At 40.7% G+C, this 72,089-nt stretch overlaps 1 protein-coding gene across 1 annotated transcript; it reads right to left on the bottom strand.

Annotated features, from left to right (window-relative positions):
- Window positions 1-7,806: 7,806 nt before the first annotated feature.
- LOC116482137 (Down syndrome critical region protein 8) lies at window positions 7,807-57,370 on the bottom strand. Its single transcript, XM_058427569.1, has 7 exons — window positions 57,236-57,370; window positions 56,499-56,598; window positions 24,501-24,597; window positions 22,596-22,720; window positions 21,939-22,090; window positions 9,453-9,638; window positions 7,807-8,017 (listed from the first exon to the last, which is right to left on the bottom strand). Exons 2-5 carry the CDS (start codon window positions 56,576-56,578, stop codon window positions 21,955-21,957), a joined length of 438 nt encoding a protein of 145 aa, XP_058283552.1. The 5' UTR covers window positions 56,579-56,598; window positions 57,236-57,370; the 3' UTR covers window positions 7,807-8,017; window positions 9,453-9,638; window positions 21,939-21,954.
- Between the last annotated feature and the right edge of the window lie 14,719 nt (window positions 57,371-72,089).

Below are 72,089 nucleotides of genomic sequence, written 5' to 3' on the forward strand. Positions count from 1 at the left end.
ACCCCTCCAAGTAAAGATCCTTTGCAGGCATCTGCAGCAGCAAGAGCAGGGTCTATTCCCTCCTCTCCCAGCAGGCTGTTGCTGTGATGAAGTGTCCTTTTATCCAGGTCAGTGCAAAATCCAATCCCCACTGATTTCTTCGTGACAGGTTTGTGGGGAAGGCAGTGGCTGCTGCTTCTGCTATCAGAGGACACAACACTCCATCTCTATCATTTGGAATTATACATGGAGCTATCAATCTGTGAGTGAACACCTGGCAAATCTCTCAGCAGTTACACACTCAGTAAGTGCTGAGAATAAGAAATGGTGTGATGGAAATGACACAAATGCTATTCCATTTCCCTTAGCTTCTCTTGTCTTTGTATTGGCCAATTAAAAGACAATTTCTGGCTGAAAGCACAAATCTTGTATCACTTTGTAAGTTTTAATCTATTTTGCAGGAAATCTTCATTAAAGTACCTCAGTAATTTCATTATAAGAAATTAAAAAAAAATTAAACTATGCTGTATGGGAAAAAATAACCCTCTATACCCATCAGACAATGAAAAGAAAGTCATTACTCACGTTTTCATTTTCTGGTGGCACTTTACCTTATTGTTTTATTTTTGTTTGGGGTCAGAAAAACTGTTCTTAATTAAAACTTAAGGTGGCTTCTGTATCTGTTCAGAAGTATAAGGACATATTGAAAACGAGTATAATTTTCTAGTGGTTTCCTTATGGTTTATTTGATTCAGCCATCAAACAAGCAAAGGGATTATAATTTTTAGTTAAGGGCTCATACATTCCTTGTATTAAAGTTTAACTTTGGTCACATTAACTTAATAATTATAAGTACGGTTAAGTATTTCCTTGATTGCTTATTAGTTACATCACAAATGGCCAGGCATAGTGGCTCATGACTGTAATTTCAGCATTTTGGGAGGCTGAGGCAGAAGAACAACTTGAGGCCAAGAGTTCAAGTTTCAGATATCTCAAATAGTTATTTTTATAAAAGGAAATGTAACACTATTTGAGCAAATTCATATCCATAAGTTATAAATTCTAATTGAGCTCAGAAGTTTGTGTCCGATGATATCATTTGGGGAAAGTAACAAAAATATTAATATGTAATATTTAATGAGTATATAGTTCTGCACAGTGCAATATACTCTGCATTTATTTCTTTGTTTTCCATTTATTCCTTATAACAATCCTAATGGATGGTACTGCATGTACCATTATTACAGTTAAGATAAGCGAGGCCTAAAGAGTTTAAGAAACTTACCAAAATTCACAGGTTATAAAATACAAAATTGAAGTATATTGAGTGCCTATGTAATGTGTTAGTCATCATGTTGGACATTTAAACTTCTTCCTGCCTCCCTTCATCCCTCTCTTTCACACTCTCTTGTCCTTCCCTCCCTTTCTCCCTCCCACCAAACCTCTCTTCTTCCTTTTATTCCTTCCTTCCTTCCTTCCTTCTTTCCTTCATACAAATATTGATCAAGTGACTACTATGTGTCAGGCATGTTTTCAGGCACTGGATGCTAGAATAATGAACAAGACAAACAAGGTCCTGTTCTCACAGCATGTGTTCTCTTACAGAGGGAGTAAGATACATATTTAATTAAGTGAATATGATCAAAGCAAACATAAACAAGTGCTATGAATCAAGGGATACAACAGTCATTCGATGGCTACGTTAGCTAATTAGTCAGGGTTATCCTTTCTAAAACAGTGAGCGACATTCGAAGGACAAGAAGACATCAGTGTGGATGGTTGGGAGAAAAAGGATTTCAGGCAGGTGGAGCCATATTTAACCGCCTTAGTAACTTGGTGAGATAGGAATTATTCTTCCTGTTGTAAAAATAAATGAACGTCCAAATATGTTAAAATATCCAAAGTTACAATGATGAAGTAAGTATGCTGTAGTGTGGGTGTCAGTCACAGGTATGTCAAATTCTAAAGTAATATATTTGCCATAATACAAATCTACTGCCCATTTAGTTGATAAGAGTATCACACACAAACATAATAAAACCTATTTAAAACAAACTGTTAGGGTCATTTTGCTTATACATTTGTTCTCTATGTGTTCTACTCAGATCCTCCCAAACTTCGGAAGTGTCAAAAAATACTAAATGCAGATTATTAAATCTTGACCTTAATTAGGTTCCATTGCAAATTTTTTAAATAAAAAGATTGTTTTAGTATTAAAAACATGCATGCACACACACACAGGTATACACATACATACCCCCTATATGTATGAGGTGTGCATAGAAAAGGGAGAGGCAGAGGGATGAGGCAAGTATGAGGCATGTATGATCGTGGTTGTGTGTGCATACATGAGTGTGTGTTTATTTGTAACTATAGCAGTTACCAATTTATTTGCAGATGCTCAGGTATGTGATACCATTATTTGTAAATTAAAAAAAAAAACTCCTTGCAGAAAATTATATCCAAATGCTTGACTGGCCTCTAAAATCTGCCTCTTAGAGAAAATATCATGTATAGATAAAACTAAAAATGTCAATATGGCTAGAGCTATTAATACAAGATAATAAGAGTGTAAAGGAACAGCACATTATTAACAAAATAATGTTTATAAATATCTAGTTTTTCTTTGTAATAGGCCTTTTACATTAGAAGCAAACAATAGTGTCATGCTAAATCACTTGCTTAAATATTATTTGTTTCCTGAGAGGAAAATGCTCAAATCATTAGTAAGAGAAGGAGTTCACTTTTCTTTGAGTAAAACAAAGCAAAAGCCCTTTTGTAAGCTCTTCAGAAGTTCAGGAAAGTATGGGAGGCTGGTCTTAAAGCATAGGACATAAAATTAGGCAATCTCTGGCTCGCCATTCTAGCATAAATCATCACAAAAGTATTGACAAACATAATATATGATGCACCATTTATTTTTGTTACATTTGTGAATTTTTCCATTAGAGGATACTGGCTGCCTGCACCAATCAGGCATTTTACATGGAACTCTGCCTATTGTTCTGTTTCGTCTGGCAAAATCTTTCCCATACTTTTATTTTCCTTTCAGCTTACGCTAAAAATCTGTAAGGAGGGCCAAAAGCCAAAATGTGCTTGTTATCCCTTGTGAAGAATTTTTTTAATACTAAAACAATCTTTGTTTAAAAAATTCGCAATGGAACCTAATTAAGGTCAAGATTTAATAATGTGCATTTAGTATTTTTTGACACTTCTGAAGTTTGGGAGGATCTGACTAGAACACATAGAGAAGAAATGTATAAGCAAAACGACCCTAACAGTTTGTTTTAAATAGGTTTTATTATTATTCCAGTATGGTGAGGCCAACAAATCAGAAGATGACTGTCATTGACAAGATAGTTTGTTATTCACAGGTCCCAAGAGGAGGGGCTACAAAAGGAAGGACCAGAGTTTATAAGGAAGCAGAGTGGGGAAATGGGGAAAGCAGAGGCAGACATCTTTATTGTGGTTTTCATGGGAAGGAACAGGTGAGGCAGGGTAAACAGACTAGGTAGGTGTACAATCTGCTAGATTAAGTAATGTCGGTAGGCTCCAGGGTATAGGGGCTGTCTCTAGCTGTCTGGTACCTGGTCCTGAGATGATCAGAGCAGAGGAACATTGCCTCCTGGAGTGTAAGAGCCAGAGAGAGAAGGTGGTTCAAAGTAAGGCCTCTGGATTGGTTAGTTTTCATATGAAAAGCATGCTCCAGGGCAAGTCCTTTACAATCTTTGGGATAGTAAAGCCTTGGGAAGGGCTGTTTCCTCCCGTCAACAAGGCCCTAGATGCCAGAGCATCAAGAACAAAGCAAATAAGAAAACACAGTGAATATCCAATTTAGCAACAAAATAAAATTTTCATGCGCATCCGTGTGAAGAGACCACCAAACAGGCTTTGGGTGAGCAATAAAGCTGTTTATTTTACCTGGGTGCAGGTGGGCTGAGTCTGAAAAGAGAGTCAGCGAAGGGAGATAAGGGTGGGGCCGTTTTATAGGATTTGGGTAGGTAAAGGAAAATTACAGTCAAAAGGGGTTTGTTCTCTGGCGGGCAGGAGTGGGGGTCGCAAGGTGCTCAGTGGGGGCGCTTTTTGTGCCAGGATGAGCCAGGAAAAGGACTTTCACAAGGTAATGTCATTACTTAAGGCAAGGACTGGCCATTTACACTTCTTTTGTGGTGGAATGTCATCAGTTAAGGTGGGGCAGGGCATATTCACTTCTTTTGTGATTCTTCGGTTACTTCAGGCCATCTGGGCTTATACGTGCAAGTCACAGGGGATGTGATGGCTTGGCTTGGGCTCAGAGGCCTGACAAAAATGAAGGTGTATTGATTTTCCATTGCCAGATAACAACTTACATATGGACCTAGTGACTTAAAACAACATAAGTTATTGAGCCAGGGCTGGAAGGTCATCTGAAGCTTAGGATCCTCTTCCAGCTCTCTGGTTGCTGGCAGAATTCAGTTCCTTGTGATTGTAGCACTGAGGTCCCCATTTTCTTGCTGGCTCCTGGGCTGAGGGTGCTTTCAGCTCTCAGACCACTCTTTGGTTCTAGCTACTGTGGCTGCTTTCCTCTTCCAGGCTAGCAAGAACATGCCTCTCTCTGACTTCTGTCTCAGACTTTAAGACCATAAGAATTCATCTGATTAGATAAGGCCCAACCAGGGCAGTCTCCCTTTACCTTAACTCATCTGTTAAGAGACCTTAATTGCATCTGTAGAAGTCCCTTTTGCCATACATTATAACACAAAGTGAGATCCCATCATATCCACAGCTCTTGCCCCTACTCAAGAGGAAGGGATTATTCAAGGCGCAAGTCATCTTAGAATCCTGCCTACCATCGAAGAAAATTATGTCTCCAGAAACAAAATTGAAGAATAGCTGTCTGAAAAGGTTATTCCTTTCCATCTGGGATGTCTTCTGTATTTAAAGTGGGTTTGTATTGAAAATTTGCATCAAATAACACACGATCTCCCAGCAGAGGGAATAGACACTCCCTTTGAAAGACTGACTAACTCCTGTGACTCATCCTTGAGGTCACCTCAGGACAACCAATAGTGCAAATATCCAATAGGGCTGGTAAGGGTCCCCTGGATAGTGTGCTCAATGGCTTTAGTGCATATGAGCAGCAATACCCTGAGCAACAGCTGAAAGCTTCTCCCATTAAAGGAGTTGGGTACCAAGAGTACACTCAATGGAGTAGACATTAGGGAGTACATGAAAGACAAAGAAGAGACTGAGGGTCTGATTGGGACTGCCCTTTTCCCCTCTCTCCATGGCTCCCAGACATGCATTTTTCAAGTTCCATAATTTATCCACACTCTAGGGCTTTAATGCGTCAGTCCATCTGAGGCTGAGAATAGTTTAAAGATGGTAGAAAAGGAAATATGGAAGAAATGAAGAGTGTCCAGTTCATGTTTGCATTTACTGTGTAGAAGATTTAGAATTTTAATTTTTCCCAGCTTTGCTTCCAGTACTCTAGGGCCTCACTGTGAACTAGTATATGCATTCAATGTGTGGAATGTTATTTTAGGCTGTTGCTGAAATCTGTAAAGAATATTGAGTAAGGTAGAGAAAAGCAATGTTTACTTATTAGACATGTCAGAATGGCTCTTCCCAAATGGCATGGTTCCCCTCACTCCACCCTTGAACCAATCTGAGAGGCCATGTTATAATTAATCTTAAATAATTTGGGAAAATTAGGTCAATCTTGGGCCCAATAATTCTTAACAAGAACTCTGTACAGAAATATAGTTATAATTAAGCATTAATCAGGCTGCATTTTGGCCCACTTCCTTGTAACAGAAAGTCAGGTAGGCCTAGACACTGACCATCTGTATCCCTGTTGTTCTTATAGATAGCATCTCTGAGGTTAGAATCACAAGGTTTTTGCTTAAAAATTGCTTAAGATGTGGCCAGGTGCAGTGGCTCACGCCTGTAATCCCAGCACTTTGGGAGGCCGAGGAGGGCTGATCACGAGGTCAGGAGATCGAGACCATCCTGGCTAACACGGTGAAACCCCGTCTCTACTAAAAATACAAAAAATTAGCCAGGCGTGGTGGCGGGCGCCTGTAGTCCCAGCTACTCGGGAGGCTGAGGCAGGAGAATGGCGTCAACCGGGGAGGTGGAGCTTGCAGTGAGCCGAGATCGCACCACTGCACTCCAGCCTGGATGACAGAGCGAGACTCCGTCTCAAAAAAAAAAAAAAAAAAATGCTTAAGATGCTTTTCAGATCCTGAATTTCAGTGGAACAGCTGACACCAACCAGTTACAAGATCCTCACAGAGGAACCGAATCAGTATGAGAATACAGCGTCTTCATCTTCTTGTCCAATGCCTTCACCCTGCACTTTTTGATCAACCACTTATCTCCGCACTTTGGTCCACTCTAAAACCCTTAAAAACCCTAACCCTAAAACTCCTCGGGGAGACAAATTTGAGGGTTCCTCCCATCTTATTCAGCGGCCCTGCAATGAACCCTCTTTCTCTGCTGCAACTGGCTGTCTCGGTGTACTGACTTGCTGGCTGCCCATCAGGCAGCGAATCTATTACGGTTACAGCCATTACTGGCATCTAGTGGTGGAGGGTGAGGGATGCTGCTAACATTTCACAGTGCATCCGGTAGCCCCCACGACAAAACGTCAATAGTCCTGAGGTTGAAAAACTGTGGACTAAACCAAACCTCAGAGCCTGCGCAGGGTGTGTGACTTTCATTCAGGCCAAACTCATCCCTGTGATGGCAGGTCAAGAATAGACTGAGTCCCTAGGAGCTTAGGACAGCGCTGCCCCTCCTCATGCCTCTTACCCAAGGAGTGCAAATGCTCCCTGCTCTCCATAGATGCCAGCCCCGAAGCAAACTCAAGACACTGAGTCTAGAAACACAACCTCCCATAGGGGCAGGACAAAGCTGCCTTTGCCCCTGGCTTGCTGACCTCCAGGGGCTGGTGGGAGGGAAGCAGCATTCCAGGAGCATTAGCTAATTACCGCCCTCTCCAGGACTGCATTCCTTGTCACAGACGCAAAACCTAATAAATCACAGTATATGTTCCTGCTTTTTACTTTCAGGAGAAAAAAAGCAAAAATCCATCAAAAGAACTAATAGAAGGGACTCTGTATACTTCTAGGTTGGTTATGCAGAAGCAATTTAAGGTGGATAAGCTTGAATCGAATATGTCTTTCTCATGAACAACATTATTTTGTAGATTTATGTAGATTATGTTATGTTAGGTAAGTTCCAGAAAAAAAGAAAATAGTTTATCTTTTGGGGAAGGTGGGGGAGGAGGTTGTGGGTTGTAAAAGTAAACATCCTAAGTGTTTCTGGTTATTCACATCTCTGAATAAGGGAAATACTGCTTGGACTCCTTGCTCTGTGACCTTGGGCACGGTGCAGTGGCTTCTAAGCCTGACCAAACAGGTGTGAAGCCTTATCAGCTGTGTGTCCTTGAGCATGTTTCTTAACTTTTTCATGCCTCAGTTTCCTTATCTGTCAAGTGGAGATAATGCTAGTGCTTATATATAGGGCTGCTGTGAGAATTAAGTGAATAAATATTTATAAGGTGGTTAGAATAGTTCTTGACCTTTAGTTAACGTTGCCTCAATGTTTGTTGATTAATTCTGAAGTCCTTTATCAGCTGTAACACCCTGTGAGTCAATGGTCCTTTTCTCTTGCCTTCGACAATATTATGTAATCAAAATTCTGACCCCAAATGCTGACCTGGGAGAAAATGCCTGATTCGGAATGAGCCAATAGCAGCCCCATTATATTTTCTTTACTTGGCTTTCTGAGCAGCAGTCACATTTAAGGCGTTGCCATCAATAAGGGTGAAACACAGAGGTGTTTGATTTAGCTGATTTTTGTCAGAAACTTTATTCACTGGACGCTGGTTGAGTGGCCTCATTTTGGCTGAGGTTTTCATTTGAGGCTTTCTCTGTGTCCACTAGATGGCATATCAGTTTCTTCCATTGTGTTTCTGCTGATTCCTGCTCCTCTTGGGTATAGATCAATGCTCTTGTTCTGGTTTGGGGGAAGGCTGGTGCTGGAGAAGCTTCTAGAAGAAGCATGGAAACAGCCCCATTTAGCCCCAGGGATACAGAGATGTGGGGAGGTGAGACACAAGGCTCAGCCAGCCTGGAATGGTGCAACGGTCCCCTTTACTCCCCGGCCAGTTAAACCCTGGATTGCACCAAAATCACAGGCTGAGGGTCATCAGCTGTGATCCTGCTCCCTTCCTGATGAAAAGAAAAGTGGCCCCAAGGCAATCCTGAGGACACTAAGGCAGTGGGAAGAAAGATAACCTGCCCCCACTACATCATGCTTGGCCTGAGGGGACTGCCAGGTGCCAGCCTCCCAACCACACAAAACCAGGATCCAACCCAGCTCCCTCAGACACGATCAGTGCCTGCCACTTCTTTCCAAGTCTTCTGGTCTCACAGCCTCCTCTGCTGGTGAGAGGTGACAGGAGTTTGTCAAACAGGGTGAATGACATATGTCCAGCATCCACCTGTTGTCTCAGTTATTAATAATGCCTCTTTTACTCTCAAAAGTGGCCCAGTTTGGAGAAGGAAGTGTGTGGTTCATCCTGCACTTAGCATCTTCTGAAATGCTGCAGTTGGGAGGTGGATTCAGTTACCTGGAGTGTGGATGTTGTGGATGTCCCTACACATGGGAGTGGAAATGGGCAGAGTGGGGCTGCAGCCTGGGGGCTTCTACCAGGTCAGTTGGCAGAATTAGAATCTCTGCTCAGAAAGCCCTCCATGAGCCTGGCTGTGGAATGCCTGATGCCCTTACCTGCCCTTCCCTGCCTAGCACGAGCCTGTGGGTGCAGCCAGAGGTGGGATGTGCAAGGTAGGCATAGTGGGTGACCTGAGCACTGGTGCTCCAGTGAGTGAGGGGTGGCAGAGCTGGGCATTGTGGGGTGAACAGGAGGTGATGACTTAAATACTATGTGGAATAGAGAAAAGGAAGACATGGAGAAAGACCAAGAGTTTGCAGCCAACTCACTGACTGGCCTTGGGCAAGTTATTTTTTAGAGTCTTTCTTTCATCATCTGTTAAATGATGGTGTTGATAGATCGTGGCAGTGTTTTGGAGGAAAAGGAAGGATAAGTTGTATATCATGTCTTGTGGATTCTATTTCCCGGAACCTTAGTAGGTGTACTGCACAACAGCCTGCATTAATATTATCATATCATTACTATCATAATACCATTAATTTCATTGCATTGCAGGTACTGTGGCTGAACCTGAGCTCCAGACCTTTCAGACCCTGATGGAATTACAGAGGGTGCTTACATAGGGAGCAGCACAAACCAGCTCATATAAGGTGTAATGAGCTAATCATGTAATATGGAGGATGTTACTAATGTAATATGTAATGTGAATTATTGTGACATGTAGTGTGTATCAGTATAATTTGTAGTGTGTTAGTAATGTAATATGGTTCATGCTGCAGTAGTTTGCTGTCTACTAAGATGGAGGACTTACATGGATGTCTGGGGCCATCTCCATCCAAATGAGCCATCCAGGTATGAGCACGCAAAGCAAACATTTCCTCCCAAATGTCCACTTATATTTATTGTTTTCATGAGACAGATGAGGCTTCATGGAGTGAAAAGCTTTAAGCACCTTTTATGGATTCACACAGAGCTCTCTGAAGGATGGGCAATGCGCCTAGAAACCACACAGCAGGGGGAACAAATGAAAGACAGGCCTCAAGACAGAACTCACCTGGAGGGAAAGAGGAGTTGGACAAGCTTCCCCAAGCCCAGCACCCAGGTCTAAGAACTGAAACCAAATGATCTTTTTCCTCACAGCTAGATATAACAGCACATCACCCATAATTCCAAGTTATCAATGGGTCTTTTAATTAAAGTCTTACCTCTACTCCGCTCTCCTGCTAGACCCAAGCTCCAGGAGGGCAGTGACCCTGTCTTCACCTGCACCTGCACCATCTCCTTCACCCAGCCAGAGCCTGTTACTTGTGGGTGCTGATGAGCATTGAGGAATGGCTCGCTGGGCCGTGTGAGTTGTCAAGCACTGACATCGCTTCACCTGTCTCCCTGGTCAGCCATGTGGGCTGTAGTAGAGCAGCTGTGGGGGTGACCCCAAAGGACCAGGACCCCACTGGGTAAGCACAGCACAAAGGGGATGTCTGTGGGCCATGAAGCAAGCTGGGGTGAAGAACATGGAGAACTTCCCAGGCAGCCAAGGGGCCTGTGCTGCCCTGGGAGGGAGCTGCCCTTGGGGGAACTGTCAGCTCTTTGAGAAACCAGCGTTGTCTAGATCAGCTGCAGGTGACAACTAGGACTGGAGGTGACCAGGAATATTAGAGTTGGGGACTCCAGAAAGAATGAGCTTCCTTCAACCAGGCATCAGGATGTACATATTAGTATAATGTGTAATGTGCATTAATGCAATGTGTAATGTGTTAATCATATATTCCATATAATTACATTATATGGAATGTGTTATTAATGCAATATGCAACACATAATGTGTAATATTTAATATGTATGAAATATGTATTATGCACATATAATACGTAATATGTTATGGATGTCATGTGTTATGTAATATCGAGTGCATTATGAATGTAATATACAATGTGTACAAATATAAGACGTAATATGTTAATCATGTAATATGGAAGGTGTTACTAATGTGATAGGTAGTGTGCATCATTGTGATATGTAGTATGTATTAGTGTAATTTACAATGTGTTATTAATGTAATTTGTAATGCGCTGTCAATGTAGCATGTAATGTGTATTGATGTAATATTTAATGTGTGTTAATATAAGGTGTATTAATGTCATGTGCTAATAACAGAATAGGTAATGTCTATTAATATATTACAAAATGTATATTGCTGTAACATGATGGAGTGTGATATTAACATAATGTGTAATGTAAGCTGGATGTAATTAGAATTAGAATGACTATGAGAACTTGGCCTTGGCCAGATGACCTGTCCTGGCCCAGCTTTTTCCTCAAAGGCCAAGTGGAGACAAAATCACAGGTACAAGGTCTTAGCGAATGACCTGGACTTTCCACAGCCAAAGGGAAAGTCCACAGGAACTAAAGTGGGAACCACCCCCACTACACACACACACACACACACCACTATATTTTCAAGGAACAATAACTTGTAAATCACTTTGCTCTATAACTCATATATGAAAATTACTACTAAACGCTTTCAAAATAGTGAATACTTTAAAGGCCCTTTCAAAAGAGTAAACCTTTTCGCTGTCTTCTGGGAGCAGGAGGAAGACATAGGTAGCTAACTAGATAGGTGGATCAATAGAGATAGACTGATTGATTGATTTACTATTTATACATCCGTGTACATTTCTGTGTATGTGTCCGGTGTTTTCTTTTCATCGGGTTTTTTTCAATGTCAGCATTATTGATATTTGAGGGAGGAGAATTCCATGCTGAGGGGAGCTGCCCTGTACATTAGAGGATGTTTAGCAACACCTCCAGCCTGGCCTCCACTCAAGAGATTCCAGGAGTGCTTCTCCACCTGTGACAACCAACAATGTCTCCAGACAGTGCTAAAGTAGAGGGCCCCTGCCAAATGCAAAATCACCCCCAGCTGAGAACTCTTGCTCTACATTCTAAGGGGGCCACAGCAACATGTTTAGGAGCACAAATCCTGGAGCTCCATGGCCTTGGTTCAAACCCATACATACTAGCCTGTGACCTTGGGCAAGTTAACCTATCTGTGCCTTGATGTCCTCATATGTAAAATGGGGATGGTAATAGTATATCCGTCTCTATGCCTTTGCTCTGAGGACTCAACGTGTTAAGATGTGTGAAGCCTTTGTTACGGACCCTGACACAAAGTAAGGATTTAGCTCTTGTTCTTCTAAATCCCTAAAGCCACAGAATGGAGAAGGAAGGAAAGAGAATTTCGCATCTATAAGCAACCAAGAAGAAAAGTGAGAAGGAGGAAATCTGGACATGTGCTTTGATTCTTAGCCAGCGACTCCTTGTGCCCGGAGAGCTGTAATCTGATGGAGTTCACATGAAATGGCATCTTCTTGAATTAGAACTGGATTTATGAAAACAAAATTATTTCAATAATAAGAGGGTGGTTATCAGTTGATAGATATGCAGTGTTTGGCAAATAGCTAATTTGGGTGATATTGATCCTTCCAATTGTTCTTTATAATTAGTAGCATGAGGTTAATCCCAGCTTTGTTTTCCCCAGACCCTCTTCCTCCTGCAGGTACAAGGTCTGCTATTTCCCCCTGTTGTTAAGATCCATGGAAAGGAACCAGGCTCCGGGGCAGAAAGTCTTCACTATTCCACTCTCACTGGAAAACGGAAAAATCCTGATAACGTAGGAGTGTGGTTCAGTTTTAGAATCACGGCTTCTTTTTTTTTCCTCTCATTGTTGCACTCTTGTGACCTTACAAGGGTCTATCACAGCATTTGGTGAACTCGGAGTAGCAAGGAAAGTATCCAAAAGCCAATGAGGGTGCCCGGAGGGGCACAGAACACAGGCCTCTGTGAGGTCCAGTCAGTGCCGATGCAATTTAACGGGCTCCAACCCAGTGTGTGTCTGAGGAGGAGAGAGCGGCACTACAGCCGTCTGGCTTCAGGGAGGGTGAGGGGGCAGGGGTGGAACAGATTGCTTTCTAACTTGGAGCTTTTGCTTTCCAGCCAGCCCAAAATTATAACACTCTAATGATAAGAGCAAGCAGCATGTTCCAGGCTTGGGGTGTGTGTGTGTGTGTGTGTGTGTGTGTGTGTGTGTGTATGTGTGTGTGTGTGTGTGTGTGTGTGTGTATGCATTTAAAATAATCCAAGTTCCCCAACCACCCTCTTAATGGTACCACTAAAGTGGTAAGAGGCTTGATTTTTCCTCGAATATACATTTCCTGGGAAGAATGAGGAACTCTGCAAAGGTCAGTGTCACCATCTGGACTCCAACTGACTTGGCAAGTAAAATATACAAAGAATGCGGGTCTTTACTACAATCGATTGCTTTTGGCATGCAGATGAAAATGAATAAGAAGGCGCCAAATTTTATAATTGCTGGTAAATCTGTGGATGATCAACGCTGAAACCTTTGTGACTCCTTTCTTTCCATTTATCACCATTTGTCATATTCTGCTTCCCATGTTTTTGGAACGATGACCAGATGGAAAGCAGACTGCAGCCATCAGGCAGGTGAAAAACAGATGGCCCAGGAGGGAAAGAAACCAGAAAGCAGGTAGGCAAGGTGGCCCGGCCTAAGGACCAGCCAGGCCATTTCAGGTGCCCGGGCCCAGGTGGACTCCAGAGACTGTCCCAACACTGTCAGAGCTTGACTTTGTCCCCAGCATCACTATCAATGCTAGGGCACAGGTCGCCTTTATTTATCCAGGGAGAAGTGTGAGACAGCATGATGAGAAAGGCAGGCTTAGAGGTCGAGTGTGCTTCTGAATTCTATCTTCTTGGTTGTGGCTGAGTAAAGGTGGATGTGCCTGTTCTAAAGCCTCTGAACCATAAGAACAGTAAGTGCTTTATATTCCTGTTCATCTGCATTTACTGATTCTCTATGGTTTTTTGTACATTACAAAGAAAGGGAGTCTTCTGCGTCTCCTCTCCTCAGCCACTCACGAATCCCTTAACAATAAGTGTGAAAGTGCACACACAAGCATAATAAGGCTAAAGCTGAATTCGAACTTCACGCTTCTCAGTATCAGAAGTTGATCCCAGAGCTCCTTGGAAGGAGGGGCTACAGCCCAGATGTTCCCACAGTAAACTTCGGGTACTTGATGAAGTCTTCTGGATAAGATGCCATTATTTATTATCTCTCATCAGGAAGAACTGACTCTGATAAAACCAAGTTAGGACACTGTCTCTGGGAGGAAATAGTTCTTATTTTTTTTTAAATATTAGTTCTGGGGGTACACCTGCAGATTTGTTATATGGATATGATGCTAAGGTTTTGGCTTCAATTGAACATGTCACCCAGGGAGTAAACATAGTACTCAACTGGTAGTTTATCAGTCCTTACTCTCCTCCCTCCCTCCCTGTGTTTGGAGTCCCCAGTATCTGTTCTTCCTGTCATATCAATGGGTGCCCAATGTTTAGCTCTCATTTATAAGTAAGAACATGTGGTATTTGGTTTTCTGTTTCTGCACTAATTCACTTAGGAGAATGGCCTCCAGCTGCACCCATGTTGGTGCAAAGGACATAATTTTCTTTTTTTATGGCTGCATAGTATTCCATGGTGTATTGTACCACATTTTCTTTATCCAATCCACCATTGATGGGCATCTGGGTTTATTCTATGTCTTTGCTATTGTGAATAGTGCTGCAATAAACATGTAAATGCATGCAAAGCTGAAGCCCAGTTTCTTCTTTTATGCCAGGTTTCCTCTTCTCTTTATTGAGCAGCCTCACTGATGTTGAACAGAGCAGCTCAAAAATAGTCCCATTTCACCCAATGAATAAAATGTTTTTCTTTATGTCATTTCCTTCTGTCCTGGGGGTAGGGCAAGAAATGTTCTCAGGTTGTCAACAATCGAGGGATCATAGGTTCTTCATCTTGGAGAGCACGATTGGCATGGATCAGATAAAAGACAAGAGGAAGACGGAAAGGAGAAATAGAAGCAGACCAAAGACAAAAAGGAACAGGAGGAAGAATCAGAAAGCGGGGGCCCAGAGGCTGCTGTGGGGTCACAGAGACAAAGGGGGTTGTTCCTCATACCTTCTCTTTGCAGGGAATACCTGGGAGTCTGAAAACCTTTGTTCAAATAGTAACTCTGTCATATATCTTTTTTACATGATTTTTGATAGTTATTCAGTCTCTCTGAACCTCACAGCATTATTATTATTATTATTATTATTTTTACCACACAGCATTATTGGGAAAAGGGGTATGCCATGAAAGTCCCAAGAAGGAGACAAGTATCCTATACTTGTTGAATTTGCAGCTAACAGCTATTGAAATGGCCACCGGTACCATCAGATACTGTCCACGATTACCATGTTCTAAAATGGCCCCTAACTCCAGGAAAGGTACAAACATAAACTTCAAAATTGAATTTAAATAATATGGCCCTTTGCACTTAAAGATGACTCTATTTTTAAAAATTCTTAGAGCAATATTTTAAATTTTAGGGTTTATATTTCATTGAAAATTTGTAAACTATGCCAAACTATGGCAATAAAACTGTCGTAAAAGAAGAAATCATCACATAGTTGAGTTTAAAAAAAGAGAAGCGGGAGGAAGAAGAGAAGAAAAAGACAGAGATGAAGAAGAAGGAGAAGGAGGAGGAGCAGGAGTAGAAGGAGAAGTTGGAGGAGGTGGAGGATGAGAAGAGAAAGAGGAAGGAGGAGGAAAAGGAGGAGGACGAGGAGGAGGAGAACAATAATAATAACTGTAGCAATCAGTCTTGGGCTAATTATTTTGCCCTCAATGCATTAAATCTAGAGAGAACTGTGCAAAAATGCCCCAAAGAGGAAGGTTATTTGAGAGGTAAAGAGCCAGTTAAGAAACAGATAATCTACTTTCTCCCATTTCCTCATTGCTACTCTTCAGGAAAGCACTGTCTGCATGACGAGGGAGAGAGGCTGAAGAGGATGGGTGAGCAGGGCACCATGTCTACGAAATGAACCCATGTAGGCCCAGTCCACATGATAGCCCAGTGTTTTCCAGTGGGTGCCCCAGTAAAACATAAATCCTTTAAGGAGTTCTCTGAGAAAAGATTCTGGACAAATGTATTTGGGAAATGCCACAAACCATGTTCCTCTTTTACAGAGTTCCAGTGCTCATTAGCACATCAAAGGCTCTGGTAAGTTCTGAGGCTAAAAAGGATACTGGGTTTGTTTGTTATCCCTGAGGAGCTAGGATTCCCTGGTCACCTTTTGGGAATCATTGGACTGACAACAACAGTATATAAAGTTAACACATCCCATTTGTACACCACTGTAGAGTTTACAAAAAGTGTTCACCTATTATAAGTTTATTTAATCTTCCTTCCAATACAGTGAAAGAGATTTTATGATGACTTCACTTTCCATTTCACAAATAACGAATCTGAAGTCCAAATGTTTAGGATGGCCAGGCACAGTAGCTCATGCCTATAATCCCATCACTTCGGGAGGCCAAGGTGGATGGATCACTTAAGCCCAGGAGTTTGAGACCAGCGTGGGCAATATGGCAAAGACCCATCTCCAAAAAAAAGAAAACTAGCTCGGCATGGTGGGGTGTCCCTGTAGTCCCAGCTACTTGGGAGGCTGATGTGTGAGGATCATCTGAGCTCAGGGAGGTCGAGGCTGCAGTGATCTATGATCTTGCCACTGCAATCCAGCCTGGGTGACAGAGTGAGATCCTGTCTCAAAAATAAATACATAAATAAAAGTTTAGGTAACTTGTCAAGATCACTCAGTGAGTAGGAAAGCTAATGTTAAGGCCCCAGCGTCCTAACACTTTTTCTTGTTAGAAGAATATTAAGAGGTTAATTCAGGGTGTTGAAAATGCTCTTTTCCTGAGGGGTTCATTTACTCTTTCATTCATCTGCTCAGGACACATTTGTTCTTGGATGCGTAGGAACCTGGGATAGGCTCTGAGTCTCCAGAGGCTATAAAAGATAATCTGGTTTCTCAATGAGAAATGCCTCGTAAGTGTTAGGTGACTAGACTTGGGTTCTTCTTTTAAAGTCTTATTTAACTAACTTTCCCATATTTATGATTTAGCCATGATAATGCATTGTAAATATGAACTTTTGCGTAGTACATGTAAGAGCAACTCAAGAAACACATATGTTGTTATATTAAATTGCAGGTACCATATACTTCAAGAACGACATACAATTTACTTAAATTGAGTACAAATTATTGGCATTTACTGACTTCATGCCAGGGTCAAGGCTAGCTGTATATGCCAGGTGAACCCACTCAGTCTTAACAACAATCCCACCAGAAAAGTTTAGTAATTCGGTTTTGTAGATGAGAGAACTCAGGCTGGGAGGGAGGATGCTATCACTCGTCTAAGATGACAGTTACTAAGTAGAAGAGAGGGATCTGATCCAAGACTGCCTAATTTTAAATCCAGAGCTCTCCAAATCCCACCATGCAGTCCTACCAGGACAAGCTGTGTAATTTGTGGAGCCCAGGACAAAATGAAAATGCAGGACCCTTGTTTACACAGTATTAAGAATTTCAGGATGGTCAGCTGGGTGCGGTGGCTCATACCTGTAATCCCAGCACTTTGGGAGGCCGAGGCAGGCGGATCACTTGAGGTCAGGAGTTTGAGACCAGCCTGAGGCACATGGCAAAACCCCGTCTCTACTAAAAATACTAAAACTAGCCAGGCGTGATGATGCAGGCCTGCAGTCCCAGCAACTCGAGAGGCTGAGGCAGAAGAATCGCTTGAACCCAGGAGGCAGAGGTTGCAGTGAGCCAAGATTGCACCACTGCACTCAGCCTGGGCGACAGAATGAGACTCTATCTCAAAAAACAAAAAAAAGAAAAAAGAATTTCAGGATGGTGCCATCAGGGCATTAAACCAAGTGCAAAGCTCTTCTGAGCATGGGCCCCTGTGCATGGCAAAAGTCGCACACTGATGAAGCCTGCCCTGCATCCTACCAGTCCACACACCAAACATGAGTTCCTTTCCTTGGGAGGGCAGGTGAGTCTTTCTAAAAGATTCACCTCACAGGTACGTTCCAGAAGACAAGTTCTTTAGAGTTCACTCACAATTTTGTCAAATCTATGATTTCTTCTCAACGAGAAGTAACTTTGAGCATTGGGTAGATGCAAGGAAAGACATTTTCTCACAGTACAGCCCTAGAAGAAGGCATCCAATGGGCCACTTCCCCAAGCTGCTGAGTGGTTTTGGGGGAGGATTTGCTTTTCTGTTTCTGCTGATAGGTGAGGGTCTTGGCCAGCGAAATATAACCCTGTTGGTTTTATTGCTTGGAAATCAGAGAATGTAGAGCAAAGGGAAGATGAACTGAGTCCATGGTTCATCTAGAAGTGGTTTCCAGAAACAGAAATGGACACAGGATGTCTGAAAACAGATTTCCAATGTAGCTCTCCATTTCCACTTCCTGATAAATTCATTGGAATTATCTTGCTTAAATCTGGCAAAACTCACCTTGTGTTTCAGTGGGGATTTCCTGGGGAGGTCATTCAATGTAGAAACAGTGCCAGCAGCACAAAGTGCCATGTCCTTTGTGCCCTTGTGTCTTTGTTCCTTCAATGCCACAGAAAGGCTCCATGACACTGTCTTGCAAACAGATCCCCCCATACCACCACTGCCAACCTGCACCCTCTTGGCTCCATGGAACTGTTGATTCTTGACATTGAGATACCATGTAGCAACTGCATTGCCTGCAGCTCTAAGCCCTGTTGGCACACAAACTGGGAGGTCACCGATCACAGGAATCCACTCCTGCAGGTGTCCCAGACACCATGTGCAATTCTGGGACATGAAGAGTTTCGGGATGAACAGTTCCGATCATCTGGGGCTTTATTGTTGCATTGGATTTTTTTTATAGCAATAACTCCTTTCAGTGATTCTAGAAAATGTCAACTTGCTGTGAAGAAGGACATGCAGAGCCATCCTTACGTGTATTTCCAGTGTCAGTGGAGGTACAATTATTATCTTCTAGAGCAATTGTTCTTAAATTTTAGGAAATGTAAAACCACCTCAAAGTAGTTGCATATTTCTGAGATGTACATCAAGATAGTCTAATTCCAGAGCTCTGAGCTAGGGCTCAAAACCTGGGAGTTTGACAAACATCTCTAGTAATTCTCGAGCAGGTGATGCCTGGCATATTGGTTTAATCAACGCCCAAGAAAGCCTACAGGCTCTTGGATGCACCCTCATTGGCCAGTGTACATTTTTCCCCTCTGGGAAACAGCTTTCATACCTTGGCTGTATTCTGTGTTCCGGGAAAAGCAGTTCAATTCATCACACCTCACCCTGTATTCCAGTTCTTTCTCACCTGCTATGGGTTCTGGGATGCCCGTGGCATCTCATGCTTCCTAGAATCTAGTTACTTTCAAAACAATAAGGGTTAATTCTGATAAGAAATTCTGCATAGTTTCCTAGATATCTCAGGGACATTGCACTCTCTCTTTCCTCTCATGAGCCAGGTTTAAAAGGCTATGAAAAGATATGACTCTAGATGGAAAAATCTGATCCAGACGTGGTTGGCTCAAAAAGTCAGAAACATTTTACAGTAAGGACGCTTCTTTCTTCTACATAACTCTTCTTCCTCTTCCACACAACTAAGGATATTGTCTATTTTTCCAGGAACTGGAGAATACAGAAGAAAGAGGACTGAAAGCAAATGGGGCTGAATAGAAAAAAATATTTTAAAGTATGAGTTCATAATAGCTGGAGCTGGTGAGTCACAGGGAGGAGCTAAGAAAAGTTTCTTCATCTGACATGTAAGTGTAACCACCTTCCCAAGCAGAAATAGCACCATCTGCATCAACCATTCCCAAACTTTGCTCCAAGAAAATTAAATGAGTTACAGGATTTACATTGCAGGGCAGTGGACGGAGTCCCCGAAATTCAATGCTTGTTTTCCATGTAGTTGGTGCCCCCTAGTGGCCAAGAGGACCTCCCCTCGTCTTGGAGGCCCCTGCAATCAGATCTGTCCCTTGAATTATGTTGAGTCCTTAGTTGCTTGTGAGATGACCAGGGACTGAAGACCGAGGTTGGGAATGGAAGCAACTTCACTGACTTGGGAGCATACTGTGTGCTTAGCATTTCCCATGGATTGTCTCATTAAATCCTTCAAAATCCATGATAGGGTTACAATTAGGACCCCATTCTACTGTTCAGTAGTTGAAGTGCAGTTAAGTTCCTTGTCTAAGCAACCTGAGGGGAAGGACCGCAGAAGGATCCTGGGGTCATGGGCTCTCAGCACATGGCAAGAAGGAAAGGGAGAGAAGCTGCACCTTGCATTCCTCTGGGGGTGCCTCTATGCCAAGTCAGCCCTGCTGCATAGTGTTTCCCCTTTGCCGAAGGCTCCTGATGCATCTCCAACCCTTTCTTGGGATGAGCTGCAGGTGGCACCAGGAAACCTATGGCGTAGAGAGCCCTCAGGACTGAGTTTTTCCAAGGATAATTACTCTGGCAGCATTTGTTTTTTGTGCCTGATGATTTGATTCAAAAAGAGTTGTTTTTCTCTCTTTATATAAAACCCAAAACACTGCACCCATAAGTAGATTTCTCTGTTTTTTTCTCCCCACTTTTCTAGTCACATACAATGACCTATTGTTCAGACCCTTACAGGAGCCCCCTTTATGGTCTATGTCTATGTCTATATGGAAATTGCTTTTCACACTAAAACTAGACTTGCACCAAGTCTATCCTGTAGGTAGTGGAGGTCACTTGTTTAATTTGAATTGTTGATTGACAATTAGAGCACACTGGGAATTTTAGATAAGATCCTTCACCCAACCCATCCTGATGCAAGGGTGAAGGCCACAGTGTCTCATTCAATAACACAGAAACCGGAGGGGCTTAAATGGTGAGAATTACATCCAAATGATAGATGATTTGTGTAAAACCCTAGGGTTTTTCCTAGAGTCATATTAAACCTACTGCCAGAAAAACATTTAATGTCAGAAAGAAAATGCTGGAAATGAGCTGGCTTCACTCTATTTGCATGAGGCAGGCATGCTTGAGGATGAGGACATCTTGGTCCTTGCTGCATTAAGCTCGGCCTGGATGGTGCCAAGGAAAAATGGCTGAGACCAGGATGGTGGAGGTCACTACAAAGCTGATCTGCAGGCATCTCCTGCCCAAGAGTCCCCCTGAGCAACCATAGGATACAGGGCCCTGCCTTGGGCAGCTATAGAGAAATCACACTCACCCACAGAGCTCCTGCTGCTTTCAGCAGCACAAGGTGTAGCAGTAGTGAGAACCGTCTTCAGAAAGGTGCTGACCTCTCCGTCACAGGGCAACTGGCTTGAAAAGCCATACCTTGGCTTCAAAGGAGGCCAAGCATATAATTTAAAGGAGGTAATGAGAGGTGTTTTGAACTCTGTGTTTTAGACAGGCAAATCTGCACATGAAAGATTTGTCTTTCATTCAGTTACATTTGTTGAAAGCCCAGTGGCTGTTGGAACGTTTAAGGACCAAGCTCATCCTGTAACTAAACAGCATGTACAGAATGAGGTCAGAAGAAGGGGTCAGACATTGGGTCTTAGATTACTAAGAATCCCAAACTGCAGATGATCTGGCTGATGGACCAAACATCAGACCCAAATCCTTACGAGTACATATCACTAAACCGCAAATAGCACCAGTCTTAAAGAGAAGACAAATCGTCGGGAAGAAATCAATGAAACCCACCACAACCACTAATGGATTCATTAGAAGGAACCCAAACTCAAAACTCTGTGTTTTCTAAATCACCGAACATGGAATAAAATCGGATCACCACAGCAGTCCTAGAACTGAGCTGGGCAGCAGTGTGACCTCACTTGGAGAAAGTTCCCAGGGTACAGGAGATCAGCATATTTTGCCTGACAGATCCTCAAGCTCAGTAAGACATTATTAGAGCACAGTAGCTGAGTACGCACAAGAACTGCATTCATTACAGAGGACTACTCTTTCTCTTTAAGTTAACAGAATTACCCCCCCCAAAGCTCTATGCACTGGGGATGTAAGAACTCCAGTTTGCTGTAATGTTTTTTAACAAGATTTGTATGAGTCTCAGTGTGTGTGTGCATGTATGTGTATGCCTTTTCTTTATAGGACTATTCTACCTCCTCCTTAGCATCTTTCATCTTTTGCCCTGAGCTTGCATCTATATTTCTCTGGATTGCTCAGACCCCAACCACCCCTAAAAATTTCACAGTTTCTAGAAAACCCCATCCTCCAAGAAGCTTAAAGAATTTTGATTGCTTGCAAACAAACAAACAAACAAACAAAAAAGCACACAGTGGAAGACTCATATTCCCCTACTTTACAGAAAGTAAGAAAAGGTGAAGCATCAATTACCTTCTCATTGAGTCCTTCACCACGCTGTACAGCTATCCCTCCTCTGAAGATGCTGCTTGGTCATTACCTCACTGGGCTGGGAATCCAGCAATCCCATAGGGAGGCATGCTTCAACGTACCATGAAATGGGCTGATGCACCAGGAGCACAAGCCTAGGGGGTTCCCAGAGTAGTAGAAATTGAAATCAAAGGATTCTATACCATTGGTGAGGACTCACAAGAGAACATGGTCATTCTAATGACACTATGATGTCTTAATGGGATACTTCAGCCATTCCTTTAAGCTTACCTCCAGTCTCAACTTCAATCCTCTTACTCCTAGAAGCATTTCCCAACTACTATCCTCCCACCAATGTCCCAGTTTTCTTAAAATCATATAGAGCAGAACAGTTTGTGGAAATCCAGAAGAGATAGATTGTTACCCTATAGCTGAAAAAATTACTGTAATTTCTTACAGCCTGTTTTGGTAGACAGTATGGCCAATACTGTCTTGGTTTAAATAAGATGATGCAAATCAGATACAGAACGATTCTGCTTTTGAAAATGCCTAGCATACATGAAAGATGTTTGTGCAGTGAGGTACTATAAGAATTTTTATTAATGACAGCTTTACAATTAAATGTACGTTCACTAAATATGGAAACAAATGAGAACTAACAATAAAAAGGAGTTCCAGGAAAACTGCCACGGCATGAACTGAATGGACTCATACTGGGCCAGCACTTTAGGTCTTGGCATGAACAGCTTCATCATTCCAGAACTTTCTTGATTTCCAAGGTTTGTCTGAAAAACAAAACAAGATGACTTTGTAGAAAATGATTCATGGATCCACTAATATGGGCAAATATGTCACTGTATCAGCCCATTCCAGAACCCTATGGTTATTCCACATTAGGTGGATCCCGACTGCCCACTGAGTGAAAGCCAAGACCCTCACTCAGGTCTCCCAACTCTAACTCTCTGTTCCAGCTTCCCCTAAGTTTTCTGACGTTTTCAACAGATTTTGCTGATTCCTTGTTCTGCATTGTTATTAAGCCTTGCTTCTGCCTCCCTTAAGAATATTCACCCTCACTTCTCCACAAATTTATGTTCTCAACTTTCTTTAAGATCTAATGGAAAATGGGTTTCAAAAAGCACTCCTCTACCTTCCCTGTCACAATTTTACAATTCATTCTTTACTTACTGCCACTAACACTTACAGAAATAACATAAAATAACTATTATTCTTGCTTACATTTTATGGGAAATTGCTCCTCAATTTTTGCATATGTGCGTATATTTTGACTGTCCAGTAATTTCTTTGAACGCAAAGTCACTGCGTTATTTTATTAAAAATCACAGTGCCAAGGATAGCCTGGAAGCAGGATAGAGATTCCTCTCATGTTGATCATGACCTGCCAACCAATTTGTGTCTTGACTGCTCCATTCTCAAGCTGACTTCTAAGATCACACATCATTCTCAGTCCACAAACAAGCCTTGATATCACCTTTCTTTAAAAGGTCTCTCCTCAGATTCTACATCATTTCCAACTGCTGCTCTTTTTTTCTGCTCTCTTTATATTACATCACAATGAGTCCAAAGAATTGTGTAAATTCTCTCTTTATTTGCTCACTGCACATTCTCTATCCCCACCTCCATCCACTTCATTCAAGATTTTGAAGACTACTCTGCATAAGGTTTCCTACAGCTTCCATCTGGCCAAGTACAGTGTTGAACTCTCATACTCCATCTTCTTAAAACTCCCATCACTGAGCATTAGAGACATGCAAATCAAAACCACAATGAGATACCATCTCACGCCAGTCAGAATGGCGATTATTAAAAAGCCAACAAACAACAGATGCTGGCAAGGCTGTGGAGAAACAGGAACGCTTTTACACTGTTGGTGGGAATGTAAATTAGTTCAACCATTGTGGAAGACAGTGTGGCAATTCCTCCAAGACCTAGAACCAGAAATACCATTTGACCCAGCAATCCCACTACTGAGTATATACCCAAAGGAATAGAAATTAATCTAGTATAAAGATACATGCATGTGTATGTTCACTGCAGCACTATTCACAATAGCAAAGACATGGAATCAACCCAAATGCCCATCAGTGATAGACTGGATAAAGAAAGTGTGGTACAAATACACCATGGAATATTATGAAGCCATATAAAGGAATGAGATCATGTCCCTTGCAGGGACATGGATGGAGCTGGACACCATCATCCTCAGCAAACTAATATAGGAACAGAAAACCAAACACCATATGTTCTCACTTATAAGTGGCAGCTAAACAATGAGAATACATGGATGCAGGGAGGGGAACAACACACACTGGGGTCTGTCAGGGAGGGGCTGAAAGGCGGGAGAGCATCAGGATAAATAGCCAATGTGTGCTGGGCTTAATACCTAGGTGATGGGTTGATAGGTGTAGCAAACCACCATGGCACACGTTTACCTACGTAACAAACCTGCACATCCTTCACATGTATCCTAGAACATAAAATTTAATTTAATTTAATTTAAAAAACAAAAACAAAAACTCTCATCAGGCCAGGCATGGTGGCACACACCTGTAATCCCAGCTGCTCAGGAGGCTGAGGCATGAGAATTTCTTGAACTGGGAGGTGGAGGCTGCAGTGATCCGTGATTGCACCACTGCACTCCAGCCTAGGTGACAGAAAGAGACTGTCTCAAAACAAAAACAAAAGCAAAAACAAAAACAAAACACAACTCTCATCAGTATTCGACATTTGACTTTCAGAGGACCATACTCTGTAGATTACTATCCCACCTTGTCAGTTGCATTGGCTGGCATCTCCTCTTCTTCCTGACCTCTAAGCCCTCTTGTAGTCTTGACTGCAGTATGCAAGCCATTTGTCTGAGCTTCTTTCAGGTCCCACTCCCAACTTCAATCCTTTTTTTTTTTTTTTTTTCAGATGGAGTTTTGTTCTTTTTGCCCAGGCTGGAGTGCAATGGCACAATCTCAGCTCACTGCAACCTCCACCTCCCGGGTTCAAGTCATTCTCCTGCCTCAGCCTCCCAAGTAACAGGGATTATAGGTGTATGCTACCATGCTTGGCTAATTTTGTATTTTTAGTAGAGACGGGGTTTCACCATGTTGGCCAGGCTGGTCTTGAACTCCTGACCTCCAGTAATCCACCTGCCTCAGCCTCCCAAAGTGCTGGTATTACAGGCGTGAGCCACCGTGCTCCGCCTTCAATCCTTTTAACCCTAGAAGCGCTTCCTGATTTCCCCAATGTCCAAGTTTTTCCAGAAGCATATAGGGCTCAGTTCTAAGACCTTTCTCTATCTACACTTATTCCTTAGCTAATACTCTCCAGTTGCATGCCTTTAATTACCATTTATGTTCTAATGGCTCCGCAATTTATATTTCCATCCTTGACCTTTCCCATGATTCCTAGACTTGTGTATTCTACTTCCTACTTGACACTTCTGCTTGGGTGTCCGATAGACACACAGATTTATGACATGACAATCCAAATATTTTATTATCTCCCCCTTAGCCTACAAGATTCTATTGTTCTCCTCTGTTCTGTGTTATATGCTTTCTTTTGCAACGTCAGCTGAAAGGCTGGAAACTTTATCTGTCAGACTCTTCTGCCTTTCAGTTTCTGGTTGCAGCTATATTCTGCTAATGAGGTGCACTAGTGAGAGATTTCAAAGATGAAAGAGCACAGAACATACTCTTCTTCCCCATGCATCAGTGTAGGACATGAAAGCTTTGGCAGACATGAGTTTTTGCAGTGGCCTCTGGGTGATCCATTCCAGTTACTCTTCTCAGTGCTGTAGGGCAGCACTAGTTTACTTTCCTAATCTGAGTGGTAGCAACAACTTCTGAATTCACTGGCCCAAGCAGTGACGGCAGAACTAAATACTACTGGGCACCTTCTCTAACTTGTGTTTCCACAGCTAATCCAATGCTTTTGAAAGCACTCGATTCCCTATATTAAACCTCTTCATACCTAATACACTTGGAGTGGTTCCTTTTTTCCTGCATGAGTCCTCACTGATACAGCACCTTATCTCCTCAGTTAGCACCACCCATTTACCCAGTCGCTAAAAACAGAAACCTAGCAGTCATCCTTGACTCCTTCTTTCCCTTTACATCCCACATTAAACAGAGCAAAAAGTCAGGCTGGATTTTTCTCCAAAATATGTACTGAATCCCATTATTCTAGGCTACCCCTGCTGCAACTAGTCTAGTGAAACGCACGGTCTTCTCTCTCCTAAACAGTTCCAGTCATCTACTAACCAGCTTCCACTCTGGTCTCATGACAGTCTGTTATCAATATATTAGTCAGAGTAATCTTTTTAATATGCAAATAAGTTGCATCATTCTCCAACTCAAAACCATTCAATAGATTACCATCTCAATTCTGATAAGATCCAAAATCCTTACTTTAGCCGACAAGGTCTTGAAACTCCAACCTTTGCCTATCTGAATGGGCTCCGTCCTTCAACCATTACCCTGTTCCAGCTGCATTGGCCAAGTTAATTGTTAGTTCCCACCCACTGTGTATTTAATATTTTCTGTGCCTGCATTGCTCTTTCTCTATCCCTCCCCACGGCTTGTTCTCCCACTTCATTCAGATCTCAAAAATCACCTCCTCAGATCGACCTTTCCAGACCACCCCATCACTTTCACTGCCCCTTCTACCCTGCTTTTATTTTTCTTCATAATACATCTCATTATCAAAAATTTTCATTCTTCTTTATTAATTTTTTGAGGGATTATCTACATTCTCCACTAAAATGTTAGCTCCAAGAGGACTTGGTCAGCTAGTTGGCTGCTGCATCCCATTATCTAGGAACTATGTGCGCCTGGCACATAGCGGGAATTCTATAAAAAGTGCTTAAATACATATTAATTGGATTTCTTGCCCCTCTAATCAGAGAGCTTGAATTTTCCAGGAGGAACTGTTAGCTGATCTTCTCAGGATGTCCCCTCCCTTGACCAGCCACAATGATAATGTCCTGGGGAAATCAAAAGGAAAGCTGGAGAACCCCGCATGAGCACCTGTCAAGGGCTAAAGCCGGATGGCACAAAAGCTCCTGAAAATGTGGCACAGTTAGCTCACAACTCCTCATGCCAATAATAGTGCACAAGGCACAGAGAAACCAAAGTGATGGAATGGGATTGATTTTTGGTAAAATGGTTTATTTTTGATTTTTGAAAGCCCAAGATAATTTGTGACACAGACATGCCTCCAAAATGTGGTTGGGCTTAGCCTGATGAAAACTTGAGTTACATGCCTCCTAGTCAGAAAACAGGTGAACAAGAAGGTAGCAGAGTATTAGAAAACCTGGCTGAGTTCACTCATCTTCTATGAATAACTCACAAAGTTGATTATTCTAAGGTAGACAAATGAGAGTTGTATGCACAAATGTGCTTTGGCTGAATGTGAAAGTTTTGGAAGGATTAATTACTTCGTTAATCACACATTTTCTAAGTCATTTTCTCTCCCTCCTCTTCCTCCATCTCCTTTCTTCCTTATTCACTTCCATGATTCTTTATTCCTGGAAGCATGTTTTATGCATTATCTCATTTAATCCTTATAACAAACCTCTGAGCCATGCTCTCTATTTTACAGAAGAGAAACTGACCCTTCAAGAGTCATCTAGAGGGAACGTGGCACCCCTCGACTTCACTCTCTGGTTTCTCTAACTCTGCTGCTTCCCCACTTTATCTATCTCTTGGGTTAACTTTTCATCACTTATGGATGGTGACTTGTCCCTACTCTTTAAATCCTTTTGTCAACAACAACAACAATAGATTCTTAAAGATTTTGAAGGGCGCCTGTAGTCCCAGCTACTCGGAGAGGCTGAGGCAGGAGAATGGCGTGAACCCGGGAGGCGGAGCTTGCAGTGAGCCGAGATCGCGCCACTGCACTCCAGCCTGGGTGACGCAGCGAGACTCCGTCTCAAAAAAAAAAAAAAAAAAAAAGATTTTGAAAGTACAAAGGAACGTAGAAACAGGATCCAGTGTCATTCTTTCATTTTACAACTCAGGAGACTGAGGCTTAGAGGGGAACAATTGTTAGTTGAAAGTCACAGATTGAGTATGTACTGAGCTATGTCTCCTGACTCCTAATAAAGCATTCCTTTTTCTTATCAATAGTCAAGTACTTTTCCTCTGCATAATTGATTCCATACTATTCAAATTTCATATGAAGATGCACTAATGAGAAATGGTTTAAAATTAAAACTTGGGTTGCATTAAATATCATATTTACGAATAATAAAGGCCATCCTCCTCCCACTATCACACGATTATCCCACACACCTTTCAACCAATGCTGAATATTCAGTATTCATAAGATGCACATTCTTACACTGGGTAGCTTGTATGCATCAAGAGTTGGGTGCCTAGACATTCTTTAAGGTTCCTCACTGAGTTTTCTGACTTTTTTCACATTTATAAATGGCAATGATGAAAGAGCGATTATCTTTATGCTCTAGGAATCTCACAGGTATAGCACATGGCATTATCTATTTATAAAAAGTTCTCCAAGATCCATCTTATGAATCCAATAGATAATGCTTCCCATGAATCCAATAGACCACCCTTAAATGCTTAGCATGAATCTTATTCCGTACAAAAATTCCAAATGTTAAGGTTAGCAAGGGCACAGATCACTCACCTATAATATACCTAGACTCTTTTTGGGGATTCAGCTAAAAACAAGGAAAATCCATTTAAAATGTCCCTGAAGTGCATTATCTGTGTGCATAGGTTTTTAAAACTTATTTATAATACCCATTATTTGTCCATATATAACATTCTTAAATTGATAGACACAGACCACATATTCCCAGAAGGGGTCCACATAATGGATCAACCCTTGCTCAGTGAATGTAGATCATGTATCAAAACCAAGGTTGCCACTACACATGTAATATAATGGACAAATGAAAAGTAAATGGAGAACAGAAAGCAATGGAAAATTACAAGTTAAGAAAGAAAATGATCTAAAGGCCAATGAAACTTCTTTGGTTGCCAATTGGTTGGTGGAATTATTTCCGAGGGGCCTAAATTAGCAAGGGTGATTGCAGAGGCATTGAGCAAAAAGTTCAGAATGAAATGCGCGAGACGTGAGCTCCAAAAACCAGTAAATACTGACACATTTGCATTTTAACTATTTCCCCCACCCCCAACCACCGAAGGTGTAATTGCTTCTATAAAGAAGCTCCTTGATAACAGCCCAAGATACTAAAAGCTATCTGCTTGGGCACTGGAGGACACAGCTCAGAGCTTTAACTACTGGGGGAGGGGAACCATGTTTTCTCTGTTAAACAGGACAGAGAAGATGCTTTTTGATAGAAGCATCAATCCAATATTCAAAGAAATTATTTTCCCTGAGCAAGAAAACAAGGTGAAGCTAGCCACATAATACATATTAATAATAGTAACTGGGGAAATTATTTATTCTATTTGCCAAGGATTTCATTTCTCCCTCCTTCAGGCACATAGCAGAATTTTTTTTTCTTGCTTCTTTTAAGGCTCCACTCAACTACTTAAGCATTTCTAGCCAAGTTCTGAGCAGACTGATGTTTCATCACTCCAGACAAACCAGGTCTATTCTAACTGGGACAAGCATTTACTGAGTGCCAGATAATCTGTTAAGTGCTTTACTTGCATTAAGTCATTACTTTTCACAATAATCTTATGCGATGAGTATTCTTATTTTGCCATTTTACAGATGAGGGAATTGAGGCCTAGAGTAGGTAAGTGGTTTACCCAAGGTCACAAAGCTACCAAGTGACAGAGCTCAGATTTGAACCTAGGGAGTCTGGATCCAGCACCTAGGCTCTCGACTACTCCAAAGATGAGAAGCCGTTTTGCCTGTGCAAGAAAGAAGGGTGAAGCTGTCTGTTTGGGGTTAAAAAGCACGTGTGCATATGACGGTTAAGGACTCAACCCAGGAGCCATTAGTACCTTTTTTTATTTTAAAATGAACAGGAACTTTATTATAAGTTAACAGAGACTTTTATTCTATTCACAGAATTAAATTTGTCAGGATTCTCCAGAGAAATCAAACACGTGCGTGCGCGCGCGCGCGTGTGTGTGTGTGTGTATTTAAATAAATTTATTATAAGGAATTGGCTGGTGTGATTATGGAGGCTGGCAAGTCCAAGTCTCAGTGTGGACTGGCAGGCTGGAGACCCAGGAGAGCCAATGGTGCAGATGAACTCTGAAGGCAATTACTGGAGAATTTCCTCTTGCTCAGGGAAGCTGGTCTTTTTGTTGTATTCAGGCCTTCAACTGATTAGATGAGGCCCACCCACATTATGAAGAGCAATGTACTTTACTTAGTGTATTAATTTCAATGTTAATTTCATCCCAAAACGTCTCCAAGTTGACACATAAAATCAACCATCCTGGAATAGAGGTTGATTTGATGGTTCAGAGTACATGGCAAAGCCAACACCAGAGCTCAGATAGATCATCTGGCTCCCCAGTCAGCATGGCCAAACACCACGCCAGCCCCCCACAGAGCCCTGAAAAATGTCCACCACCCCCAAGGTAAAGAGAAGGGAAAGGATTAAGACTTTATGTTCTTCTAGCTCTGCTCTGCAGCCTACCAAGGACTTAAAAGAACTTCCACTCCTTTTTGTCAATTCTTTTGTTAAGTTGACACTACAACTAAAAGATTTTTTTATAGACAGCAATTGTTCTCTTATTTACTGTTTAGAAGATTGGTAACACAGGAAGCACAAAACAGCACCTAAAATTAGCTAAGGAATATGATTTTCCTAAGCCACATCACTTTTGTTGATAAGAACTTTAGCTTGACCCCTTCAATTAAGAAAGACTGGATCTGGCCCATGGTAAGGAAGAGGAGGCAGACTGCATTTGAGCCCATCCAAGGGTTGCATTTTAATTGCTTCTTTTATCCTAGGAGCTCCTGGCTTCTTCCTGAATGACTCCTATTGTCTCCCCACCATCTGCCACACTTCCTGACATTACCAAAGCAGGAGTCAAACATTGTGCTTGGTAATACTGACAATAAACTCACTCAAATACATCACTTTGCTCAAGGCATTGTTTAAAGGCATTTGCTTAAAGGCATTGTTTCATCATCTGCACATATAAGATACTTGTACAAACATGAACTGGATAGAAAAAAACTCAGGATGCAGATTCCATATGTGCAGAAATTATATAACCAGGATACCGTGAGAATTTAAAAGTTCAATAAGTTTATCCAAAGTCGATCATTCTTTTCTTTAGGATTCCCCATCTCCACATGACTTGGGTGCCAACAGCTGCTATGTGGAGCACTTCCTAGGAGAATGGCACTGGCTCAATGCCTCCCCACTAGTGAGTGCTGGAGCCAGAAACTGAACCTCACACTACCTAGACCAGGAATTAGCAGTTTTTTTTGTTTTTGTTTTTTGGGGGGTTTTTTTGGTAAAGAGTCAGAGAGTAAATATTTTAGATTTTGCAGGAAATACAGTCTCTGTCGCAACTACTCAACTCTGCTGTCATAGAACAAAACTGGTCTTTGAAAACAGGGACAAGGAAGAAGCATGGCTATGTTCCAATAAAACTTTTGTGAACACTCACAGCTCGTACAAAACAAGCCGCTCACTGAGTTTGACCCATGAGCTGTAGTTTGCCAATCCCTGATCAAGGTGATCACAGGTCACAGCTTGAGAAAGAATTGTAGAATGACACTAAGAATTAGGAGTGAAACCCAATTGCACTAACAGATTACTTCTGCTAGCCTTTCAGAAGATTTAACCATTAATTAAAGCCTGGAAAAAAAAGGCCAGATCTCCTATTAAGTGAATTTAAGTATCAAGAGAACAAGTAGCAGATGTTGGGGTATGTATGTGGAACAAAGTGACTTTGACTTCGGCTCTAAAAGTCTGTTTAAGGATATTTGTGCTAAGAGTAGAGAGGAAAGGAGTGATGGAAAGCGTAGTATCATTCAGAATCTAAGTGTAGGAAGATGCCCTGGGAAAGAGTCAATGTTCTTTTTTTTTTTTTTCCTTTCTCTGTTCTAGCCAGGTGGACACTGGAATGTCATCTTGCCTTTTCTTAAGAGAGTAGACTCCAGTGTCTATCGTTCCCTTCTCTGTGTCCATGTGTACTTACTGTTTAGCTCCCACTTATAAGTGAGGGCATGAAGTATTTATTTAGTTTCTATTCCTGCATTAATTCACTTAGCATTATGACCTCCAGCTCTATCTACGTTGCTGCAAAGGACATGATCTCATTTTGTAACAACTGTATAGTATTCCATGGTGTATATGTACCACACTTTCTTTATCCAATCCACCTTTGAGAGCAGGAGGATGGTGAGGATAGAAAAACTACCTATCAGGTATTAGGCCGATTACCTGGGTGACAAAATTATCTGTACACAAAGCCCCCATGACACACAATTTATCCATGTAACAAACCTGTTACATGTGCCCTTTCAACCTAAAATAAGTTGAAAAGAAAATAAATAAATGAATAAATAAAAAGAAAGTAATGCAATCCACCTTATATATGAAGAAGAAAAATAGCATGACCCTATCAACAGACAGGAAAGCACTTGAGAAAATCGAATACCCTTTCATGGTAAAAACCAGCTCAACAAGGAATAGAGGAGAACTTCCTTAACTTGATAATGAATATTATTAAAAAATGTAGAGCTACCATCATAACCAACATGGTGAGAAACTAGAAATTACCCTGCTAACGTCAAGACTAAGGCAAGGATGTTCTCTATCAGCACCCCTTCTCAACATTTGACTGGGAGTCTTAACGCAGTAATATGAGAAAAGGGCGTATATTGCTTGTGAAGAATGAAATAGGCTGCTCTTTTTCACAAATGACAGTGTTGTCTATGTAGATAATCCAAAATAACCAAAAATAATTTCTGAAACTAGTGATTATAATAAGGTGCAGGATATAAGGTTAACAAAATTAAACTGTTTTCCTATAAATTAAATTATAATTAAAAATGAATTTTAATTAAAAATAGTTTTCCATTAAAATTAGCACTTTCTGAAATGAAATACTTATAAATCTAACAAAATAAGTACAAGATGAAAACAACAAAATTCTGATGAAAGAAATCAAACAGCTAAATAAATGGAGAAATATTTTACTTTTATTTCTATAAAGACTCAATATTGTCAAGATGCCATTTCTGTCCAAGTTGACCTATAGACTTAACACAATCCCAATCTAAACTCCAGGAAATTATTTTGTGGATTTTGAGAAGCTGCTTCTAAAGTTTATATGAAGAGAAAAAGACTCAAAATAATCAATACAAATATTAAAGAATAATAGAGTAAAAGGACTGATATCATTCACCTTCCATACTTATTACAATGCCATAATCATCAGGAGAGTGTTGTATTGGCAAAATAATAGGCAAATAGATCAAAGGAACAAGATACAGACCTCAGATATAGATCCACACAAATATAGTTAACTGATGATTTTTTACAAAGAATCAAAGGCAGTACAATGGAGAAAAGATAATCTGTTCAAGAAATGGTGCTGTAACAACTAAACATCCACATGCAGAAAAAAAAAATGACTATAGGCCTAGCCCTTACACCCCTTTCAAAAATTAAGTCATAACGGGTTACAGACCTAAATGTAAACACAAAACTATAAAACCCCTAGAAGACAGGAGAAAATCTAATTCACCACGAATACAGTGAAAATATGCTGACCTTCATTGAATTTTAAAAACAAACAAAAAAGACCCAAAATTCTGTGAGAGATATTGTTAAGAGAATGAGAAGACAAGACATGGACCGGAAGAAAAATATTTTCACAGTACATATCTGGAAAGAAATATTATTCAAGATATTCAAAGAATACTTGCAACTCAACAACAACAAAAAAGAACAACCTATTAAAGAATGGGCAAAAGGCCTGAACAGACACTCTGTCAAAGAAGATATAAAGATGGCAAATAAGCATATGAAAAAACTCTCAACATCATATGTCATTAGGAAACTGCAAGTCAAAGCAACAATGAGATGGCACTACACTTTTATTAGAACAGACAAGATCTAAAACCCTGACAACACCAAATGCTGGTGAGGATGTGGGGCACCAGGAACTCTCATTCATTGATGGTGATTATGAAAAATGTTACTAGCACTTCAGAAGACAATTTGGCTGTTACTTACAAAACTAAACAGATTCCTACCATCCAATTCATCAAGGATACTTCTTGGTATTTTCACAAGCGAGTTGAAAACATATCCAATCACAACCTTCTCAGGGACATGTACAGCAGGTTTTTACATAATTTCCAAAACTCAGAAAGATGCCAATCTAAAAAGGCTCCATCCTGTGTTATTACAATGGTCTGGCATTCTGTAAAAGGGCACAACTATGGAGACAGTGAAAAGAGGTTGGTGGGAGGGAGTGATTAATGGGAGGATACCAGAGGATTTTCAGTGCAGTGAAACTGTTCTGTATGATACTCTGTCATACAGGTATCTCTGTGGATACCTGTCATTACACATAGTCAAATCACATAAAATATATGGCACTGAGAGTGACCCTAACTTAGACTATGGGCCTTGGGTGATTATAAGTTGTCAATGCAGATTCATTATTTGTAGCAAATGTACCACTCTGGTGTGGACTGCTGACTAGGGTGATGCTATCATGTATGGAGTCAGGGGGTGTATGGAAACTTTCTGTACTTTCTTCTCAATTTTGCTGTGAACATAAACTGCTCTAAATATAAAATATATTGAAAAATGAAAAAGAAAAAGAATCGAGCAATTTCAAGATACTGAAAGAGCTTGGAGTCAGGTGTAGCTGCCTAAGGGTGAGCAGGTAGCAGCTTTACTTTCAGGGGAATGTCTAAGAAGACTGTCTGGCTCCCTGCTAGTAGTAAGGAGTCCACCCTTAGAAGGAGGGGGTAGGGAGAGACCTTTTGTTCTAGTGGCTGAGCTCTAAAGGCAGAGGCCCTCAGATCATGGCATCCTATTAGCTGAGTTTAGCTCCAAGTGAGTATCATTGGCCACTCTTAAAAAAACACAATGTCTTGGGAAAGAGCTTGGGTCAGCAGCTGCCCGGCAGCATCTTTCAGGTGGAAAGGACCAGCACTCAGCTCAAGCCATGTGGCAGCGAGCACCAACTGAAGCTCAGCTTTCACTGGGGTGACAGTTTGATTAAACCTTGGTCCATTTGGACCACATCAGCCCTCTAGGTTTGTGGACAATTTGAGGAGGAGAGAACATCAAAGGGGGGAGTACTGGACCTCCAAATAAGAGTGCCCTTGAAGGATAAACCCATTTTCAGTGGGGGAAAAATGAAAGAGATGGGATGTGTTTGCACCTAAGGTTTTGGAAGACTTTTTCAAGTTGTATAAGGACTAAATGAGATTCCGGGTCTGGAGGCTCCATCACATGGCCTAACACTTCCAAAGGGTGAAAAACTGCTAAATCTCCATGACCTCTTTACCCCACTTCCCCCAGGTATTCTCCTGCCCCTTGAGAGAGAGGAAGCCTCAGGGGCTGATGGAGACTCATTCACTGAGAACCTCTGGGTGTACAAAACCCAGCCACCCCAACTTTTTGTTCACAACACTCGTCCCTCTCCTCTCTTCCATTTCTACTTCTCAATGCTAGAGCTTAGTGTCCCTGCTTAGAACTCTAGAATCCTCCCCTCCAAGCCCAGATATCTTGGTGCCTTATGTCTTCAACCACCAAGACTCCCAGATTCCAAACAGAAATAAAAGAGCACTAGGAAGTCTGCTCCAGAACTCAGCCAAGAGAAGGTGGGCTGGGGTCTGGGTACTGGTTCAAAGAGACCCCTAATGTGGAGCCCAAAGAACCCAAGCTTGTCCTGTGTGCTGCAGGTGAGAGGCAACACCCAGTTCTCCAGGCAGCCTCCTCTGTGTTTTTGTTTATTTGCTGGGCCAGGGAGAAAGGACTGATGTTAGGTGTCATTGGCATGAATTCTACTTATTGACATTAGGAGACTAACAAAGAGAAGAGAGAAAATCAAAAGCAATAGGCATCTGAAACTTTAAAAAAAATACTTATCATCTCTGCCTAATTAACCAAGAAGTGTCATCTTGATTATTTACAACCACTAAGTGTCACATTTGCTTCCCGCTTCAAGTACCATTTACCCCCAAGTACATAGGTGCATTTATATTGATGCCTACAGATGCAAACCAACTAACCCAGAGCTCATGCCCCAAAGACCTTCTTTATCAGACTCTCACAAGCCTCCCCCACAATTCACCTGCCCAAATCATCCCATGGCCAGGTACCAGCCAAAGAGAGACAGCCCCTGCAGCCCAGAGTCCTTTGGAATTATTAAACCAGACAATCCTAAGTCTATCTAGCCTGCCTCACCTGTTCCTTCTCACAGAAACTGTAATAAAGGCTCTTGTCCATGTTTTTCTTGCAGCCCCTCTGCTTCCTGACCAATCCTGGCACCTCCCCAAAGGGCCCTATGTGGTGTGGCAGCCTCCTCCTCTTGGGAACTGTGAGTAATAAACCATTCTTTCAATGGCAGTCATCTGATCTGCTGAACTCACTATGCCTGAATAATAATAAAACCTACAATTTAAAACAATCATATCCCCATAAATTCTGATCTTCATGCTCATGTGAAAGTTTGAAATCATGCAAACGTTCATGCATTTTCCAGCACAAGTGTGTAGAGAAATGAAATTGAGAGGGTAAAGCACTTGCTTTAGAGTCAGATTCTGGGGAATTAAGTTTGACTTCTGCCTCCTGCTGCCTGGAGACGTGGGTGAGTTACTTCTTGCTTCATTTTTCTCATCCGCAAAATGGAGGATCAACAAGGACCAATCTCACAGGGCTGGAAAAATACACCAAAAGTATCTGTCATGCTATGAGTACTCAAAACTGTTGTTGTTTCTACATTATTATTCCTCAATATTTGGTTATTTGGAATTTTTTTTAACCACTAGGCTAAATCTTATCTGAATGAAGATTGCCATTTTCCATCAATTCTTTCAAAGATTTCATTTGCATATGGCATTTAGACTTACATATGGTCATTAGAAGGGGCACAGAACTTATTAATCATTAAGACCTCAAAACCTTTGGATTAGAACCTGACTTAGACCTAAAGCAGCGTTTTCATAACTTGAGCACTGGGGCACCCCAAGAACACCTCTGCAGAACCCGGTAAGATAAATCCTACATTAAAAATTAAATATTATCCATTGAAATGATTGCTTCATGCTGACAGAATTACAAACCCTAATACAAATGGGGCCCCTATAATATAGTATACATGGAGCTGTTACCCAAATAATCAATCACCTCAATATAAATGCACCTATGTAAAGGTAGATAGACTCTAAGCGAAGCCACAAGAGAAAAATCTTCTCAAAGAGAGATTCACATGGATCCCTAGAGAATGCATTCATCAAGCAATTTGGATCAACTTACAGATTCCAAGAAATCTAAGGTGAAGCCATGTATTAGTCCATTCTCGCATTGCTATAAAGAACTAACTGGGACTGGGTAATTTATAAAGAAAAGAGGTTTAGTTGATTCACAGTTCCACAGGCTGTATAAGAAGCATGGCTGGGGAGGCCTCAGAAAACTTATAATCATGGTGGAAGGTGAAGGAGAAGCAGATATGTCTTGCATGGCCAGAGAAGGAGAAAGAGAGAGTAGGGGAGGTGCCACACACTTTTAAACAACCAGATCTCATGAGAACTCATTATTGAGAGAAAAGCAAGGGGAAGTCCCTCCTTGTGATCCAATCACCTCTCACCAAGCCCCTCCTCCAACATTAGGGATGACAATTTGACATGATATTTGGGTAGGGACACAAATTCAAAACATATCAAGCCACCTCTACAAATAAACAGCTTTCTTCTAGATGTACTACTTTTATTAAAGTCAGCTTTCTGAGCTACAAAGTGTATCTGACTCGCAAGTTGTAAGCCTTCAGTCTCTGGCAAGACAGTTTATATAATTGCTAGTGGGAAAGGATTTGCTTATCCCATCACTGAGACCCCCAGGGTCAACTTCATGGGTGTGTGGCCTGAGGCCTGGACCCAGAAGCCCCCTGTTGCTCTGATGAAAGTCTTAATTTATTTTTCACAAGGTACCTTGCATTTTCATTTTGCACGGGGCCCCTCAAATTATGTATTCAGTCCTAGAGATCCTCATTTACTGCCCAGTGGCTAAACGGCATGAGCCAGGCTGACAGCAGCCCTGGAAAGCTGCCTTGAGGATTTGCGCAATACCATCATGGCACCCTGACAGCCAGCAGCAGGCTCGTTCTTCAGAGAACCACTCTGCAATAGAAATATAATGAGCAAATTTAAATCATAAAAAATTCAGCTCATATCAGGTTAGAAAAGATGAGCCATCATAATTCAATTGGAAATACAAGAACAAAAGGAAAATGAATGGCTTGCATTTTTTTTTCAAACCCTACCAGCTGGCTGCTCTCTCTTGTTTATCTTGGCCTCTCATTCTTTATTTGGTAGCAAATTAATCTGGGTAGTGATCCCTATCGTAAGTCTTCCGAGTCGCTTAAAGGGCTGATTTCATTATGAGAGTCTGATCCTTTGATGCCTGCAGAATCCAGAGTTGGCAGACAACAAATGCTGCCTGTTCTCTACGAGGTCAATGGCCCAGGGTACCTAATGTCTTGTATATAAACAAACAACATAGGTCAGTCTCAGCCCCAAATCTTTCCTCTGTCTTCAGCATTGGAAATTGTGGACTGGATCATTTTGGTAATCACGGATCAGCCTGGAAATAGACACAAAGATGAGTTTTGTCCTTAGCACCTTACCTGTCTCTTTTTGGGATCACTGATTTCTTGTGGGCTGCCTCTAACCTCCAGGACCTCATGTCCTGGGATAATGCTGTTGTATCTCTGATACGTTTTTTCTCACGGGATACCTACCTGCCCTCAAATCTCATGCTGGTCAAACCCTACATCCTGTAGCCTCAGGGCTCTGACCTAAGCCACTTATCCTTGGGAAACATTTAGGTAAATATCACAGCTGATGTTGCAATTGTGCTCAAAGAATGTTTGCATTTCATAAAAGAGGAGACTCCTAGACACTAACACCCTAATCCACAAGGAACACTCCCACGTGTAGACATTTGGATACCTGCAAATAACAAGGACATGATTTGGGAGTAAGACAGGCTGGGAGGAAGGCTGTAGATATTTACTTCGGGAAAAAACACGTTGTCTTTTGTTTAAATATTGCTTTGAAAACTTATGTTGTCAGAAAAAAAGCAAGATGGTTTCTGTAGCTTAGGCTGTCTCCACATTTTCCTTGCAAGCATTTTGCTAGCAATTGAGGTAAGCCAGCTGGGGCCCAACAGGAGTGTGGTCTGACTTTCCATAGACATATCTAACTGACATTGGCATATGGCGCTACCGATTTCATGTTTTAAAGAGAAATAAGAAAATAAAAACTCTTTATTAAGCTGAGCATCAGCAACATCAGAGAATAAAGAAAATTATTCCCTAATCAAGTATTTAAAAGAGATCAACATCAAAATATAATTTAAACTGTTAACAGAAATTGTGAAAGATGTTAAAATGGGCAAACGGATGGTGGGGTGGTACCTTCTGCATGGGCTCTGCCTTTTGTTGTCTTTGAGCTACTTCACACCTCCACAAAAACTGTCATCCAACTGGCTCCTGCCGATAAAAACTCAAACAAATTGTACCCAGTGGAGATATAGTTCACAATTGCCCTGGAAATATTGACTAATTTTGCATTTATTTGTAAATTTATTTCAGCATTTCTTATTTCCAATGTGTGTGCCTATGTGTTTTGAATTCTTCTTTGAATTGACTGTAAGATCTTGGTTCCCTCATTAATGAATGGGTTAAATCTTTAATATGTGTTTATTTAAACATTATATAAGTTGTTGTTTTATCTTTTTAAAAAAATTATCTTGTATAGGATTCCTGCTCAGTAATCCAAGATGGTTGTGATGAAGCCTCAGTTTTTGTTTTTTTTTCCCCAGGCTGGTGCCTATTTGTTCAGTCAAACTTACCTGGAACTTTTGTACTTAAAGTTCTAAGTCCTATAAAAGGACAAGGGCTCCTCCAGATCTATTAGCTGCCAAAGACCCTGCACTTACTCATCTGTAGCCACAGAGGGAGAAATTCACAGTAGATTTGTAGGTGTTTACTTGTTTTATGTTTGTTTTTGGTAGATATCCTTTATCAGATGAAAAAGTCTCCATCTGTTTTTAGTTTACTTCCGGTTTTTACAAGCCATAACTATTGAATTTTATTGCCTTTTTGGCACTTTTTGAGGTGATCATATGGTGTCTCTACATTTCTCTATTAATGTAGTGAATTGTATTAATAGATTTTTCTGTGTCAATGCAGGCCTCATTCCTGAGTCATGATGTATTTGGGGTTTTAAAATATTCAATTTATGAATGCTTTATTTAGAATCTTTCATAAAATTCATATAATTCAAAAAAAGAGATTTAAACTTTGGTATCTAGGTTATATTAACCATATAGAATAAGTTGAGGACTTCTTCCAGTTTTTTTTTCTAGGCTTCGAATGAGTTTGTATATAGTATTTTGACAATTAGTAGTTAATTCACATTTTTATTTCTTCTTGAGAGATAATTTTTTTGTAAAAAGTTTTTACAAAATTATAGTTTTGTAAAATTATAATTGCTAGAAAATTGTCTAAACTAAGATTTAAATTTATCAAAATTATGTTCTCTTGTGATATTAAAAATCTTTACTAATCCTGTATTAGATAACTTTTTTCATTCTTAATATTATTTCTTTATGTCCTATTTTTTTTCTGGGATAATCACACCAAGGGCTTGTGCATTTTGTTAATCTTTAAAAAAAACAGCTTTTTCTTGATCTTTCATCTTTTTATTTTTGTTTCTTGGATTAATCTGAGTTTATCTTTTGTGTCTTGTCTGTAACACAGAATATGAAAAAATAGCTCTGTGCACCTTAAAGTATGTTCTACTTAAATCTCATTATGCAAACATGATACAAGCTCAAGGTCAACAAATATTTAGAAGAGGATTCTTTTCATTTTGATTAATATTAAAGTACAGTTTGATGAAAATTACACATTCAGCAAATGATGGTTTCAGTAGGGCAAGGCTTGCATTGGAAATGTCATATCTCACAAGATAAATAATAAAAGCAAGTGGGTATTAACTGAAATTGTGAATACATATTCAACTTAGTAACATAAATGCCCATTTTCTGAATTTATTTACTTGACATTCATTCTACATGTATTTATAGAGAGTTATCAGAGCACCAGAGGCTCACTGGTAAGCAAGACCAAATGAGTCCCCACCCTCCTCAGGTATGCATTTTAGGAAGGGATGATGAACCAGAAAATTTTAAATGTGTAATATAATCTCAGATAGAGATAGGTGGCTTCGAAGAAAATACACCTGGGTAAAAGAATGGGGGACAAGTTGCTTTAGATTCTCTCCCAATGTTGATGGATATCTAGTAATGAATATACTTTTACATGTTTATGGAATTTTTTTTTTTTTTTTGAGACGGAGTCTCGCTCTGTTGCCCAAGCTGGAGTGCAGTGGCGCGATCTCGGCTCGCTGCAAGCTCCGCCTCCTGGATTCACACCTTTCTCCTGCCTCAGCCTCCTGAGCAGCTGAGACTACAGGTGCCCGCCACCACACCTGGCTTATTTTTGTATTTTTAGTAGAAACAGGGTTTCACCGTGGTCTCGATCTCCTGACCTCGTGATCCGCCCGCCTCGGCCTCCCAAAGTGCTCGGATTACAGGCGTGAGCTATTTATGGAATTTTTAAAGCATGCCTAGGCAGAGTCAACAAATATAGTAGTTGTAGAAAAGGCAGTTGAAATAATAATAAAATTCTATGAATTTTTATAGAGTTGGTTAACTTGCATTAATCTGAGTTTGTCTTTTGTATCTTGTCTATAACATAGAATATGGACCAATAGTTTTCTCCATTTGATTTTTTTTTTAGATATGGGGTCTTGCTATATTGCCCAGGCTAACCTCAAATTTCTGGGCTCAAACTATCCTCCTACCTCAGCCTCCTGAATAGCTGGACCACTGCACTCGGGTCCATTTGATTTGAGGACAAGAAAACAAAGTAGATATCATTATTAAAGAGCATTCTACTGTATCCATTTAGTAAAATATGCTGCAGTCCAGCTAAATACCCAAAGGTATTATGAGTTAAAAAGAAAAATAATGGAAATGTAATTATCATTGATGTGATGGTCATGTAATAGTCACATTCACTGTACACATGTGAACAACAGTTAGCATTTCTCTTGCTTACTATGCACTGAGCACTTCTTCAGAAGTGGCTCATCTAGTCCTTCTAACCACTTTGCCAAGTAAGGACTGTTATTACGCTATTTTACAAGTGGGAATGTGGAAGCTCAGAGGAGCAGCTTAGCCAAGGTAAACCAAACCCCCATCACCACCTCTTCACATCCTCCCCCTTCCTGCTTAGTAGATAGGAGGGAGGCCTGGGCCAGGTTTTTGCACTCTGGCAGTCTTTGACACCAGAATTTCAACTCCTACCATCATCCTAGACTACTTCCCCATTTGCTCAATTTGGATTAAAAAATAGACTCTTTTTAGTGGAATTTCTTCTTGGAAAATTGCCACAAGTGTGAATAAGCAAGACGAGAGCCTCTAAAGCTTTGCCTAGGGCAGATGAAGAATTCTGAAAGATCTTTTTTTTGCCAAGAGCACTATAAATTGAATGATATTTAATTGCTCCATTTACATCTTTGGGACTGCTCTATCAACCATGCAGAGGCCTCAGCAAAAGGATGTTGGCTCGAGGCTTGAGTGGTTTCTGCCAATGCTAGTCCTAGGCACCCCACTCCTAGGGGCCCCACTTTTACTTGGCACAGCCTAAATTTACCCACCTAACCCCTCTCCCCCCTACCCACTATGTCTCCTTTATTCTAATTTTGTCAGAAAGGTATTTTCTGAAGGCAGTTGTACGGCTGGTGCATGTGCTAATTAAATAAATAATACATAAATATACACTTCTTCTTTAAACTTTATTTTATTTATTTATTTATTTATTTTTTGAGACAGAGTCTCATGCTGTTGCCTGGGCTGGAGGACAATGGTGCTATTCAGCTCACTGCAACCTCTGCCTTTTGGGTTCATGCGATTCTCCTGCCTCAGCCTCCCGAGTAGCTGGGATTACAGGTGCACACCACCACACCCAGCTAATTTTTTGTATTTTTAGTAGAGACGGGGTTTCACTATGTTGGCCAGATTGGTCTTGAACCCCTGACCTCGTGAACTGCCTGCCTCAACCTCCCAAAGTGCTGGGATTACAGGTGTGAGCCACTGTGCCCTGCCTAAACTTTATCTTTATAAATACTTTTGGCCTAAATTGTCCATCTTTTCCATGAGGGATATTAAGCCAGATCTCAACTGACAAAAACCAAAGTTGGAAACATAAGGTATTACTGGTAGTTTAGTTAAATAAATGAAACCAGCCTTTCCAAAATCATGTGTAGCTTTAGTAATTTAAGATATCTCCTATTGTGACCCAGTTATTCAATTAGTTGTCTCAACTATATCTCAAACTTTGGTTGCAAATGGCCAATTCCCAATGAGCTGTTATCATCTCTTTCTGATCTCAACTGAGACTCAGAGGCAGGAGAACCAATCTGATATCAATATTAGAAGTAAATAAAATGAGATATGTTGTCCAGAATCACGTATTTTTACTGCAGTTACTAAATTTTAGCAACTATATAAATGACTTGCAGGAAACAAGAGAATAAAACATTCTAATTTCCCACAAGTCATTTAACCTCTATACCTCTTAGTTTAGGTCATACACCTCTCAAAAGAAGGAAAACAGTAAATATTTATTGAATTAATAATCGATGGATGGACAGATGGATGAAAAGAAGGAAGTAAGGAAGGAAGGAAGGAAGGAAGGAAGGAAGGAAGGAAGGAAAAAGGATGTAGGATGTACTAAAAGTAGATGATTAGGCAGGGTGTTGTGGCTCAGGCCTGTAATCCCAGCACTTTTGGAGGCCAAGGTGAGTGGATCACTTGAGGTCAAGAGTTCAAGAGCAGCCTGGCCAACATGGCAAACCCCGTCTCTACTACAAATACAATAATTGGTCAAGTGTGGTGGTGGGCACCCATAATCCCAGCTATCAGGAGGGTGAGGCAGGAGAACCACTTGAACCTGGGAGGCAGAGGCTGCAGTGAGCAGGGATCATGTTACTGCACTCCAGCCTGGGTGACAAAGTGAGGCTCTGTGTCAAAAGAATGATTAATATTTTGCTAGTTTCACAACTCCATACATCTCTAAAATTCTGAATGTATTTTCTGACTATCACCTGAACCCTAACTATGAACTCTACACACAGAAAATAAGATGAAATATTCTCTACCTTCCAGGAATCTGTATTCCCAATGGAGAGGCAAGTTAAACCTCATTACCCAAAGCATAAAAATGGAAATCAAGGGGAAAATCATGAGACATAAGACTTTAAGTTCTGTCGGCATTCAAGGAATAGTGAAATCTGTCCTATGACTCAACATACTTCACTCCTGCTCCAGGAGGATAAAGAGAAAATAGAGCAGGTCAGAACCAGAATATGTGGGTTAGAACCTGAAAACTGAAAGAGAGTCAACATCGGTATGGAGGTGGCAGCATGCTGAGTGGGGAAGCTCAGGGCTTTTTTCCCTTCTGGGTGTCATCTAGGTACTTAAGTATGCATTAGTCCACTGCAAACCCTAACATTTGAGCTTGATGCCTGTGATGATGAGTTTTATGTATCAACTTGGCTAGGCTATATAATACACAGTCATGTCATCAAACTCATCTAGGTATTTTTTAGACAATTTACTCAGCTGACTTTAAGTAAAAGAGATTCTCCTTGATAAATGGATCATGTGCATGGCCCTCATTCAGTCAGCTGAAGGCCTTCAGAGCAAAAACTGAGGTTTCCTGAAAAAACAAACAAACAAAAAAAAACAAATTCTGCCTCAAGACAGTAGCATTAACTTCTGCCTAAGTTTTCAGCCTGCTGACCTGACTTACAGATTTTGAACTTGCCAGCCCCTACAATCACACAAGCCAATTTCTTAAAATAAATATATTTAAAATTTTTAATAAAATTTAAAATGTGCATATATACATACATGTAAACATACATATATATGTATATGTGGTAATACATACATATATATATTCTGTTTCTCTGGAGAACATTGTCTTGTTTCAATATAAAAGTGTTCCTCACAGGTGTGAGATACAGGTGCAAACCTGGATGTCTGTTGTGACTTAACTTTAATGCATTTTTTTTTAGGACAATGTGAGAAGTCTGGTAATGATCTGACTGGGCTCTGAAATGAGGCAGAGCAGGTAAAATTGGAAATCAGCTCACGTGTCTCTACCCCCAGGGATAGAGACAAGGTGAGTGGATCACTTGAGGTCAAGAGTTCAAGAGCAGCCTGGCCAACATGGCAAACCCCGTCTCTACTACAAATACAAAAATTGGTCAAGCGTGGTGGTGGGCACCCATAATCCCAGCTATCAGGAGGGTGAGGCAGGAGAATCACCCTCTAATGGTGATTGGCCTTTAATGAACATAATGTTTGGCAAGTTGACAAATGCACTGGACCTCCCTGAGTTCCCAGTGTGATCATGTTCATGGGAAATGAAGGGACACATCCCCCCGCCCCAGCTCTTTCCACTCTTCTTTTTCTATGCTGTAATTAAAGCTTTCCGATATCAGGGACTTAAACACTTGAAAGATTTTCTTAAGGGAAGGCAAGAAATGTGAAGCATCTCAATTTTAATTAAAAGAAGGACCTATGACAAAAGTGAATAAAGTATGGTGCTGATAATTATCAATTTAAAAGCACAAAAATGGTAATTTCTAGTTAGGAAATAAGTACCGGTTCACTCTCTTATTTAATCCATCACATTTTAATTTCCTTCTTCTTTCTATAATTGAGGAATAGCTGCCAGATTTGGGAACAGAGAACTGTATCCTTGTGCTGTGAAAGAAGGGGGCTCTTTTCTTAACAGTCACCTAAGCAATTAAAGCCTTGGAACTGGGCTCCCTTTGATAGGTTTTTCTGCTTGCCACTTCCTCATCCTGCCAAAAATAAGGAGGTTCATTAACCTCACACTGTTAGGAAACAGGGCTCATCACTGAGAAGTTGGGAATGTGGTTTCTTCTGTGTGCTGCAGATGAAGGATTGCTTTTCCTAAGGTGTTCTCTAGTCAGGAGCCAACAGAATCCGAAGTCATCTGACTTCTTCCTTCTTTTAATCATCCCATGTGGCTCAGTTTCCCCACCCTGTATGAAAGATCCTTAATGAAGCAGCATAGAGCATCTCCAAATAATAATGCTCAATGCATAGCAGTAAAATAAGTGCAACATTTGGGTTTATTTTACAGCAGTGTGGTATTAGAGGTGTTAGGGCTTCTTTCCAGAGCAGGGGATGGGAGTAGAAAGGGAAGCAGTTGGGACATTTGTTCATGTCTTTCCGGTTTATTATGCTGAAGTACAGTAGAATTGTCCTAAAATATCATGTCAAGTAGTCAACCACTAGGGCTCCCAGATGCCGTAACATTTGATAGCCATGATTTTTAACACTTGCAGTCCCTTCTTAGCTGTTGAATTAATTAATGATACCTTATTAAAGCCAATCAAGCTTTGAAGATGTTTAGAATGAAAACTTAACTTTTTTCCCTCCTTCTTTTTTTTCCCCCACTTCCAGGTGGTAGTATTACTCAGAGTAAAATCTGGCCATCATTTAAGCATTCTTAGGCAAACAGTCTCTCGAAAATCTCAGATGGGTATACTAAGAGAGGGCATTTCAGACTATGAAGCATGAAATGTCAAATAACCTACCACAGAGTACTAAAGTGACAAATCACACGTAGGCTGCACACAATTTTTCTATTCTGCACTGATAAGAATGAGAGATTCTTTTGAGATATACCTTTAGGTCACGACACCATGCTGTTGTGGACAAAATGGGGCTCAGAGATTAACTATGGATTATTGTAAGAAGGAAATAAAATTTCTTTCTTTCTTTTTTTTTTTTTTTTAAGCAGGGTTTCTCCATTTCAGTACTCCTGACATTTTGGACTGGATTATTCTTTGTGGATAGGAACCGTCCTGTGTGTTTTAGGCTGTCTAGCAGCAGCTCTGGCCTTTACCTACTAGAATCCTATACTAGGGGATTGCAGATGTGCCCTGGAGGGATAGGGGCAAAGAGACTAAAATCTGTGGATTAGGACCACTGCCCTAGAATAATGTGGCCTCAAGTGAAATGTATGAGAAAACAAAGATCAAGGAATCCCTTTAAATTCTAAATACAGCATGCAATTGAAGTTGAAAACATGCTATTCAAATCCCCAAGTATTCCTTTTTTGTCACTTTAAATGTATTTGCACATAAATGAGAACATCTATAACTATGATAAAAGTCATTCTGAAATAGCAAGATTAACAGCGTTTGCTTCTGAAACAAAGACATAATGTTTGAATTTCCTTTGCAAATACACGCAATAGGCATGTTCACATTTACTTCTTAGGAGAAAAAGAAGAAATTAGCCTCAGTAAAATGAGCATAAAATAAAATTATTCCCTCATAAAAATAAATAAATGATCTCATGTTGCCTGTTTTCTACATAATTATACCTAGAGTTGTATATGATTGCCAATTAATTGATCTCTCTTTAAGCACAAAATCTCCATTGCTCCACTCCTTTGAAATTTCCTTGGCTGTTATATTTTATGGATACTACCAGACATTGCTACCTACAAACAAGATTGATTCTTTTCTCTCCATGTCTAGATGGTTCTCTCTGAAGTGCATAGTCGGTTGTTGCTATTTTAATGCTATTCAGTAAAGAGAAATGCTACCCCAACCAAAGGAATATTCTTGCTTCTTAAGCCAGCACAAACCACCAGCATTTGGATGCACATGATTATGCTTTAAATTTCTTAAAATTTCTCTGCTTGTGTATAAAAATTCAGTTGCCCATACATCTAATCTGCAGAGCCTGGGGTTTATAAACTTATAAACTTGCACTGGGGAAGCCATGCACAAGTTTATACTTAGGCGAGGGGTGTTACTTCAATAAGGAATGGTACTACAGAGCTTCAAATATCCCTCCCCGCCATATTTCCATTCCAGCCCTACTTCAACACACACACACACACACACGCACACGCACACGCACACTCACACAGAACTTTATTTCACCCATTTTCCCAAAAAGGCACTGTAAACAAGAATAAGAACATTTATTTCCATCACCATTCAGAATATCATTCCCCAGCCCCCTATGGACCACAGCTCCTAAGTGAATGTGATGTCGCCAAAAGCCTTTTTGGGCACATGTGGCTTGATCTGTCGGGTTGAGATCTGGCATCTCCCAACACATATTTCAGACGGAACATCAGAGAGACTCTTGAGACACACAGACACACTGCCAGCATCACACCTGGCCTTTGTTTCCTGCAAGGAACACCAAGGTCATGCCTGCAGCCCAACCATTTGGTGAATCTGACAAGGTAAGCTTGCTGGGGCCCCGGGTGCCTGGAAATTGGGCCAGAGGAGTCTCACATTCCCTCTTCCCAGCATATGTCTCTAAGCTGAAGGAGCAGTGCCCCAGCCCAACAGAGCTGAAGGAAACTGACATTCGCTGGTTCAAACCCCTACTGTCAAAGAAGAGGAGACAGAGACCAGGAAGTTTAAGAAAAGCATTCAATATCCTAGACAACGACTCCAGAACAGATGACTATATTGAGAACCAAGACATCTGACTTCATTTTGCCTCATTTTTTGTGTGTGCAAGGAACTGTTCTGAGACCCACTAGGTATACAAAGACATATAAATTATGGACTCTGCCCAAGGAGCTTACAACAGTGTGAAAAAAATAACTCAGAACAAAAGATGCAAAGAGACCAAGCCCATAATTGAAGAAACAACTCAGCAGGTGTTCAATTGTGCAAATTAAATTATATGCATGTCAGTTAGTCTTGTTCAGTGGGACTGATTCATGCCTCTTCAAGCTAAGGTGCTCAGGAACATTTATACAGAGACAATTAAATTTAAACTGGACTTTGAAGGATGAGCAGCTTTTGACCAGGTGCAGAGGGAAAGAGATGGAAATCCAGATAGGTAAATAGCAAGTCAGGGCCAAGAAAAACAAACAACCCAGTTTGTTGATTAAGAGATATAAGGGTGGTAAGGAAGAGTACTCATTACAGAGCAGAATATCTTGGGCTCTAATTCTCTTGCTGAACTTTGTCAGTCCAGTCGGTCATTCTTAAGCAAGAGATAACCCCACAGAGCCTCAGCTTCCTAACTGCATACCTGCACATATGCAGGTAGTGGTTCCAGCCCATGCAGTGGCAGAGAGCATTCAATGAGATTTCTTATACACCATGCAGAAGGCAACAGAAGCCTCTCTGTCCTTTGAATTCCCCCATTCCATGCTCTGGGGGAAGTTCAGAGACCACCCCAAGATTTCTGCAAGTATCCAATGGCTTATATGATTACTTTCCAGTCTCAAAACCTCTCTCTCCAAGGTCTTCTTCTCTCTTATGTCTCTCCTTTCTTGAGTTCTCTTGGCTCACATTGACCCAGCTTTGAGTGCCATGTGCAGGATGCCACAGTGATCAAGGATGGGAGCAGATGGAGTGTGAGCGTTGGAAGCAAGCAGAACTATTTGAAAGTTATTGCACTGGCTGGGTGTACCAGTTTCCTAGGGCTGCCTTTACAAATCACCACTAACTGGGTGGCTTGAAACAGGAGAAAGTCCCTCACAGTTCTGGAGGGGGCTTCTATATGAAAGCATTTGCAAGGTTGGTTCCTTCTGGGGGGTGGGAGGGAGAGTCTGTTGGGTGCCTCCCGCCTAGCTTCTGGTGATTGCTGGCACTGCTTGACTTGTAGACACTCCAACTCTGCTTCAATCATCACATGGCCTTCTCCCTCTGTGTGTCTGTGTCTAAATCTTCCTCTTCTTATAAATATACCAGTCATTGCATTAGGGCTCACCCTACTCCAGTAAGACCTCATTACTTGACGACATCTACAAAGACCCTATTTCCAAATAAGGTCTCGTTCCCAGGGTTAGGACTTGAACGTATCTTTTGGAAGATGCATTTCAACCCACAACACTGAAGATAATCTAGTAAAAGTCTGGAGTAACAACCATCAGTTATACAGGAAAGTTGGGAGACATGACAAGGTGTCCTGAGGACAAAATCAATTTATCCTCTTGATGTGACTTTGAGTGACAAGAAGGAGAATATGATGACGGTAGATTTTGAGCTTTGTTGGGTTTCTAAGTGACAAAAATCCTGTGCATTACTTGGCAAGTACATAATACTTTCTCCAGTAGCTGGTGCAGTAGTATCTAAGTTCCATGAACAGAGAAACAATTTTGCCTTATGTCTACCCTTAATACATAGGCTTTCCACAAAATGTATGCAGGGGAGAGAGGAAAGGACAGAGGTAAGGGAGGACAAGGTGAGGTTAGAGAAGAAGGGATGGGCAAGGATGGAAGAAAGGTGGGAACTTAGAAGCTGTGATGGTTAAAGAGATTCACATTTGAATCAGGAGATCCACCATCACCAGTGTGGACAGGCATCATCTAATTGATTGAGGGTCTGAATAGAACAAAAAAGTGGAGGGAGGAGAAATTCTCTGTCTCTCTCTTTTGAACTGGTCCATTCATCTTCCTCGGCCCCGACATCAGAGCTACTGGTTCTGGGCCTTTGGACTCCGGGACTTAGACCAGCAGCTCCCTTGGTTGCCAAGCCTTCAGACTCAGACTAAATTGAACCCTCAGCTTTCCTGGTTCTCCAGCTTGCAGATAGCAGACGGTGGGAATACTTGGTCTCTGTAATCACACAAGCCAATCTCCTCCTACATGTATTTCTGTCCTGTTTGTGCTGCTCTAACAAAACACCTAAGAAGAGGTAGTTTATAAAGAACAGAATGTTTATTTCCCAAAGGTCCGCAGTCCGGAAAGTCCAAGATCAAGGCACTGGCTGGTTCCATATCTAGTGAAGGGCTGTCCCATCAGTGATGCTTTTGGTGGTATCCTTATGTGACAGAAGGCTGAAGGGCAAAAGGGCCTAATCCATTTCTTTCCAGCCCTTTTACAAGGCACTCATCCATTCACAATGGTGGAGCCATCATGGCTTAATCACTTCCCAAAAGGCTCCACGTTTTAATATCACCTCAATACGTATTAAGTTTCAACACGAAATTTGGAGGGGACACATTCAAACCACAGCACTATGTATATCCCATTGGTTCTGTTTCTCTGCAGAACCCTGACTCACACAGAAGGGGAAACCATCTTCAGAGTAAACAAACATTTGTTGTCAACAACGCTTTGTATATATTCTTGATTCCCAAGAGCCAGCTGGAAATATGCTACTAGGTCTCAGGCAGATCTTTCATATCCTTTTGGAATCTGGAATACAAATGACATAAACAATGACAGAGCTCAGAAGTGGAGACAGGATGGTAACAAGAGGTTTGGGAGTCATTTTTTCTCACTCCTCTCCTCCCTGGAAGAAGGATGAAATGAGATCCTCGCACACAAAGAATTGCTGGACATTGCTGCCTTAAGTCTTGCCCATAGACAGTGTTGACAGTCCAGGTGAAATGAACTTGAGTTATGGGACTTTCAAGCCCCTGCAGATCCTATTTGTCCTGTGGATGCGTGAAGAGACCCACTTCACTATTCTGCTTCCCCAAATCTGAGAAACAGAAGTAATAAAGTCACTGTGAGTTATTTATTTTTCATTGCCTCAGATGAAATTGGACTGTGAAAATACTTAGAGACTTCAGATTTTAATTGTGACTAATTACATACAGACTCATAAAAACAGCAAAACAACCCCTAAGGCCAAATTAGAGGAAGGTGGAGCTGCATTTCACAAGGTGAATTTACTAATCGTATTCACGCTTTGTGTCTGCAAGCCGCATCTGCTTATTACCTAGCAAAGACAGGTGTGTGGGGGTAAACGGGTGCTGTAGGAAAGTGAGTGGGCTTCTATTCTAGCTTCTGAGGCATTCCAAAACAGAGGTCAGCTTGCTAATTTTTTCCTATGAAAAATACAAACTGCAGCAATGAGATCAGAGGGGCCTATGCGGTGTTCTCACCTAGAGGGCGCCAAAGTGCAGACCAACAACCCCCTCACCCACCGAGGGAGCCGCCCGAGTCAGGAGCAGGTGGGGAGGTGACTTGGATTACCTATTTCACCATCATTCTGGAGTTCAGGATGTCTAGAATCACCATTCTCCCTAACACGGAGTTGCCACTTGTGTGTGTGTGTGTGTGTGTGTGTGTGTGTGTGTGTGTGTGTACACACAAACACAATATATATGTGTATTATTTTGTATATATGTGTGTATGATATTGTACACATATATATTTTTTTAATTTTCATTTTTTAAAATTTCTGCCTTAACCATTCCAGAGCTGGGTACTAGACAACTAGGGACTATCCCTATAGCTTAGAGCCCACCAGGATGATTCAAACTAGCCCATCCTAAGCTGCTCACCTGCCTTCCCCAAGGAAACCTCAGTAAAGGCTTTGGTCGAATGCTTTCCTGAGCCCCTGCCTCCTGCCTCCTGACCACTCTGGTGGTTTTTCTCCTGTGGTCCTGCGTGGCGTGGCGTGCCTCCTCTTTGTAGGACCTGTGAGTATAATACACTGTCTTCCTGAGCCTCCCCTGTGTCTCCTCCGTGGCTGCATGTGACTGACCATCTCATAAAAAGAATACAAAACAGCCATGTTCATTATTATTCAGCAAATGAAATAAATCTTTTTAATGCTTATACGCAAAATGCTGCAAATAATTGTAGAAAATCAAATACGGATGAAATCCTCTCTCAAGAAACTCAAAGTGTTGTAAGAAAATCAAACAAGCACACAAATGACAAGGTCGAAAGTGGTGAGTGCCAGAGACACGCACAAAGTCAGGGCTGTAGAAGGAGCGCCTCTCACTCATGTTTCTTCTGAGGCAGGAACTAATCGCTTGAGACATAACAGTGAGTTTGGAAGGAAGCACGTTTCCTAGGTAGCATATAGGAAAACAGTATCATCCCTAAAGAAGCCACTGTAATAGTGGATTTCCAAATGATCTGTAATTTTTTTAAGGTTTTGTTCACTGATGGGTCCATTCACCGGTAACAGAACCTGGTACATAGTGGCCTTCAGAAAATATCAGTTGGGATGAATTAAATTGTTCTTTAAAATGTTCAATAGAAAAGAAATGTGTCATCTTCAAGTGTAATAAGCACTTATAAAATCCAGCACTTTCTCCCTCCCACACACAAAGTTTAAGACATTTAGCAGTGTTATTGAATTTGATATTTTACAAACGCCTTTATCCCTAGAAGAATGAATGATATGGATGCTTTGCAGCCTCTAACTTGATGAAGACCACCATAATGGATCTGTAACCATGTATAAGAATGTTCCATGTCAAAAGATAAATTAGAACAAAACAAAAAACAGAAAATAACAAGTGCTATCAAGGATGTGGAAAAACTTTTGTGCACTGCTATTGGGAATATAAAATGGTGCAGCCACCACAGAAAAGAATATGGTGGTTCCACAAAATTAAACATAGAATTACGTATAATCCAGGATCCCATTTTTTGCATATATAGCTCAAAGAACTGCAAGCAAAGATTGAATAAATACTTGTACACCTATATTCATAGCAGTATTATTCACAACAGCCAAAAGGTAGAAGCAACCCAAGTTTGCATCAACAGATGAACAGAAAAACAATATGTGGTCTGTTCATACAATGGAATATTATTCAGCCTTAGAAATTTCAGAAAGGAATTCCAAGACATGTTATTAATACAACATGGATGAACCTTGAAGACATTATGGTAAGTGGAATAAGCCAGTCACAAAAGGACAAATACCGCATGATTCTACCTATATGAGGTATCTAGAGCAGTCAAATTCCTAGAAGCAAAGTAGAACGGTGGGTGCCAGGGGCTTACAGGAAAAGAGAATGGGGCATTATTGTGTAATGGGTACAGAGTTCCAATTTTGGAGGATAAAAAAAGGTTCTGGAGGGGGATGGTAGGGATAGTTGCACAACAATGCAAATGTACTTAATGCCATTAGGCTGTACACTTAAAAAATGGTTAAAACGATACACTTTATGTTATATATATTTTACTATAATTTTTTAAAAATCAATTTTTTTTTCTTTTTTTTTGAGACAGAGTCTCGCTCTGTCTCCCAGGCTGGAGTGCAGTGGCACGATCTCGGCTCACTGCAAGCTCCGCCTCCTGAGTTCACGCCATTCTCCTGCCTCAGCCTCTCAAGTAGCTGAAACCAATTTTTTTAAGTTCCAGGTACACAAGAAGACTGATATTCTCATGTGTATTAACAATGGAAGTAAAATAATCAGTAGTTTGGTATCTGTTCCCCTCCTCCTGTGCAGTGAAATGGAAGATAAAAGCAACATTAATGTTCATACTTGGAATTATTAAGTAAATCTAAATTTTTAAGATTAAAAACAAGGGTAGACAAAAGTAGCAAGTCTTGGCGAGCTCTGAGACAGAAATCTCTAAATCTTATATTAAGTGAAAAACTTCAATTTAAACAAAAGCAAAAGGAAACCCGAGTTGATGCAGAGACGTTAACAGCTCATGTTCAGTTTACAAAAACTGCCGAGTTGGAATTCGTTGCTCTCATCAGCACCTACTAGGAGCCAGAGACAACCTGGGGTTACACTGGTTTTCAAAAAGCACATATGTATGTTTATTAGCTTGACGGGGGGAACACATATGTGAATACTTGTATTTAATATTTCCTAACCTTCTGTATAATGTCCACTTTAAGAAATTGAGACTAGCTCTGATTTTGCCCTCTTTGACTTTTAGGGTCAATAAGCTTTATTAAGGGCAATTTAGTGTCACAGGAAGAGAAAATTTGTAACCCTGATCAATGAGGAATACAGAGGACACAAAAGTACATACATGTGATGGAGACCTATATCAAAAATGCTGTTATCGGTCAGCGTGCCGGCAGGAAACAGATGGTACACTCAAACCAGACAACTGAGCTGAGGTTAATGAAGGGCTATTTACACAGGTGTGGGTGGGGCTATGGGAACCAACAAGAGATACTGAAACACCCGTGGACAGCACTCCCTGGAGAGCCATTACCTCCACAAGGGCTAATGGGACTGTAAGGAGAAAGGTCACCAGACCCCACAGAGAGCTAGAGGAGACGACTGAGGGGTAGTGAGCTTCACACAGGAATGTAGCCCCTGCTGACTTGTGGCCTTGAGAGGAGCATCGGTACCTCAACCATTCTGTCCTCCTGCCCCAACTTCCTCTGTGCCTCCATGGGCCAATGGGAAGCCAGAGGGTAACAGAGCCCAGGTGGGGCTGTTCATAGAGGTCAGTGTTTTGGGGTTCAGAACATGGTGGGGAGGGGGGCAGGGAATCTAAAGGGTCAGACACAGAATGTCAAAAACATCCTTATATGTGGTTTCATCTAGTGCTCTTAAACCAGACTCACTAACCTACTGTGTTTTAAAATACAGCTTGCCAAAGTCTGTGTTAGTATTATTTAACTTTGATGTGTATCTGTGATGGTTAGTTTTGTGTGTCAACTTGACTGAGCCATGGGATGCTCCTAACCGGTTGAATGTTATTTCTGGGTGTATCTGTGAAGGTGTTTCTGGAAGAGATCAGGATTTGAGTTGGTGGACTGATTAAAGCAGATGGCTCTCTTCAATGTGGCTGGGCCTCATCCAATCCATCCAGGGTCGGAATAAAAGAAAAAAGGAGAGGATGGGAGGACTTTTTCTCTTTGCCTGATTGAGCTGGGATATTGATCTTCTGCCCTCTGTGCTTCTGGTTCTCAGGCCTTTAGACCTGGGCTGCAATCTATACCATCGGCCCTCCAGCTCTTAGGCCTTTGACGTTCATCAGCTTTCCTGGGTCTCCAGCTTGTAGAGAGCAGATCATGGGGCTTCTCAGCCTCCACAATCACATGAACCAGTACCTGATAATAAATTGGTTCTGGTTTTTCCAGAGAACCCTGATTAATATACTATGTGTGCATTCACTTAGGAGAAACAAAGTCATTAAATGTGGAAAAAAAAAGAGAGAATTGAGTCACTCAGAAGAATCATAGTATAGTTGTCCATCATATATTATAAAGAACAAAGTATTCTAAATTGTTTAAGAATAAGAATTCTACAAAGAAAATGACTGATTATCTGCACTTACACAAAATATTTCATGGAAATTTTATTACCATGCTCTTTTTTTTTTAATTTAACCATCATTATGTTGTGCATTCATCATCTGGAGTTTTTAGTTGTTTAGAATTCCCTGTTGGCAGCCAAATTCCTGTCTGGGAAAATGTATGAGCCAGCCTTCATTTTCCATGATGACTTTCCAAGGAACCATTACAATTAAGAGAATGTAAGTTACTCATCTCCAATAACTGTACATGAAGCAATATTCCAAGGATTTGTTAACTGTCTTTGACAGGAGATCATCTACTTACAGTAGGTGCTTAACAAATGCCATCTTGAATGAATGAAGACCCTTTCTCGCAGTAACAAAGTTGGGTCCAGGCTCCTTCATTTTTGCTCAGCAAGATGAAGCTAAGGAAACAGGAAATAAGTCATCAACCAAATCATTGTAACAAACCGTTCTATTCCATTCTCCACAATTCACCCTTCAGTCCAGGGTAACACTAACAATTGCCCCTTCAGATACAAAGAAATTGCCTCCTCTGAAGACAGCTGTCTCACCCAAAGCCACATTTCCTTCCAGGTTGCCCCACTTCCAATAAGTCACTGATTCGCAATCCATAAAGGTCGGCCCTCTTGCCTCAACTCAGCATAGCTCTGACAGATCGTCCCACCTTCCCGTCTCCCTTGAGGTTTGATTGGGGTTGTTGCTGACCCAGTGATATAGGAGTTAAGAAGAAAGTACTTAGGCAGATAGTGAGGGAATGGGAGTCCTCAATAAGGTTTTCCTTTTAATGAAAAGGAGCGCCCATATCATTTTCTTTTCTAACAAAAAGCAACCTGGAAAATCGAGCTGCAGCTGGTGCGGTGGCTCACGCCTGTAATCCCAGCTACTCAGGAGGCTGAGGCATGAGAATCACCTGAACGCAGGAGGCAGAGGCTGTGGTGAGCCAAGATGGCGCCATTGCACTCCAGCCTGGGCAACGAGAGCGAAACTCCGTCTCAAAAAACGACAAAAACAACAACAACAGAAAAAAAAAAACACTACCTGGGATTAGGCATGTTCTAAATGGCCGCTCCATCTTTTCTTTTTGCCAGCCATGTGTACAGTAACGAGTGGAGAAGATGTCGCTGGCCAAGTGGGAAGCCTATTTGCATAACAAGATTACGGTGGGGTGACCAGCCTTCCCCGCGCGCTACGTAAACGTCACCCCTAGTCGAACCAATCTCTGAGCCCTACGTAAATCAGACACCGCCTCCTCAAGCCTGCCCATAAAACCTGCTGCCGTCAGTCACGGGCCAGCCTTTCCCTTAAGGATGTCTGAGAGCTGGTCTCCTTACTCTTTTCTTCCGCCTGTTAAACTTCCCGCTCCTTAACTCACCCGTGTGTGTCTATGTCGTTAATCATCTTGACGAGAGACGATGAACCCCGGATATTTACCCCAGACAGTGATGCCGCTTCACCAGCATTGCACTCTACTTCCCCGCTTCCTGATCCTGCCTCAGCTGCTCCTCTCCACAGGTGTTGATCCCAAGAACAACCCGTAAGAAATGTCCTGCACGCTAATCTCCATCTCACAGTCAGCTTCCCAGGGAATCCAGCAATTACAAAGCATTCAGCTTAATTTTGTTGATTGCTTTATGATTTTGTGTGTGTGTTTTTTAATATTGAAATGTAACATATATTCAAAAGTGTGGATAAAGTCTCCATGACGATTAGTTTCCTGTGTCATCATGGGGGCCAGGCTTTAGTGCCTTTTTTTTTTTTTTTCTGCTGAGACAGAGTTTTGCTCTTGTCACCCAGACTGGAATGCAATGGCATGATCTCGGTTCACTCCAACCTCCTGGGTTCAAGTGATTCTCCTGCCTTAGCCTCCCAAGTAGCTGGGATTCCAGGTGCCCACCACCATGCCAGGCTAATTTTTGTATTTTTAATACAGATGGGGTTTCACCATGTTGGCCAGGCTGGTCTTGAACTCCTGACCTCAAGTGATCCACCTGCCTCGAACTCCCAAAGTGCTGGGATTACAGGCGTGAGCCACTGCACCCGGCCTTTATTGCCCATTTATTTAATCAAGCACTAATCTAGGTAGTGCTGCAAAGGTATTTTGTAGATGTAGTTAACATCTACAATCAGTTGACTTTACATAAAGATTACTTTTCATACTGTGAGTGGGCTTCATACAATCAGTTGGAAGCCTTAAGAGCAAAAACTGAATTTTCCTAGAGAAGAAAAAATTCTGCCTAAAGACTCCAACATCATTTCCTGCCTGAGTTTCAGCCTGCCAGCTTCTCCTACGGATTCTGGACTTGCCAGCCCCACGATCATGTAAGTCAATATGCTAAAATAAATTTCTTAATATAATTCTTAATGTATATATCCTTTTGATTCTGTTTTTCTGGAGAAATCTGACTTATGCAGTCTCTTAACATGATTGTATATCTGTCAATTTTTATTTTATGACTATGTTATTAGGTATAAACAAATTTACGATTATTTCATATTAAACCTGAAACTTCTATTATTCTGAAACGAACCAGTCTTTGATTTTGTAACTTTTGCTTTGCATAGTAGTTTTACCATCCCTTACTTTCAACCTGTCGATATCTTTATATTTAAAGTAAACAGCTTGTTTAGCTTTGCTTGATATTATTACCTTCTCTGATGAGCTTTATATTTCAATTTGAATATTTAGTCTGTTTATGTTTACTGTAATTCAAGGTTAAATCTACCATCTTACTATTGATTCCTATTTTCTCTGTCCTATTTTTTTTGTCCTTCCTTAAAGGTTTTGGGTTTATTTAAAATTTTCTAATTACATTTCTTCTTCTATTAGCTTGTTATTTATATGTTTTTTTAAAAAATTGGTGTTTTCTCTAATAGGTGCAACATGCATTCTTGACTTATTAAAGTGCTACTGGTGTGTGTTTTAAAGGCACTACTGTAATTATGTATACAAGTAATGTTTATCTAGATTTACCACAGACATTCTTATGATTGCTCTTTGTTACTTCCTGAATTTTCATGCTTTGCTCTACTATATGTTATTTACTATAATAAATGCATAACATTTATTACCTATAGCTCTAAAGGCAAACAAACAGGCAGTGCAGTTCCAATTTTATAGATGAGGAAACCAAAGCTGAGGGAAATATAGTGAGAAAGAGTATAGCTTGATAGCTAAAAGCATAAACTCTGAATCCAATAGAATATTCCGCTTACTAGCTGGGCGGGGTGGCTCATGCCTGTAATCTTAGAACTTTGGGAGGCCGAGGCGGGCAGATCACGAGGTCAGGAAATCCAGACTATCCTGGCTAACACGGTGAAATCACCTCTCTACTGAAAATACAAAAAAGTAGCCAGGCGTGGTGGCGGGCGCCCGTAGTAGTCCCAGCCACTCGGGAGGCTGAGGCAAGAGAATGCCTTGAACCCGGGAGGCGGAGCTTGCAGTGAGCCGAGATCGCGCCACTGCACTCCAGCCTGGGCGACAGAGCGAGACACCGTCTCAAAAAAAAAAGAATATTCCGCTTACTGATCTTATCATTTTGAGAAAGTCATTTCGTGCTGTAAGCTTCTCTTTATCTATAAAATATCAAATAATAAGAATAACAACACTTACCTCATTCTGGTTGTGAGGGTGAATCAAGAAACGTTGAATGTTTCATGAGACGTCTGGCACATTGTAAGAACAATCCACATGTTCACGTTGGTTATGATGATACCCAGCAGTGCTGTAATACGCATGTCATCCACTGTTGCTGCGCTGCCCGCTGTGCTCCTCTAAGGGAAACACTGCCTTCTAAAGCATGTTGAAGGAGGGAGAATTAAGCAATCATTGAGAAAGTGGTGGCACCACTTTGACCAGGGATGAGATCTGACCCAAGGGCAGCCAGAATATCAGGCAGCCTGTGTCCTTCAAAGTGGCCTGGCTTCTACAACAAATCTCTGCTCAAAAGGGATTATGGTGACTATCTAAGACCATCAACTCTCTCCCATTAGGATCTGAACAGGGAAAGACTGGAAGAACGGGCTGGATGGTAGCTATGGGAGAAATATCAGAACATATAAAGAGAGAGAGGAAACAGTACCCTGAGAGCAGTGGCTGGAGCACAGCTGGGACTGTATTCTTGCAACAAATCCTGACTACGGGGTAAGCCTTCAAGACTGAAAGCGCTTGCCCAGCACATCTGCCCAGAGTTGTACAGTTGTTAAGTGGTGGAGATGATACTTACTCTCAATAGTTCAGACCCTGAAGACGTGGTTTTTCTGCTCTGCCATTCAGCCTTCCCATCATATCTAGGTTGTCTAGATAATTATCTAGACAATTATCTAGACAGATATGGGACAGAGATATGCATAAAGTGCATTTATGTTGCCTAAACTTTGTAAATGGCATGAAATAAAAGCTAAATGGACTATTAGGAAATCAGGTTTTTGTTGTTGTTGCTGTTTAGGAAAAACATTTGAATGGAAAGCATGACAGGATTAACCTGTCTAATTTTAATTTTTAGACCTAAGTCACTAATATCCTTATTGAAATATGGATTCATCTAGATTGAATTTAATTTTACTATTTTGCATATAATTACAGTCTTGGAAACTGTGGGGGAAAGTGTGCCCAGTCAATCTCTGCTTTCTATAAATAAGAAACCAGTAACATTTAATTCAGAGAAAGTAAATGTTGGCTCATAAAGGAGCAGAATATTCCTCCTCTGTAAAATAAGGATGATAATAGTGACTGTTACCATTCATTGGACCATCTCACTCCCACTCCCATCCAGAACTCAGGCCTCCCTGAATTCCAAAAGCAATGCCCTGGTGATAGAGAAGCTTCTCTGGATTGGAGTTTTGGGAAATGTTATAAACGACTTAATGTATCAGTGCACAATGGAGGTAGAACTATGGTATCTTAAGTCTCATTCCAAGAAGAAATCATCCTAGAGGTTGATGACACAATCGCCCGATGTATAGTATAATTCCTTTTCTAATCCTCTTCCAATACAAGCCTGGAAACTTAGACCCCGTGGTTAGAAACAATGGCTGTTACTGGGAAAAACTGAAAGCCGGCTTTTGAAATATAAAAGGTTTTCTTTCATATTGTCACATCAATTTTCTGTTCTATTTTGTATTACCTTTATACTTTTAAAACCCTTTTTTCACTGTGAGATACACAAATATTCTGCTGCATATTCTTCTAAGATTTTCATGGTGGCTTATTTTTGACATTTAAATATTTAATCCACCTGTTATTTCTTTGGGGGTAATGTGTCAGAATACATGTCTAGGTTTACTTCATTATATTAATATATGTATTCTTTCCCCAGAGTTTCTATTTCATTTCATTGTTCCAATAATCTATTCTTGTGCCAAAACCACATATTTTGTCTATATTAGTGTTATGTTTCTATATATAACAGGGCAAATCTCACTGGTTAATCTTTTCTGTTTTGCATTTAAAAAATTTTTTCTGAGCTCTACTTATAAATTCATTCTTCTAGATGAATCTTAGTTTTACTTGAACACATTTAATAATAAATCTCAGTGGAAGTTTAAGTGCAATTGTGTTAACCCTATAAATGAATTTGGAAAAAATCGACATTTTCCCAATGTCATTTTTGTTACTACTACCATGACTACTACTACCATTACTGTAGTCTAGCTACCTGTAGCCTCCCAAGTAGACAGACTACAGGCACATGCCTCCATGCCTGCCTAATTTTTTTTTTTTTTTGGTAAAAATGTGATCTTGCAGTGATGCCCAGGCTAGTCTCCAACTCCTGGCCTCAAACGATCCTCCTGCCTCAGCCTCCCAAAGTTCTGAGATTACCAGCATGAGCCACTGTGCCCAGCTTTCTTAATGTAGTTATGAGGTTTTTTGTTTTTATTTTTTACTAGCCTTTATATTGTTTGCAAAATTCTATATAAAGCTATTTAGGCACTTAATAGTTTGTGTTGCCATTATAAGTGGAAAATTCTCTTTATTAAATATTATGAATAGTTTTATCCTAGTTTTCAGAACAACCATTAATTTTTATACATTTATTTTGTGTTTAACCACTTAATTTTTAAATGGGGGAGTGATTTTCTTGGTAGAGAACCATCATATTTTGTAAATGTTAACCAAAAAAAGGTAAATTTTTTCTCTTTCCTAATGTTGCAGATCTTAATATGTTGGCTAAAATTTCTAGAACATTCAACGATAATGATGGTAGCAATCCTCTGGTTATTTGGTTTTTGGTTTTAGTGAGAACATGTAAATATTTCATTGCTGGGTATGGCTTTGGCTATTCATTTAATATAGAGATTCTGTCTCATATTGAGAAATAATACTTATGTTCCTGGTTATGCTGCCTGCTTCTCCTCGCCTCTGATAATAATGACTAAACTAATAGTAGTAGTAGTAATGTTGGCAGTAGTAATGGTAGTAATAGTAGCAATGATAGTAGTAGTAATGGTGGTGGTGGTGGTAGTAGTAGTAATGGTAGGAGTAAATAGTAGTAGTAGTAACGACAGCAGTAGTAGTAATGGTGGTGGTAATAGTAATGACAGTAGTAGTAGTAATGGTAATACTACTAGTAGTAGTAATGGTAGGAGTAGGAGTAGTAATCATAGTAGCAGTAGTAGTAATGATAGCAGTAGTAGTAATGGTGGTGGTGGTAGTAGTAATGATAGTCGTAATGGTAATAGTAGTGGTAATGATAGTAGTAGTAGTGATGGTAGTGATGATAGTGGTAGTACTAATGGTAGTGGTAATAGTAATGATAGTAGTAGTTATGGTATTAGTAGTAGTAATGGTAGTAGTAGTCTTGATAGTAGTGGCAGCAGTAGTGATAGCAGCTAGCCTTTACTGAGCACTCATTAATATTTCACAAGCATTTAATATAAATAGTCTTAATATCTATAATGTAGCACTGTTATTAATCCTAATTACACATAAAATGCAGAGGCTTAAAGACATCAACTTTCCAATGAGTGCTAGAGCTCAGCTTTGACCCTTGGTCTGCAAGAGTCTAGAGTGTGGAACACTAATTTTTGGTTACACAAAGAGCTGTGGTCATCATGCTTCATGTGCCCTCTCTCACAGGGATAGCCTACTCACGTTGGCTCTGCCTGTGCCCCCAGGATGATCGCCCATGCAGACGGCAGCCCCCAGGCTCCCTTACTGGCTGCCCTCTGATTGTGTTTGGCCAGCGAGGGTCACTGGCATGCTATTGAGGGTGAGGAGAGAGAAGTAAAGGTACTTCAACTTCTCCATCTGTCACAGGTGTGATAGGCTGCGGCTGGTGTTACAGGCAGTAAAGGAATTTACCAAGACAGTTGTGGGTTAAGAAAGTCAGATTTATTAGAGAAAGTACAAAGATACAAGAGAGCAACAGGCAGCACAGCAGAAGTTTGATAAGGTTATGCTGGAGAGGCTATGTACAGATAGGGTCATGCTGCTGGGGCTACCTGTGGAACAAGGTATTTGGGAACAGGATGTTGTGCAAGTAGGTTGTTTGTGGTTAGCTATTTCTCAGAAAAACGGCTTGTCAGCCATCTCTTAGAACAGTGGCTCTCCCCAACCCTCATTCCTGTTCCTGCCAGCTAGAGCCCCTTTCTTGTATCTATTAACTTACCAGGACTCCATATTCCCCACCGACAGAACAACAATGACAAATCTTTGGCATTGGTATGGAGGTCTTATCTTCCAACTGCTTCCTGCTGACTGTGGGCATAGTGTGGGCCCTACCTATGATTGTTGGTCTGTTAGGGGACCCTGTGGGTTATTGTCCCGAGTTATGGGACTTAGTCTATTAAATGCTGCTGGAGGATAGAACTCAGGAAGAAAGAGCGTATTAATATGGAATTGATATCCAGTGAGTCTAGAGGAGATTCATGGGGTTCTCTGAGGGTGATTGGCTGATATCCTTGCATCATGAGGAGTTTGCTGTGGAATTGCTACATTCTAGAAGAAACAAATTTAACCAGTAAATTAAAGAGACAAAGGACTGAAGAGGAGAAGTAGAAGTATAAATGCAGCTGTGCTAGTAAAGGAAGGAACCATGTAAGAGAGGGGAGAGCAAACTTAGAAAGAGTTACACAACCTCAGATATAAGGAATCTCAAGCCATTTAGAGGAATTATGACAGAAAGGGTCAAGCTGCAAAATACTATTGGGGGCAAGGGTCCCATTTGGAAGCCAGTAGGATTAGTGGCCATGCTGTATTACACAAGAAAATTCGATGTTTCCTTTTGAGAGTCTGGGAGTCAAGTTTATCCTAATGTTTTAGAATGCAGCCCAGAGGTGAGTCTAAGAGAATAGAAGGGCTTTGTCCCGTGGGGGGATTGGAAAAGAATGTCTACTGGGGACACAAACCACAATTTCTCTTGGGGCCTCCAGCCAAGGAAAGGGGGTTCCACTTATGTCCACTGAGGAGCCTTGAGAGGCACTTTCCAAAGGGGCATCCCACCTATTGGAAAGGACCTGCCAGCACGAGAGCCTTACACTGGATGGATGAACACAGGGTGAACAGCCCTAGGTCAGTCCAGGTACGAATTATACTGCATGCTGAATCCAGGTATAAGGGGAAAAGGTTGAGGGAAGACTCACTGCTCTGGTGCTGTTTGGGATCATCTTGCTTAAAATGTCCAGAAAAGGATGGCTGGCTTTCTTCACAGGAGAAATTTCGAGTGAGAAGGAGGGGGTCTGAGTTCCCCCAAATGTGTGTGCATTTGCCCTGATCAAGCTGTCGCTGCCTATTGTGCTGCATATAGGGACTGGGGACTTTTGCCCAGAAGGGTTAGGAAAGAGCCATCCTCCCTTCCAAGCAAGGCAGCCAAACCTGTTCACTCCTTGGCCTTTAGGCTACACCAGGGAGTGGCCCTGGCCAGTTGCCATCAGTTGCCAGATAGATACTAGAGTTCGTCCACCAGAAGACGGGAAAGGAAAGTAAACTCTAAACTCTCATTCAATCGGGCAGTGATGGTCAAACGTCTTTCCACTGGGACCTTCTGGTCTACCAGGGAGTAGCCCCAGTGGGGGGCCATCAGATGTCTCCACGCTTGGATGCTGTCCACTAAGAGGTTGGAGTTGGAGAAGAAGAAGAAAAGGGATGAAGAGGGGAGAGGTCTCTGTATGGACCACCAAAATGCTGCTGGTGCGACTGGCTGGGTCCAGCATTGCAGGCAGTGAAAATTTACCAAGACAGTCATGGATAAAGAAAGGCAGATTTATTGTAGACAGTACGAAGATACATTGCAAGAGAACAGTGAGGAGCACGGCAGAGAGGAGGATGTCTCGAAACGTCAGGGGCTGGAGGGAAGTTTTATAGGCTTGTGCTGGAGAGGCTACATGCTGTTAGGGTCATGTTGCTGGGTCTATGTGCGAAACAAGGTATTTGGGAACAGGGTGTTGTGCAAGTGGGTTGTTGTTAGTTAACCAGTTCTCAGAACAATGGCTTGTCAGCCATTTCTTAGAATGATGGCTCTCCGCCATCCTCGTTCCTGTTCCTGCCAGTTAGGGATCCTTTTTTTTTTTTTTTTTTTTTTTTTTCGTTTTGAGACGGAGTCTTGCTCTGTCTCCCAGGCTGGAGTGCAGTGGCGCGATCTCGGCTCACTGCAAGCTCCGCCTCCCAGGTTCACGCCATTCTCCTGCCTCAGCCTCCCAAGTAGCTGGGACTACACGCGCCCGCCACCACGCCTGGCTATTTTTTTTTTTTTCTTTTTTGTATTTTTAGTAGAGACACAGTTTCACCGTGTTAGCCAGGATGGTCTCGATTTCCTGACCTCGTGATCCGCCGGCCTCAGCCTCCCAAAATGCTGGGATTATAGGTGTGAGCCACTGCGTCCGGCCCCCTTTCTTATAACTATCAACTTATCAGGACTACACACTCTTCTTGCCTAAGTATGAAACCTGTAGTAGTAGCGGAGTTCACAATAATAGCTCCTTCACCATGGCCTCCACACTGGGTCCCAGCACTAGCTCCTTCTTTTTTTCCTTTTGACCTGGGTGACGACAGTTTATCGTGGTTGCAAGCATTATCCCTTATATAGTTCCTTAACCTTGCCACGTCCATTATAAGTTGTCCTTTCCTTACAGTTTCTATTAAAAATCCTTGTGGGGACCATGACTGATTCAGAGCGTCTATTTGTTTTTAATTAAAAATACGTCTTGTAAAATGCTGAGAAGGTAAAATAGGAGAATATTTCAGTGACCTTGAATTTAGCAATGACTTCTTAAATCCAAAAGCACAATCCATAAAAAAATTGATAAGTTGGACTTTGTTAAAATTTCAAACTTCTGTTCTGCAAATGACACTGTTCAGAGAATGAAAAAATAAGCCATAGACTGGGAGGATTTTGTGAAACACATGTCAGATAAAGGCTGGTATTTAAGATATACAAAGAACTCTTAAAACTCAACAATAAGAAGCAAATAGTCCAATTAAAAAATAGGCAAAAGATCTCAACAGATACTTTGCCAAAGAAGATATATAGATGGAAAATAAGCAAATGGAAAGATGCTCAACATCATTAGAGACTTTCAAATTAAAACGAGATATTACTACACACCCATTAGAACGACCAAAATCCCAAACATCAACACCACCAAATGCTGATGAGAATGTTGTGCAGCAGATCCTCTTACTCATTGCTAGTGGGAATGCAAAATGGTATGGCCACTTGGAAAGCGATTTTGGCAGTTTCTTACAAAATTAGGCATTCTCCTACTCAGTAGTAACACTCCCTCATATTTACCCATATGAATTAGAAACTTACATACAGAAAAAAAAACCTGCACATGAATGTTTACAGCAACTTTCCTCTTAACTACCAAAATTTAGAAGCAACCCAGATGTCTTTTAATAGGTGACTGGACAAATAAAGTATGGTACATCCACATCCACACAATGGAATACTATTTAGTAATGAAAAGAAATGAGTTGTCAAGCCACAAAAAGACATGGAGGAGACTTAAACACATGTTGTTAAGTGAAAGAAGCCAATCTGAAAAGGCTACATATTGTATGATTCCTACTCTATGACATTTTGGAAAAGGCAAAACTTTGGAGACAGTAAAAAGATGAGTGGTTGCTGGGGATTGGAGGACAGGGAGAGATGAATAGGTAGTACAAGGGGGATTTTTAGGGCAGTGAAACTATTATTACATAAGATAATTTAGTGGTGGGTACACATCACTATACACTTGTCAAAACCCCTAGAATGTATAATACCAAGAGTGAAACCTAAAGTAAATTATTGATTTTAGTTAATAATAGTGTATCAATATTGGCTCGTCAATTATAATAAATGTGCCACATCAATGCAAGATATTGATAATAGAGGAAACTGTGGTAGGGAGAGGGAGTATATGGGAACTTTGTATTTTCTACTCAATATATCTGTAAAGCTAAAACTACTCTAAAAATAAAGCTTATTAATTTTTAAATGTATCTTAATTATTAATGTGCTTTCAGCATGGGTAGTTTTCCCTTTGAACTGTAGCTATATCAATTCAACTGATAGATTGCCTAGTGTGAAGTGAGTCTGCATACCTAGAATAATTCTACTTAAAATGGTACAGTCTCATTTTTATTTAGCATTGAAATTGATTTGTTAGAATTTCCTTTAGAATTTTTGCACCTATATTCATAAGTGAGAGTGTCGCATGTGCTATTTTTTTAGTTGCATGGTTGTAGTGCTTTCTCAAGCTTGGTAACAAGTTAATCTAATGTCAAAAATAAATTGAGATTCAAATATAGCCAATTATTATGCATATGCACTCTATTATATATAGCATAAAGTAATTTTATATGATACTACCTAATCTTGTAAAATCTTGGAGTAAATTTTAAAATTTCTGAATAATCCTTTTAGTAATATGCATAGTAATAGGCCTATTCAGATATTCTACTTTTTAAGTAAAATATTATAATTTATATTTGGCCAGAAATTATACTTTTCATTAAAACTATCAAATTTATTTATGGAAGGCATATTTTTACAGTTTGCCTTATTTTTGTAGTTTCCTTTGAATCTGTAGTCATGTCATTTTTTTCACTCTCACATTTGTGCTTTTTAATTTGAATCAAATTTATTTAATTAAAATAATAAACATTGAAAGTAAATACATGTCTTTTGTTGGGTTTTTATTATTAAAATAACCACCTTTAAGATTTATTAATCTATCAATTTAACTGTTTTCCCTTTTTTTGCTAATTTAATTTCAGCATTTATTTTTGGTAACCCAATCTCCTGTGAATCTTAGATTTTGGTATTTTCTCAATTTCTTATGATGAATAAGTAGTTTTAAAATTTTTAAATATTTATTATTTAATAGTGCTATTTAAGGATATGAATTTGCTTCAGAAAGAAACTTGACCTCATCTGCTAAGTTTTAGCAGTTTAACTGTAATGTACCTTAGTATGATTTTCTTTTTTCTTAAACCCTGCTTGGGGTTTGCTGAGCTACTTTCGGTTTCTTGAATTTTTGAATTGATGTATTAATATTTTATCCATTTTGGCAAATGCTTTGCCATTATATCTTCAGTTGTTGCTTTTGGACCATTGTCTCTCTCCCACTTCCCCTCTTAGTTCTATTACATATATGCAGTTTTCCTAAGACTCATCCATCTCTGGTCCTTCCCTGTTTCTCAAGGAAGACCCTTCAAGGATTTGGGCTGAGAGACTAGTGGGTCACTCTCCCTCAAACATGGAAGACTGTGGCAAATCCACCTTATACATTTGAGCTTGGATCTTTAGCTCCCATATCCTGCAGCTTTAAATGTGGCAAAAATCTTGGAGGACCAGTTGGCAAGCCCTGTCCCTCTGGGGAAATACAGTCTCTCAAGCCCTTGGAGAATACAGCAGATTTTACTGTCTTTTAGGAACCCTTAGCCTAGCTCTCGAGTCCTCTGTGTTCCTCTCCAGCACACAGAGAATTTCTTGGAGAAAACACCAATTAAGTGTGTGCTTCTCAAGTTATATAATCTTTTGCACCCGTACCAGCCCTGAGTGACCAACAAAAACATCTCTGGTTTCTCTCCCTGGTGTGGGCCAAATCTGATCACGAGGCCTTACTAAGCATTAGCAAAATTCCTACTGTCCTAGAAGTCTCCTCCTGTGAAATTCCAGTTCATCAAATTATTGTTTCTACAACTGTATGGTGACTTGAAACAAGATTTTGGTCATTTGTCTGGCTTTTTGTCCAGTAATTGTGTTGGGAACATTGAGCAATTGCAACATCTACATTCCACTTGGAAGTTGAAGTCATAGTACAAGTTTTTTTGTTTTTGTTTTTGTTTTTTTTGTGAGACGGAGTCTCACTTTGTAGCCCAGGCTGGACTGCAGTGGTGCAATCTTGGCTCACTGCAAGCTCCGCCTCCCTGGTTCACGTCATTCTTAGCCTCCCGAGTAGCTGGGACTATAGGCACCTGCCACCACACCTGGCTATTTTTTTTTTTTGTATTTTTAGTAGAGACAAGGTTTCACCGTGTTAGCCAAGATGGTCTCGATCTCCTGACCTCGTGATCCGCCCGCCTCGGCCTCCCAAAGTGCTGAGATTACGGGCGTGAGCCACCGTGCCTGGCCAACAAGTTTTTTTTTTTTTTAAAACAGCTCTATTGAGGTATAATTCATATGTGACACAATCCACCCATTTAAAGTATATGATTCAATGACTTTTAGTATATTCAGAGTTCTGCAGTTACAACAATCAATTTTAGAACATTTTCATGACACTACAAATAAACCTTGCACCCCTTAAAAATCACCCTCAATTGCTCCAGCCCTGTAGCCCAAGGCAAGCATTAATCTACTTTATTTTATATAAATTCCTTTATTTTAGAAATTTAATATAAACAGAATCATACCATATGGGCTTCTTTGTGACTGGCTTCTTTCACTTAGCTTCATGTCTTCAAGGTTTGTCTCAGCTGTAGCACATGTCAGCACTTCATTTCTTTTTTTTATCATGGAAGCATGTTTCATTATAAGAATATACCACATTTTTAAATCCATTCATCAGTTCATGAATATTTGGGTAGTGTCCACTTTTTGGCTATTATGAACAATGCTACTATGACCATTTGTATACAAGTTTTCGTGTGGATGTATGTTTTCATTTCTCTTGGGTATATACCTGGGAATGGAATTGCCAGCCTGTTTTCCAAAGTGGCTGCACCATTTTACCTTCATAGCAGCAGTGTATGAGGATTCCAGTTTCTCCATCCATATTCTTGCCAACATCTGTTTTTATCCATCTTGTTATAGGCATCACCACAGGTGTGAAGTAGTATCTCATTGTGGATTTGATTTCGATTTTGCAGATGGCTGATGATGTCAAGCAACCTTTGATGTGCTTATTGGCCATTTGTATATCTTCTTAAAAGAACTGTGTATTCAAATCCTTTGCTAATTTTTAAAAGTGAGTTATTTACCCTTCTATTATTGAGTTGTAATAATTCTTTATATATTCTAGGTACTAGTCCCTTATAACAGTAGTCCCCAACATTTTTGACACCAGAGACCAGTTTCATGAAAGATATTTTTCACAAAATTGGAACAGGGGGTGGGAAGCGCAGGGGGAGGGGCACGGTTTCAGGATGAAACAGTTGCAAGTCAGGTCATCAAACATTGGGGTCTCATAAAGAGTGTGCAACCTAGATTCCTCGTGATACGGTTTGGCTGTGCCCCCACCCAAAATCTCATCTTGAATTATAATTCACATAATCTCTGTAATCCCCTGTGTCAAGAGTAAGACCCGGTGGAGGTAACTGGATCATGGGAGTGGTGTCCCCCAAGCTGTTCTTGTGATAGTAAGTGAGTTCTCATGAGATCTGATGGTTTTATGAGTGTCTGGCTTTTCCCCTGCTTGCACTCACTCCATTCTGCCGCCCTGTAAAGAAGGTACCTGCTTCTCCTTTGCCTTCCACCATGATTGTAAGTTTCCTGAGGCCTCCCCAGCCATGCCAAGCTGTGAGTCAATTAAACCTCTTTACTTTATAAATTACCCAGTCTCAGGTATTTTTTCATAGCAGCATGAGAATGGACTAATACACCTTGCAGGCACAGTTCGCAATAGGGTTTGCACTCCCATGAGAATCGAATGCCGCTGCTGATCTGACAGGAGGCAGAGCCCAGGCAGTAATGCTCACTTCCCTCAACTCATCTCCTGCTGTGCAACCTGGTTCCTAACAGGCCAGGGACCGGTACAGTCTGTGGTCTGGGGCTTGGGGAGCCCTGCTTTATAAGATACATGATTTGTAAAAATTTTCTCCCATTCTGTGGATTTTCCTTTCACTTTCTTGATGGCATTCTTTGAAACGCAAAAGTTTTTAATTTTGATGATGTCCAATTTATGTATTTTTTTCTTTTGCAGCTTATACTTTCGATATCTTATCTAAGAAACCATTGTCTATTCTAAGATCATGAGGATTTATGCTTATTTTCTAGCAGTTTTAGAGTTTTAGCTCCTCCATTTTGCTAATTTTTGTATGTGAGATAGGACTTCAACTCATTCTTTCATGTGTGGATATCTAGTTCTTCCAGCTCCACTTGCTAAAAGGCCCTTTCTTTTCCCATTTAATTGTCTTGGTGCAGAAATTTTAACATATAGTTTTACATGGTCATTACTGTCTAAATGGTTTGTAGTAGTAACTTTCATTTTCTTTTTCTCTTTACCTAATGTTTACAAGGTTTTCTTTTTATTCTAAAATTACTGGATTTTTTTGAAATGTTTTATTCCCATTAGTTTTTATTTTTATTACATAGTCATGATAAGAGTATGTCATGTACAAATAAAATGTTTTAAAATCCTGTAGACTACATAAGATAGAGTTTTTGTTAAGGTTTTCCAAAACCTTGGAAAGGTATATTGTTTAATATACACCAATTAAATCTAATTAATTACATTATTAAAGTCC

The sequence above is a fragment of the Hylobates moloch genome, unplaced genomic scaffold, assembly GCF_009828535.3.
Source record: "Hylobates moloch isolate HMO894 unplaced genomic scaffold, HMol_V3 SCAFFOLD_14, whole genome shotgun sequence".
Lineage (NCBI taxonomy): Eukaryota > Metazoa > Chordata > Mammalia > Primates > Hylobatidae > Hylobates > Hylobates moloch.

What these genes read in the sequence shown, in the direction of transcription:
- LOC116482137 (XM_058427569.1), bottom strand. Translation starts at nt 56,578, where the DNA reads ATGAAGGAGCCTGGACCCAACTTTGTTACTGCGAGAAAGGGTCTTCAT. An exon ending in GCATTTGTTAAGCACCTACT is followed by an intron (nt 24,598 to 56,498) that starts GTAAGTAGATGA and finishes TCTGTCACCTAG; the next exon opens with GCTGGAGTGCAGTGGTGCAA. An exon ending in CTGAGCAGCTGGGATTACAG is followed by an intron (nt 22,721 to 24,500) that starts GTGTGTGCCACC and finishes TTTGTTTTTCAG; the next exon opens with ACAAACCTTGGAAATCAAGA.